Genomic DNA, 60,948 nt, shown 5'->3' with positions numbered 1-60,948 from the left:
TCTCAAAGCAAGTATGCTAAGAACCTTGTCAAGAAATTTGGCCTTGAATCGGCTAAGCAGGTAAGTACTCCTATGAGCACCACACTGAAATTAACAAAAGATGAGAATGGAGTAAAGGTAGACACTACACTCTATCGTAGCATGATTGGAAGTCTTTTGTATTTAACTGCTAGTCGTCCTGATATCTCACATACAAGGTGGGAGTGTGTGCTAGATATCAAAGTAATCCTATGGAATCTCATGTATCACTCGTAAAAAGGATTATTAGATATGTTAATAGCACTCCCGATTATGGAATTTGGTACTCGAAAGATACCAATTCAAATCTTGCTTGTTTTAGTGATGCGGATTGGGCAGGAAATGCTGATGATCGAAAGAGCACAAGTGGAGGGTGTTTCTTTCTTGGGAATAATCTAGTATCTTGGCATAGCAAGAAACAGAATTCCATCTCCTTATCCACTGCCGAAGCTGAGTACATCGCTGTTGGCAGTTGTTGTACTCAACTATTGTGGTTGAAACAAATGTTGATTGATTATGGGTTTGAATTGGGTGTTTTGACTATTTTTTGTGACAATACTAGTGCCATAAATATTTCCAAAAATCCTGTTCAACATTCTAGAACAAAGCACATTGACATAAGACACCACTTTATCAGGGAACTTGTTGAAAATAAATCATTGCAATTAGAATATGTTGATACTGAAAAACAATTAGCTGATATTTTCACAAAGGCCCTAGATGCAAGTCGCTTTGACTCCCTCAGAAAGTCTTTGGGAGTTTGCATTGTTTAATTTTATCTGTTCATAATTCTTGTACAATAGTGTTATGTGATTTATCTCTAGCTCTTAATCGTCTATCATTGTATTTTGACAAATCATGTTTATGCTTTTGGTTTATAATTAGTTAGGATCTCAGTCTGATCATACTTTGTGATGTTGTGCTAAGAGGTTCATGTTACTCTTTATGTGTGTCTAGGATTAAATAATGTACTTATACAGAGTTGAGCAATTTTTGTTTCAGTCTTGTCAGGCCCCTTGCTGGAATAGAGCTACCCATACTGAGGTGTGAAAGCCATCTGATGAGTAAGCTGGAACATTGTAATTAGCAACTATGATGAGGATGCACTACCATAGAAAAGGGCTACCTTCAGTATGGTGTGAAAACATCCAGTTGCGGGATCAAATTGAAAAAGGCGAAAATGAAAAATCTTGCCAAGGACAATGATCCTATTTTCACTGCACACACTTATGTCTGACAGGTGTGTTCAAATCTGTAAGTCTCCTCTATTAAAATTAAATTGATAATCCTGGTTCACAATTTTCAGTAACATGCATATCTTTTTCCTCAACATCAATTAAGTATGATTATTTCATGAGATACTAATTAGTTATTTTCCTTAAAAGCATAACATGTAATTTAGTTTGTCAATTGTCAATGATATTTGATTTCTTTTGCTTGGTTCGAATCACATATATTTATTGTACACATTATATTTTATTTTTGGTTTTAATTTAAATAAAAAAAAAAAAGGAGGGAGGCGTGTGACTTGCTTCATGGGTTAAGAAAATCTTGTGCTTAAATGGTAAGCATCAACATTCATTCTTTCTTTGATTTATTATGATATTTTTCCAAGTAAAGATTAATCTTTATATGGTAATGTGCCTTTTGTTCTTGAAAGATTGATTTATTTTTGGAAAAATTTGTTGGCATTTCTAGTTTCCTTTTATTTTTTTTTTTTAAAAAAAAGGGGAAAGGAGTTGAGAAGTGGGCGGTTTCCTCTTTTGGTTCATGGGCTGGCGGTTACCATTTGAATTTTCAAAATTGGTTTCCTTTTTCTTGTTTTGATTCCAAGGTTATATAAACCAAATTTTAACACTTATTTCACCACCTACCCGAACCTTCTTTCTTGTTCTTTGTCTGTCACTATTCATCTTCTCTTTCAGTTCCAAAATGGTGAGAACCAAGAATCTAGGGCACACTAAAAAATTAGAAGAAACCGTTCCAACTCCTTCTAGTGCACCCCCTGCTGCCTCAGTTCCTCCTCCTGCTGTTGCAAAGCCTGGAGATTCATCGCTTCCCCAGCGTGAATCTCAAGCCGTGAAGCCAAAACGTCCACCCAAGCAAGTTGCTCGCAAATCGGTAAGGCCCTATCGCACCTGGACTTCCTCATCTGAATCCTCTAAGGAATCTCCTCCTCCATTGGCTGTTCCTCCTCCTGCTGCATCAATGGCTGGCACCACTCCAACAGGCCCTTCAACTCAAACTCGAGCCCAGCAAGCCTCGGCTGAGAAAGATCTTCAAGCCTCTCAATCTCGAGAGAAGACTGTTCCTCCAGCCAAGAAGAAACTCAAGACTAATCCTCCCTCGGCTTCCTCGAGTTCCCGTTCAGAAGAAGAGGATCCAATGGAAGTCTCTTCAGATAAATCAGTATCTCTGCATACTGAGAAGGACAGTGAAGACACAGAAGTCGAGCCAGAGCCTCCTCATTCAAAACTCGCTTCGCAAAGAAAGGCCTCTCGCCGTCGCCAAAGGCAAGCAGCCCATGGAAGATCCTACATCTGGTAATATCCCTTCCGTTCTTTTCGTTGTCCTACTTTTTATTATCGAGACAATGAGCGTGACTGGAATCTTTATGCAACCCGTAAGTTTGAAAGTGAGAGGAATTATGATTTGCATGCCCATCGTGTTTATGGTATTGTAAAATACATTCAATTTCATCAATGGGAAAACACTCTTACTGGTTTCATTGGATTCATTGCAAACATTATTAAGGAGTTTTATGCTAATCTTCTGATGATTTCCTTAATGAGAACTCTAGACTGTATAGGAGAGTTTATGTTAGGGGTCACTGGTTCTCGTTTTTGAAAAGGACATTGCTCAGGCTCTGCAATTGCCTGAGAATGTATCCAATGCTGTGATGTCCATGGATCGTGAGTTGATGCATTCTGAACTCACTGGTGCTCGTTCGAGTGAAACCGGGGAGAGTCTTCGAATCACTCACCTCACTTTTGCTCATGCTTCCCTTATGCGGTTTGCACTAAGCAATTGGGTTCCAAATTCTAACAAGACCGTGGTGTCTCAAGAAGTGGCTACACTCCTTTACCGCATCACTTCTGGAACTTCCATTGATCTAGCCTCTCATATTCTCAACCAGATTGTCTCCTTCCGAAGAGGTAAAAAGCCAACCTTCAAACTTGTATTTCCAAATCTAATCTATAAGGTTTTATCTTCTCAGAAGAATGTGGCCCAAGCACATGAAACACTTGAGCCTCCCATCACTGGACCTACATTCCAACCCTATGAATACTTTGATGGTGTGTTTCAAAAACGGCCAAAGGCTGGTGCTGGTGCTGCTTCTGCTGGTGCAAGTTACGCTCTGGCTGCGGCGGGAACTCCTGGAAGTCAAGTCTGAACTTCAGAATGTGTACACTCGTCTTGAAACAATGGCAGATGTCCAGCATAGCATGTCCAGGCAACTGTCCACTTTGGTTAAACTCTACAAAGATTAAAGTGTTTTTCGTTTGTCCCTTTTTAATTAAACTTTAGTCTATTTTTTGTTCTTTGTTTACTTTGGCACTCCGATAAACAAAAAGGGGGAGAGATATTTATTTTTTGGTTTGTTGCCCAACTCTGGACCCTTTTTCTAGGGGGAGTTGTGGTTTGTTAGTACTTGTGAACTTAATGTTTAAAGTTAGCATGCTTTTGTTTTTATTGTGATATTCGATTGTGTTACTCAGGGGGAGTAGTATCTTTTGCTCTTGCTAACTTTGCATTGCAGGTACTTTATGGTAAAAATTATTTTGTTCATCTAAAGTGCCAAAGGGGGAGATTGTAAAGTCCTTTTTTGGCAAGTTAGGTGACAAAATAATTTTTCCTTTTTATGGTAAGATTGCTATGCATTCATTTTCGAAATCTTACCTCTTTTATTCGGTTATTAGTTGCCATTTTCCTTGTTTGGAAAGCTGCACTTTCAGCTGAACTTTCCTTTGTTGAAAACTTCTCAAAAGAGAAGGAATTCTCTTTTGGAAAGTTGTCTTTTTTAGGAAAACTTTGTTTATTGCCTTTTCCTTATTAATTTCGATTGTATCTTGATACAATCAGAATATCTAATCTGTTTTTGGCAGGAATCTAGCTTTGAAAGAAGATCAGACCCGATTTTAGTAAGTTTCCGTTTAAGGCGGATCCGCTTCGTCAGCATCCGAATCTGATGTAGCAGATCGTGTTTCTTTTGGAAAGTTTTTGTACAGCTGCTAATTCGAACTTGTGGTTGCCTCTTTGGTTTATATGATCTATAAATAGAGCCTAGAGAGCAACCATTCGAATTACCTCTTCCATTATTCATTTTCTACATTTATCTTATGAGAGAAGAGAGTGTTTCTTTGTTTTGTGAGAGCCTAGTTGTTCACCTAGGTTCTAGTTGTTCTATTTCTGTTCTTACTCTATCCCATAGGTTGTGAAGAACTACTTGACTGAACAAGAGATTGGTCTTCGGGAGAAGACTTGATAAAGCCTTACTTCGGGAGGAAGTAAGCACTTGGTCTTCGGGAGAAGACTTGTTAAAGCCTTACTTCGGGAGGAAGTAAGCACTCACACTTCAAAGACGAAGGGAGTTCGGGCTTGAAGGTGTTTCAAGAAGTCAGATTCATAAAGTGAATTACAAAGGATTGCGGCAATACTTTAGAGGGAGTCTAAACTTGTTTAAGTCAATTGTCTTTGTAATTTTGATACTTCATTAATTGATTTCATTCTCTGGGCGTGGCCCCGTGGACTAGGAGTGTTCGGGAGAACACTGATACCACGTACAAATCTCTTGTGTCAAGTTATTTATTTTTCTGCAAATATTTTATATTTTGCCTGTTCAGTTTTGTTGTAGCAGAATTACTTTCTGCTGCTGCAAACGCTTACAGTTTTTATATTTTCGTATATACAACTGACATTTGAAAAAACACGGTTTTTTACTATGTATTGACGAAATTAGACGGAAATTATAATTTTAATAATATTAGGTACTTAAATTGCTAAAAAAATTATTAGATATATTTTAGTTATAAAATCAAAATTTTAAGCACTTATAATGCAATCATTCCATCAAAAATTAAACAATATTTTTTCTTGGATTTGCGACTAGCTAAAGGTTGGCTTACCTTTTGATATTTTTACCAAAAAGAAAAAAATAGTAATTAGTGGTAAGTAAATATAAAAAGGGTAAATACTATTTTGGACCTTGTGTTTTGCAAAAGTTAACCAATTGGATCATCTCTTTTGTTAAATGACAAAATGGATCTTATATTTTCCAAAATAGTAAAAATAGGATTTTGAGCTCAATTTTTAAAAAATTTATTTTTTAATATAACTAACTTTAAGATAATTTCTAACACGAACAGATACAGAAAATGTAACAAGTTTTGTCATAACATCTGCAGATCAGATTATTATTAAGTATTATTTTGATAAAAAATCAGTTCATGATCCTATTTGTACAATTTTATACTTAAACAACCAAGAGCCTAATGATATCTACCCATATAAAAATTTAATTATTTTAGGATCAAAATTTTGTATTATTTATTTTAACAAAGAAAAATAAGATTTTTAATTTTAATTTAATACACACTTTTTTAATTGAAAGGGAATTTTCATATACTTCATAATAATATTTATATATTGACATTAAAATTTTTATACTTAAACATGCGAGAGCCTAATGTATATTATGTTGTGTATAAAGACTGACATATGTTATGTAGTAGAAATTGTTAGTCATTATTACTTAAATCCTAGTTTAGAACAATAGACTGCAATAAAAGTGTTATAACCAAAATTCGGTTGTACTTCAGGAGTTGACAAGTGTCCAACAGAAGGAATATGAATCAATTCTGAATGACATAATAATATTATATCAATAAATACATATTAAATAACTCGTTATTATTAAATAAAGGTTAAGTAAATAATGTTCAAAACTCGTCAACTTTATAGTCAAAGGTGAGAAGGATAATAATTATTGAACTGAAATTAACGAGACATATGCATGCCTCAGAATATACAAACAAGAAGGGGATATTCATCCACTCAAGCAAAATGAATATGACAACATAACTACTTCGCGTTATACATAGCGAGAAGATCACCTTACATTGCTAGAGTCGATAAAAGAATATGACGAGATGAACTACTTCCCAACACTTAGCATTTTTTTTCTTAAGATGGACAAGGAAGAAAACTCATATCAAGTGAGATGTAACCTTCCACGTTAGCAATAACCGTCTAGAGGAAAAAACTAAAAAGTTGTTGGGTAGTTATAAGATATTATTCCATATGTGATTAAATGAAACGTGAGGATTATCCACGCTTCATGAGCAGTTGTATTTGAATCAGTCCTAAAAAAGGGTAACTGTCAGCCTATATTCCTATAAATAGGGGCAGATTCCATGGTAAAAGAGACGAAAAATTTGAGAGAGAATTATTATTATTCAAATTCTGAGATTATATTTTGTACTCAATACATATCCCTAATAATACACACTCGTGGAGTATGTAAATTTTAACTACAATAAAATTGTTGGAAATATTTTATCAGGATCTAGATTTACTAACAAGTATGTTTCATTAACATCCTAATATGAATTTCTAAAACAATGAAATAAACACATATAAAGTTTGAGAAACCTTACATTGGGTGCAGCGGAATATAATGACTCCTTGCGTTCAGATTTCTAGCCCTTGATTCCAATCTGTAGTAGAGCATTATCAAGATCTGAATCTGGATCTCTTTCTCTCCTTCATTGAGCCCGATTCTCCTTCTTGTTGATTGGATTCTTCACAGTCTTCCACACTATGATTGAGATACCACTTGATGTGTGTGGGCATTCACTCTATCACTAATGGCTGAAATTATTTAGTGTGAAGAAAGGCTTAGTGTTTCGAATTGAAGAAGAAAGAAGAAGGAAGAGGTCTCATCTAGGTTTTTAGCTTTGGAGGCATTAGTTGGATAATGAGACCATAGCCTTCGTTTATACTATTCTTCAATAGGGTTAGGGTTGAATTATATGGATTAAAAAAGAATAAAATATTAGGCAAAAATTCAACCTTGCCCGTACAAGATAGTGGACCAATCTCTAGTTACAATTTTACCACTTTATTTCAACCACTTATTCTTCTTTTCAATAATACTATATTTTCCAATTCAAACCTATAAATGCCAAAACTATTTATTTAATAATTAAAATAATTATCAAATAAAATTGTTATTTATGTTATAAATATTAATAATTATGTGGATGTCCAAATCTTTTATTTATTACCATTAATTGTAATCAACATTCTTCTTTTTCTTAGTTTCCTTTTTTCTTAGTTTCTTAATATTTCACTCTGGTATTTGTATAAATAGGGATTCACCCCATTGGAATAAACAACTCAGAAATTCTCATTCACTTTCTCTTTCTCTCTTCATCTTCTTCTTCTTTCCTCTCATCTACTTTATATTATTTTATAACAATTTATAATATTTATTAATTAGACTCCCTAAAGTCTCTTAATTAACAAGTAAACCCAAAAACACTATTTCTTCACAATCAAGCCATAACATAGTGAAAAATTCATAAACTAGACATAGTCTAATTTTAGAATTATAATTGATTAACTAAAATCAATTAACTGAGTCTTACAAGCAGTTTGTCTCAACTAGTATTGGGACCATGGGCCTATATAACCGAGCTTCCAATAAGCAGTTCTAGAATTTACCAAGTAAATTCACTAACTTATTAATTCCTCATTACATCCACTCATAGAACTTGGAATTGCACTCTCAGTCATATAGAACGCTCTATATGTTCCACGATATAGATACGTTATTAATTATCCATTATTATAATCCCAATAATCAATGATTCTCTATAGATGATCTACATTGCATTGGGATAAAATTACCGTTCACTACAACAATATTGCATATAGGTAACATTTGATTTTGTGTCATTTGCTATAAAATGTTACAAAAATAATAATTTAATGACATTTAGTAAAAAAAACTGTAACTAAATGTATTATAATTCCTAAACTTAATTTTTAATAACGTTTTGAAATGTTACTAGAAATAAAGTTTAGTAACATTTTAAATAAATGTGAGTATAACTTGATTTTAATGACATTTAGTAACATTTCAATTAGTCACATTTTAATAAATGTTTTAATAATAGTAATTTAGTAAAAAATGTCACTTTAGTAAGAATAAATAACATTTTAATTTGTGACATTTTAAAAAAAATGTGACTGTAAGTATATTTAGTAGCATTTGACAAAAAATGTCACTATTTTGTAAATATTTATCTTTTTTTAAACATAGTAAATATTTATATTTAGTATCATTTTAAAAATGTCATAGAATATTTTAATAATAACATTTGTAGAAATGACACAAAATAATAAATTTAGTGGCATTTTAAAAGTGTTACTATAACACAACAACACGATTTTGAATGCATTTTTTTGAATAAATTATTTTTTAGTTTATAATTATTTAAAAATTGCATAAAATGGGTATTTATTTCAAACATTTATAATAAAATTTCAAATGTTATAAATGATATAACCTAATTTATTTGATGTAGAAAAAACTAAGTAAATGAGTAATAGCATAGGATCATAATAAATTTTTTTGAATAAAAAAGTTGAAATCTGTCAATAATTATTAAGATAAAATAAAAAAAAAGTTATAATAATCACTAAGGTTCTTCTTCTTCACCCATGTCATTTGTACAAGTTGACACCAATGTATCAATAGTTATGTCTTCAATATCATTCCTTATCAAATTGATATCTCCATCCTCAACATCAAAATTTGTACTACACATTTCACTTTGCAAATAAGATTCCACATTCTCATCATGTGATTGCACGCCCATATTATAATAATCTCTAGGATTTATTTTTAAAGCAACATGCCATCATTTGTGTTTGAGGTCTTCCACATACATTACCTGTTCAGCTTGAGATGCTAGTACGAATGACTCATCTTCACGCATCAATTTTGAAAGGTTGACTCTTGTGCAATCTCTCTCTTTTTTAATGCCACTTCTCGAAATCCAATCACACTTAAATAACACAACGCGATTACCCAAAGAATAATCTAGCTCTATAATATCAGTTAATATCCCATAAAATGTAACATCTCCGAAAACAGGATTCGGATCACTACTACTTGCAAAACTTTGAGTCTTGGCAGTCATAATAACTCCACTATTTTGAGTTTTTAACTTCTTCTCAACTGCTTTTCTGTAGAATTTGAAACCATTTATTACATATTTTTTGAATTTAATGAAAACATTGTTTGGTCCTTTAGCCAAACAATGTAAATCGTCTGAAATTCGATTCTCCGTTATCATATAATTCTTCTACCTGATTTAACAAAAAGTAATAGCTACACTTAATGCGTACATGAATTTATTAAGTTAAAAAAATTATGATAATATTGAAAAAAAACTTACTTTTTTGGCAAACCATGATGGAAATGACTGACTATGAATCCGATCTATAGTCATTGCTCTTTGACGAGAATTTTGTTGTGCAATAATATTACGATGTTCCCTACAAAATGAATTAGTATTATACACATAACTATATGTGATATTATATATTTTTTTTTTATTATTATTATTAGAGGTATAATAAATAATATACTTACTCAATGAACGAGTCCACGACATTGCAATTAAATAGCACATATCGATGTGCCTTAACTTTAGTATTCTCGTTTAAACTCTTAATATACTTTTTTCCCAAATTTCGACCTGTCATTTGGAAAATAGGAAGCAAATTTTCATCGACTTCCAAATTACTGTAATTTCTAGGCTTGCGATTAAAATTTGTCTCCACACCTTCCATGTATCTTGAGCAAAATGTCAAACATTCATCAGCTAAATATCCTTCAGCAATACAACCTTCTGGTTTGCTTCTGTTTCGAACGTATGATTTCAACTTAGACAAGTACCTATAATTATTCATGCGAACATTAGAAGAAAACTTAAAACATTTTCAAATTTAAAAAAAAATAAAAATTAATTCAAATTTTACCTTTCAATAGGGTACATGCAACGATAAACTGATGGTCTAACGATTCTCGCCTCATAAGCTAAGTGTATCACCAAATGAACCATTATATCAAAAAATGACGGAGGGAATAATTTTTCAAGATTACAAAGAGTGACTGATATTTCTTGTTCATGTTGCATAAAATCTTGTAGTCGAGCAACTTTCGAATACATCATGCGAAAATAATTACTTAAAGTAGTTATGTGTAGACGAACACGTAAACTTTATATTCCTCTCAATGCTAGTGGTAGTAATTGAGTCATAATAATATGAAAATCATGACTTTTGAGCCCATGAATTTTTTTTTTTGTTTTACATTAACACATCTAGAAATATTGGCAGCATATCCATCTGGGACCTTATAAAATGCCTCTAAAAATTGACAGAAGACAATTTTTTCATATTTGCTTAATGTAAAACAAGCAGGCGGTATGACAGTTCTCTTATATTCGCTCTCTTTTGGATGAAATTCAGATTTAATACCCATAAACTTTAGATCAAGACGCGCATTCAAATTGTCTTTGTTTTTTATATCTAAAGTCAATAAAGTCCCAACTAAACTTTCACATATATTTTTTTCAATATGCATCACATCAAGATTATGTCTTAGTAAATTATCCTTCCAATACGGTGATTCAAAAAACATACTCCTTTTCTTCCAACCATATGGCAATTGAGGATTAACAACTTTCTTTCCAAATTTAATTTCGTAGCCTTCTAGCATATCCAATATCATAGAACCAGATAATGGTGTTGGAGCCATTCTTTTCTCCTTTGTGCCATCAAAAGACTTTTCATCATTTCTAAATGAGTGGTAATTTTCTAACCAACGACGATGACCCATATAACAATGCTTTTTACTGTGCTTCAACCAAAAAGAACAAGTATCTTCATGACAACATGGGCATGCATATTTTCCTTTTGTACTCCATCCTGATAAGTTAGCATATGCTGGAAAATCACTAATAGTCCATAATAGTGATGCTCGCAAATTAAAGTTTTTCTTTGTAGATGCATCAAAAGTTTCAACTCCAATTTTCCACAGATCCTTTAACTCTTCAATCAATGGCTCTAAATATACATTAATATTATTTCTAGGTGCTTCTGGACCAGGTATGAGCAAGGACATAATAAAATTTGGTTGTTTCATGCACATCCATGGAGGAAGATTATATGGTATTAAAATAATTGGCCATGTACTGTGACTTACACTTAATGTCTTGAAAGGATTCATTCCATCAGAAGCTAGCCCAAGTCTAACATTTCGAGGATCTGCAGCAAAATCCTTGTGGTTGTGATCAAAAGTCATCCATGCAGGAGAATCGCTTGGGTGTCTCATACAGCCGTCATTTCTACGATCTTTATTATGATGCCAAGTCATAAAATCAGATATTTTTGATGACATAAATAATCTTTATAATCTTAGTATTAAAGGAAAATGGCGCAAGACTTTAGCTTCAGTCCTATTTTGATAAATAAAATGGTGTTATTCTAATCTACCAAGTATATGTGAATTAAAATAAATATAAAAGAAAAAAATATATTATATTTAAAAACATACCTTGGTGTAGAGCAAACTTCACATTCTGTGTCATTTGAATGTTCCTTTCTATACAACATGTAATCATTACGACATGCATCGATTTTTTCATAATTAAGTCCTAACCCATTGATTAACTTTTTTGTCTCGTAAAAAGAATTAGGTAATGTTTCACCTTTCGGTAATGCTCTTTTAAATAACTCAAGTACCTTTTCGAACGATTTGTCACTCCATCCACTTATACACTTAATATGAAATAATTGGATAACAAACGACAGCTTTGAAAAACTCGTACAACCTGAATAAAGTTCTGTCTCTCCATCTTGAATCAAATTGTAAAATTCTTTAGCTTGTGTATTTGGTTCATCGCTTTCACTATGAAGATCATCACCAATATAACTCCATCCAAATCAATAGCATAATTTGACTCAGAAGTACCAATACTCTCATTATTTTGCGTAGCATGTGAAGAAGTTTCTCTGTGCAATACCCATTTAGTGTAACCTTTCATAATCCATTACATATGAGATGTTCAAATGCAGTTGTGCGAATAGCAGGTGTAATTAGGCCACACTTCACACAAGGACATATAATTTTTTTCTTCAAGACTAGCATTTTTAAATGCAAAATCAAGATTTAAATTAACTCCTTCTTGGTAGGAATCACTTAATCTAGAATGATACATCCAACTCTTATCCATAACTGTGAAAGAATTTTTTCAAATTAATATATTAAAAAAAATAATCTTCTCTAATAAAACATTATTGAAATAATTTTGTGCAATACACAAATATATATCAAATTTATAATAAATTTAATTAATAAAAGAAATTACATTTATAACAAAGTGTATATAACAAACTCCATATACACTTTCAATAGTGCAATCGTGTGTGTGGAGGAAACACTACATTAATTTGAAAGCATCTAAAATAAATAATTAAATATATATGATATAACCTAATATAACTGAGGATGACGATGAAAATGAATTAATGAAGAAAATAAATTAATGTATAAAAATAGCTAGCTAGTGATGAGTTAATAGTACAACAAACATGTGAGGTTGACAAGTGTAAGGTATAGAGATGCTAACATGACCATGATTGAGACTCAACTTTTCACTCTGATATATGTTAGCATGATTGGGACTCAACTGTACACTCTCATATATGGAAATTTGAATTTCTATGCTTACATTACCTTAATTTTTTTTTTCCTAAACTTATACTTACCAATATTTTTAATATATGACAATTTTATTGTTTTTTCCAAAATACCCTCCCCCAATTACATCAACTCCCCTCTTCCCATATTTTCCCCTAAACGTAAATCGGACCCATCGGGCCCAAGGCATCGGACCCGTTGGGCCCATCGGACCCCCTATATCGGGTATCGGGTTGTCATCTTCAACCTCCAGCCATGCCCCCATCAGACCTGACCATCGAACGGGCATCGACCCCCATCAGGCTCGATTAAAAAAAATCCATTTTCGACAAATCTCTTCCTAATCTTCCTAAATCTAACCTTAACTAACAGATTTCACACAAAATTGCAACATATTATTCTATTTCATGAATTTAAGCACCAAAAATTAAAGGAAAAAAATTGAAAAAAAAATTATCTTAGACATTTTGGGTGGTTTGGGTGGTCGGCGTGGGTGATATGGGTTGAGGGTGGTGGTCGGCTGTGGGTCACGTAGGCCGGTCGGCCGTGGGTGGTCTGTCGTGGGTGGGTGCGGCACAGAGAGAGAGAGAGAGAGAGAGAGAGAGAGAGAGAGAGAGAGAGAGAGAGAGAGAGAGAGAGAGAGAGAGAGAGAGAGAGAGAGAGAGAGAGAGAGAGAGAGAGAGAGAGAGAGAGAGAGAGAGAGAGAGAGAGAGAGAGAGAGAGAGAGAGAGAGGCGGAGTTTCAAATGGGGGGTATTGTGGGAATTAAGTAAATATTATCCCATTTTACCAATACCCCCTATTTTAAGCTTAGGGAAAAAATTATTCCCTAATGCATGCATAGAAATTCAAATTTCCCCTCATATATGACAACATATATACAAAGGACCGACCACTCTAGAGTTAATAGAACCATGATTGAGACTCAACTATACACTCTCATATATATTGTTATATATATATATACAAAGGGCCTAATAAAATTATGAGACTAAGTGTTCCCTCAATCAAATAATATGTGCCGTTCTCTCAAAAAAAAAATAAATTATATATGTCGTTTTTTGCTTTTATTTTTTTTTAAAAAAATGTCGTTTTCTTCTTTTAATAAATACCTCCTTTTCTAGTATCAATTAAAACCCTTAATCGTACAAGAAAGAAAAGCCCCAAATTATTTTGTTTCAGACGTAGAAAGAAAACTCTAGAAGAAAAAACCAAAACTCCTTAATTTTTTAAGGCAATACAAATTAAGCACACATTTGAAGCAAGAGATAGAAGAACACAAAACATTTACATCATCAATGGAGCTCACCTCAAAGAGAAGCTCAGTTGCTGCACTATCAAAGAATCAATTTATATCATCAATGGAGCTTCCAAATCACTTAAATCTAATGGTAGCCTTCTATACTTTCAATCAATCTTGTATTCTCTCAATCCTAATAATTTAATTTTCCTCTCAACTTCTTTTTTGAGTACACACAGATGTGGGAGAGCTTTCTCTCACACTAAAAATATTTTCAGAACGTTTTTTATAGTGAGAATCTTATGAGCAAGGTAGAGTGTCCTCTTATTTATACTTAACCTTTTTTCACTTGATTTTTTTTTATCTAATTAAATATAATTGATATTATAAAGGTTTGTTTTTAAATTGAGTTAACTAAAAATCGTTAGTAACTAATTTGTGTTTAAATATTATATGTATAAATATGGTTTAATTTATTTACATAGTAATTTTATTTGAATAATAATTGATTCACTTGTTGAGAAAAATCTAAAAAAAAAACGCAATTTTTCATTTAGTTTTACTTAGAAAGCGCACCAAATAAAAATCGGTGGTTACCACATATATATACTCTTTTCTATCTACTCTTAATTTGCTCAATTACTTTTTTATTCCATTACAGAGAGAATGGGTGAGAGAATGGATGATGAGCTTCTGCAAATAGGTATGTGCTATATATATATATTTTGTTTTGCAATATTATTTCTTTTATTTAGGAGATAATTTTATATATGATCAAAGATAAATTATAAAGACTCGATCATAAGTATGTTCTCTTGTTTTTTCAATTTGATATTAGAGATGACATACTAAATTAACCAATGCTTCCTTAGTGCTTGGTATTATATCAGTTTATATACTATAATGAAATCAATAGTATTCTCCCTAGTTTTTTAACCTTTTGACAAAAAGAAAAAGAAATAGCTATTTTCATAACATTTTCTTGAAATTTTTTATTGGCTTTGCTTAAGAGCAGTTGTAAAAGGGAATCTCCTTAAGTGGGAGAAGCCACAATCTTAAATCTTTGAGCTACAAACTCAATTGTTGAGTTGACTTGGATATTTTGGAATTGAATTTCAATAATTTATGTGTTTGATTTGCTGCTGCTGCGCTCCTCTAATTAGATATGCAATAGCTTTGATATGTTCTAATATCATCATACAGAAGTGAAGATGCTTAGTTTTTTTTCCTGGATTTTTGTATTTTATTTTCTTGTAATGTTTGTTACCATATACATTGTCTTTAAAATGAACAAAGTTTTCCAAGTTGATGGCATTGGCCATAGTAGTGGTATTGAATATATATACTTTAGTTATATGATTCCTACATGGAATTCTTCTCCAGAAAAGAAAATTGGTATAAAATGTTCTTTTAGATTAATTGTGGTCTTTTTTAATAATATAGTTTGTTTCTTAGTTAGTCTTTTTTATATTTATATATATATATAAAAATATATATTTAATGTTAGAAATATTGTGAGGTCCTCCAAATATGATTCTATGTTTCTAACTAATTTTTTTTCCCCAAAATCAACAGCTATGGATCCATATATGCGATATAGATTGGCATCACAAGACTGTAGAGAATCATATACAAATATGTTGACAAATGATATTAGTGAGAAGAAAACTCGATGTCCTACACAAATGTGTAAAATTTGAGAAAACCATGATGATGTGAAGATAAAAATTACATGTAATAATTTTGGACAGTCCTGTGATAAAAATGCTGACCAACTTTCAAGCTTTTTTGGGACATTAGTAAAAGATGAAAAAAAAATGCTCCAATTAATTATAAAAGTTGGCATAAGGTACCCCTTAAATACAAATATGGAATGTGGAAAATCATACAGGTATTAATTATTATTTAATGGAAAGTTTAGATTAATTTGTTTTTAATATTGATCTTTATTATTATTATTATTGTTGTTGTTGTCGTCGTTGTTATTATTTGTTAATAATAAGTGTTTTATTATTGTAGGAAAAATTTGACATTCCTCTTGATGCTAAGATTTGGACTTTTAGAATGTTTCGTAAGAAACTTCGAGAGTAGAAATCATTCCTTAAAAACACTTATTATTTGGAGAACTTATCATTTGAGGAGCAAAAAAAATGTAAAGATAAAAGAGTGTATCATGATCAATGGGAAGAATTGATCAAGTATTGGCCTACAGAAAGTGCACAGGTAATTTTTGTTCAAGTTTAAATTAACTTGCTTTGTTTTTACTATCTTTTCAGAAATTTTAATCAACTAAATTGTACTTTATAATATTGTTCTAGAGCAAAAGTGCTAAACACAAAAGTAGTCGTGCAATAATCATACAACTGGCAGGAAGAGTTTTGCACAACTTAGAGCATTACAGGTAGAATTTGAAAACTATTTTAACATTAAAAGTCGAATCTTGTTTCCAAATTAGATATGGTTTTATTACTTATTAATTATGTTCATCTGTAGAAAGTGGGTGGTGCGAGTACGCCAACGCGTGCAACTATGGTATGATCAAATTATTCTTAAATTATGTATTATATATTGCTAGCTAGTTTAGTTCAATCTTAATTAACATGTCTATAATGTGAAATTAATGATAGTTACAATTACAAGAGATAGAAGAAAAGAATGAGGATTCATCAAAAGAAAAGACTATGAATGATTCACTTTCTAAAATTATGGGTGGGGAAAAACATGGATCAGTTCGCATGTTTGGATTCGGCGTCTGCCCATCCGATGTGTGGAAAGATAAATCAACTTGGAAAAGGAGTCAAAATAAGTATGTAGCTGCGCTGGAGTCAAAAGTAGATGATCTATAATCTCAACTTATGTTGAACAACCAAAACAATGACAATGTCTACTGTACATGTTAAATAACTCATTTTTTTTTTTTAATAATTTCTAATATTAACCCAAATTTGTACTAACTAAAATGAATTTTTTGCTTGCAGACTTTAGATCGTGGTGACATTGCCACATCTTCAAATCTGGTTTAGTTTTATTTTATTTTGTTGATTTTTAACTTACTATTCTATCAACTATATACTTGTTTTGTTAATTTATTGTGTATATATGTAGGACATAAATGCTATCACCTCACTTAATAAAGAAACTAGACATCAACTTTGGTTTTCATCTCCTGCGTATGATACTCTTCTCATTGAGGTAACTAGTACTCTTATATTACCAGTTTTATAAAATATTATCTCATCACTTTTGCATCACATTTAAAACTTGAACATACACAACAATTTTCATCACTTTATTCTCAAAATATCATTTTTCTCTGCAGTACTTGCTTTGTCTATATGTATGTATATGTATATCTTATAGTTAGCTTCTACTAGCTTTGTTAAAGCATATCAACAGAAAATGATATCATCATATAAGTTGCATGTTGCAGGGATGCAATGAGATTATTAAAGTGCACATTTATTTCAATAATGCCAATAATCTTCAACTCATTACCTGATCATTCACTTTTAACACTACTTCTTCTCCGTTAGTTAATAATTAGTATTGATTTATAATTTTTTTATGCAGGTTGGGGAAACAGTCAACATTAAAAGTGTCACTAATGAGCTTGAAACAATTGCTATTGGTATTGTTTGCAGCAAAGATCCATCTAAAAAAGTTGGAGGAGAAGAACTTGGATCCTTTTTTTTTTTTTTTTTTTTTTTCTGAAGTTATTGTTAAAGTTCCTATCAAGCCTAATGAACTATTGATTAAACCATATAGATATATAAAGACAATCCGTGATGCTGTTGGAGCGTCCATTACATGGCCAACATCATTTATGGTAAATTCAATATGATTCTAGAATAATAGTCTACCATTCATTAAATATTACTTTAAATGTGCAAAAGTATTTACATATTTGGTATTTTCTTGCAAATTTCATGTAAAGCAGATACCTAACTTGATAACTCAATGCTGTGTTTTCATTACTATAGAAGTTGAAATTTTTGTAAATATATCCGTTTCAGTTGTTGTTAATGTCAATGTTTGTAGTAGAAGATTCACAATACTGTTCTTTGTGCTTTTTTATTTGGTGTTGTCTTTGTTTATATAGTTGGTTTTATTAAATATTAATGTGATTTTATTGTTGTGTAAGAAATACTTTGAAACATATGTATTATTTACAATATTCATTATATATATTTTTAGATTATATTAATTTATAATAAGTGAAATTGTATTAATGTAAATTTAAAATTAAATAATTATATAATATTTGAAAAATGAATTACCATTTTAATAGTATATACTGTATAAAAGTTAACAATTTAGTTTTTTAATTATATATATAAAAATAATTTAATAACATTTGTATAAATGTTAGTAATATAATGTAGTAATAATTTAAAAATTTTACTATAATTATTTAAAATATTAGAAATAGTGATTTAATAACATTTTTATAAATGTGAGTAATATAATTTAGTAACAATATTAAAATGTTACTAAAATTATTTATATATAAAAAATAAACATATAATTTTTTTTTAGTAACATTTTAAAATGTTACTAAAGTGTATTATTTAATAACATTTTAGTTTACATCACATGAGCATATCCTACATTTTCTACAAATGTTACAAAAACTATGAATGTGAATAAAAGTGTATAATAGTGACATTTCTAGGTGTTACTAGGTATCATTTTTGTTGTAGTGGTTACACCCTTTCAATATATTTTATCCTTAAAACACTTGGCCACCTATAAATGATATTTTAGTGAAATAATATAATCACTAAAATGAGATCTCAATCATTTATCTCTATTCAGTCAAGCTCGAAGGAAATCATCGTTTCACTTCTAAATACCTATAGAAACTATAGATTCCATATCTATGATTAGTGCTCCCACTCAATTGTACTACCATGTTCCCAAAATGTACGTATCACTCTGACCAAAAAGTAGGCTTAATTAACAAATCAAAAAACATGAATAACACTCTTGAGATCTAACCTAACCATGTTAGGATTAAGATCATTTGATCTAGGATCAACTAAGTGATATTGAATTGAATAGATATTACGGTAAATTTATCATATCTAATCAAAGTTCAATATCGGTCCCTTCCAATGTATACTCTATACATCTGATACTGGTAAACTTTGCCAATGCCCTGGAAAGGACATAACACTTATCCAAGGTGTAAGTGTACCTATCGCTGATTATCATGCCAGTCTAAATCCAGTGAATTGACAAATTAGGGAATTAAACTTTCGAACATATAATCATGATTATATTCCACTGTACTGACAACACTATAATCATGAACAAATACATATGTTCTGGACCTAATAGAATTTATACATTAAATATAATCATGAAATAAATCATGTGAATCATGCAACATAAAATATTATTTCTGATCTTTATTAATTACTAAATCTAATTATATTGAAATGTATTTTATTTAGGGCACAAAACCCAACAAAAATATCTAGTGTTGTCTGATCATTTATTACTTATATATATTTTTGTAGTGAATTTATTACGAAAAAGCTATTTTATTTTAGTTAATGAAAATCTGCATTAACAAAAAGTACATTCTCAAGTATTTTTGGTGAACAAGAAATTATATGCTTGTTTATTCACGAGGTGAATTAAACCCTACTAAATATACTAATCTTTATTTTTAATTAGACAAAAACAGTCGTAAATTTACATTTAAGCCAATATTTGTTAGGATTTATGCCATAAATGCAAGTAATTAATGGATAATATATTATTAAATATATGAAATACAAATATATTATAAATGAATACGTTAATTATTGTTTAAATTATTAATAAATATCAAAAAATTTCCTATTCATATAGGAGTGTATGATCTTGTAAGTGTACACGAGAATTAAGATCATAACATATGAATGAAACTAGTTGGTAGTGTATTAAAGTTTGAAATTTTTAATATTATATATATATTATTAGACTGCAACATATAAAAAGTTAAAATTTTAAAAAATAAAGGAAAAATTCTATCAAAATCCTAAATTAGCATTACATTACTTTTTATGAGTGATTAAAAAATTTAGCCTTACACAATATATTTAATACATATATTTTTTAAAAAAAAAACAATGCAATATATATAGTTTTTTTTTTTTCATTAATACATCATGCTAAGAAGTATTTTACAATTTTTTTTTTATTTTTCTTTTTTTTTTTCACATTTATTTTATTAATATTATTAAATTTTTTGATATGATTATTCTGAATAAAATATATATATCATATGATTTAAAAGTAGTTACACTGTAAACTATATCCATATATGTTCTATATATTTATGCAAAGAAAAACATAAATCAAATGATGAGAGATTCTATTATTATTGTACCGTTTATCTATTTTATTGGAGTTTTAATTAGTTTTTATTTTCTTTTATAATTATGTATTTGTTAAATTATGGTCACTTTTTTATGGTATAAGTCTCACATTGATTACAGTGAGAGATATTTATTATGAAAAATTGTGTTTTTGCAAATGTCAATTATATATAAGAAAATATAAAACTGTATGCGTCTGCAGAAGCAGAAAGTAATTCTGCTACTGCAGTAACCCGTTTTGCAGTGACAAAACAGAACAGGCAAAATATAAAAAATATTTGCAGAAAAATAAATAACTTGACACAAGAGATTTATACGTGGTATCAGTGTTCACCCGAACACTACTAATCCACAGGGCCACGCCCAGAGAATGAAATCAATTAATAAAGTATCAAAATTACAAAGACAATTGACTTAAACAAGTTTAGACTCCCTCTAAAGTATTGCCGCAATCCTTTGTAATCCACTTTATGAATCTGACTTCTTGAAACACCTTCAAGCCCGAACTCCCTTCGTCTTTGAAGTGTGAGTGCTTACTTCCTCTCGAAGTAAGGCTTCAACAAGTCTTCTCCCGAAGACCAAGTGCTTACTTCCTCCCGAAGTAAGGCTTTATCAAGTCTTCTCTCGACGACCAATCTCTTGTTCAATCAAGTAGTTCTTCACAACCTCTAGGACAGAGTAAGAACAGAAATAAACAACTAGAACCTAGATGAACAACTAGGCTCTCACAAAACAAAGAAAAACTCTCTTCTCTCAAATAAGATAAGTGTAAAAAATGAATAATGGAAGAGCTAATTCAAATGACTGCTCTCTAGGCTCCATTTATAGAACATAGAAACCTTAGAGACAGTCACAAGATCGAATCTACAGCTGTACAAAAACTTTCCTAAGAAAACACGATCTGCAGCATCAGATTCGGATGTTGACGCAGCAGATCAGACCAGAAACAGGAAACTTGCTATAATCGTGTCTGATCCTCTATTAATGCTTGATTCCTGCCAAAAACAGATTTGATATTCTGATTGTATCAAGATACAATCGAAATCAATAAGGAAAAGGCAATGATCAAAGTTTTCCTTAAAAGACAACTTTCCATAAGAGAATTGCTTCTCTTACAAGAAGTTTCCAAACAAAGGAAAGTTCAGCTGAAAAGTGCAACTTTCCTAACAAGGAAAAGAGCAACTACAAACCGAATAAACAAGGTAAGAAATCGGTTATGAATGCACAAGAATCTTACCATAAAAGACAAAAAGATTTTGTCAACTAACTTGCCAAAAAAGGACTTTACAATCTCCCCCTTTGGCACTTTAGATGAACAAAATATTTTTTAACACAAAGTACCTGCAAATTAAAGTTCACAAGTACTAAACAAATAACTACTCCCCCTGAGTAACACAATCGAAAACTAAAAATAACAAAATAAACATGCTAACTTTTAAACCAAAGAAGTTCACAAGTACTAAACACAACTCCCCCGGGAAAAAGGGCCAGAGTTGGTCCAAACAAGCAGTTAAAATCAAAATATTACTCCCCCTTTTTGTTTATCTAAGGGCCAAAGATAACAAATAAGAAAATATAGTAATATGTCCAATCAAAAGCAAAGAAAGAAAAAGATAAAAACTTAGTCTCTGTAAAGCTTGACCAAGGTGGACAGCTGCTTTGACATCTCTTGCTGAATTTCCTCCATGGCAGCAAGACGATTGTTCACCAGCTGAACCTCATTCTTGACTTCCTGGATTTCTACAGCAGCAGAACTCGAGCTTGCAGCAGCAGCAGCAGCAACACCAGCTTTAGGCCCCTTTTGAAACACTCCATCAAAATACTCCGAGGGTTGGAATGTTGTTCCACTCAATGAAGGCTCAAGAGTTTCATGAGATTGTGTCACATTTTTCTGAGAGGATAAAACCTTAAAAATTAAATTTGGAAACACAAGCTTAAAAGTTGGCTTTTTACCTCTTCGAAATGAAACAATTCGGTTCAAAATGTGGGAGACCAAGTCAATAGTGTTGGGTTTTATGCCCTAAATAAAACTCCATTTCAATGTAATCCAGATTATTCAGTATCAATAAAGTAACAGAAGTATTTTTCATTCATTTGTGTATGTTTTGGTTCACTTAATCAATTGTTTGTCTATTTGATTTATAAATTCATCCAAACCCCTTTCACATACTTGATCATGTTTATTGTGTTGTCAACACAGTGGAAAGTAAACATGACTATGTGAATAAAGGATTCCTAGATTTATCAGAACACTGGGTTTTACTGATATGACAATCTACAACAGAGTTTACTTGCATTTGGAGAAATGCTATGTTCTTTCCAGAACATTGGTTAAAGTAAAGCTCAGGTTGGATGCATGGAGTATGCATTGGAATGGACCGATATTGAACTTTGAAATAGATTTATAAAACTTACCGTAAATATCTATTCAATTCAATATCACTAAGTTGATCCTAGATCACATGATCGAAATCCTGATATGGTTAGGCTCAATCTCAAGAGTGTTATTCGTGCTCTTTGATTTGTTAGTTAAGCCTACTTTTGGGTCAGGGTGATACGTACATTTTGGGAACACGGTAGTGCGATTGAGTGGGAGCGCTAACATAAATATGGAATCTATAGCTTCTATCTGGCGAATAGTAAGCAAAGGGTGATTTCCTTCGAGCTTAACCAAACAAGATAAATGATGGAGTACTCATTTCACTTAGTTGAAGTATCATTTATACAGGGTTAAGTGTTTTAAGGATAAAATACATTGTAGGGTGTTACGGTAATTAAGTCCCTTTACAGTGTAAATCATCCATATAGAGGATCATTGATCACATTAGGATTATAACATTGGATAACTAATGATGTGTCTATATGGTGGAACATACAGAGCATTCTATATACTGAGAGTGCAATTCTATATAATATTACTTGTAAGACTCATTTTATTGATTTTAATTAATCAATTATAATTCTCAAGATAGACTGTGTCTATTTGAGAATTTATCACTTATTAAGGGCAAAACAGTAAATAGAGATTTTGAAGGGCATATTTATTAATTAGGAAACTTTAATTAGTTTTATTATTAATAAAATAAATGAAAATATATGATTTGATAATTAATTTTAATTATTAAATAATTAGATTTGACATTTATGTGGTTGAACAAAGGAATTGGCAGTTTTTGACAAAACAGGAAACTATCAATGTAGGAAAAGGAAAGTTGGAAAAGTGACAAGCCTTGTTTCCACAATGCCGAGGCCGACCACTTAAGCTTCCCTTTTCTCATTGATTTTTCAATAATGTCAATTAATTTAACCATAGCCCTGGGTGGTCTTCTATAAATAGAAGACAAAGGCTTCAGTTTTGAACATACATTATTCTAACAGAATTTTCTCACTCAAAACTCTCTCTGAGCCACCACCCTCTCTCTCTCTATTCCTTCACTGTTTCGAAATCTATTAGTGTTAGAGTAGTGCCCACACACATCAAGTAATACCTCAATCATAGTGAGGAAGACTGTGTAGAATTCAGAAACAACAAAGAAGGACTATCGGGCTCAGATCTTGATTATACTCTTCTACAAAAAGGAATCAAGGGTTAGAGATCTGAGTGGGAGGAGACATATATTCCGCTGCACCCAATGTAAGATTTCTGATACTTTTATGTGTTTAATTTTCAATCGTTTTAGAAGTTCATATTTAGGTTGTTAAATCAACATACTTGCGAGTAGATCTAAGTTCCTGGTAAAATAACTTCCAACAACTGGCACCAGAGCCATGGTAATTGATTTGCTTGCAAGAAATTTGGACTTAAAACGATTTGTTTGTGTTTTGGATGGTATCATGTTGCTTTGTGTGTCATATTGATGTTTGATTGTTGTTTGTGAATTCTGGGAAAAATAGTTACTTTTCTGTCTCTGTAATTATTTTTTTTTTGGATAGTTTTGAAAATTCTAAGCAATTTACTTTTTTACAGAACTCGATTTCGATTTAATTTGAATTAGTTATGAATTTTTGAAAATTGGAAAAATCGGGATGATGAACCTCATCACACGCGCGCGGAATGGCTGCATGCAGCCTCCCTGCGCCGTGTGAGCTCGGCCATTCCCCCCTAAAACGCGCGTGGATGGGCATGCCTGGCATGCCATCCGTACAGATCATCCAATTTTTTAATTTTTTCGATTTTTCATGCTATTTCATGGAATTAAATTCCGATTTTTTGTGTAGTTTTGTATATTGATTTTTGTTTTTCAAATTTCAAATCTAATTATCAGAAATAAATTAATTTTATTTTTTTAAAATTAATTTTAGATATTAGTGTAATTTGATTTTGAAAATAGGAAAAATCAAGTTTTGCTTACCTCTTTTCTTATTTCCTTTAAAATTTGATTATTTTATTTTTTTTAAGGTCAGATATTAATTTTTTTTGGTAACTTGACCTTAATTAGAATAAGATCAAAATAATCATGATATTTTAAAAGAGGAAATAAGGTATTTTTGTTAACTTTTAAATTTTGTTATTCTTACTTAAATTAAATTGTAAAATAAGAAAAAGGGTATGTATTTACCATTTTTATTTTATTATTTAATTTATTAAATAACATGAAATTTAAAAAGGAAAGTTAGCAATTTATTTTGAAATGACATTTAGGTTACCCAAAACCTAATTTTTCAAAATGGTAGGTTTAATTTTTAAATTTTTTTTTTTTCGAAATATATGTTTAAAAAATTAAGTAAATCCTACATCCAACTATCCAAATCTAACTTATTGCAGGATTATGTGTTTTAGATTGTTTGTAAGTTTTCTAAAACCTATTATTGCTTGATCTAAATTGCCATGGTTAACTTGTTGACAGATCCAATGATCTGATTTTAACCAATGGTTCAATTGATGATAGATCAAGTAAATAATTTGTAACAGGTAATTTTTACAATCTTCTTTCATCTGTGTATGACCTAGTAACATGATAGGATCCATCCAAATGTGTGTGCTTGTGTGAGCCTATATGTTTAATTTCTATTATAGATACATATAGGTTGTTGTTGCTAAATAAAATATCATACCTGATAGATTTTATTTAGGCTCATTTAGTAGTGAGCCTATTCAATTAATAACAGTTGTTCATTTTAAGGTTAAATTCCTCTCTTTTGGGCCTTGTGTGAGAGTTGGGAGCCTTAGAAGTGGGTACGATATACTGGACCCAGCCCCCCCTCACATGAACAACCCCAATTGTGAAGGCCCATTTGCCTGATTGCTAGGATAATTATATTAGTTTGACCTAATAAAATTGATTAGCAACATAATTAATTTCATTCTTCCTTGAAATTAATTTAAGAAAAACATAGTTTGAATAATTATATTCTAGAAAACTATATGTATTTTTCTTGTGTTTAATTAAATATGGAATTATAACCATGTAAATTCTTTCTGAATCTTAATTTTATAATTTCATTAAATATTCCTATTTAAGTTGAGATTTAGTTAAATCTATCAAATCAACTTAGATTTGAATATCTTTTGAATTTCCTATTATAAATTAAGTTGAGGAATTGGTTATTAAGATTCTTTAGATATTTTTTAAGTTGATATTTTATAAATATGGGAACTCAAAATGGAATATCTTCTAAATTAAGTGGTTACTACTTAATTGGTAATATTTAATTAAGTCATTGATTGAAGAATATTTAAGTTGGATATTTAGATTTTTTCTAAACAACTTAAATAAGATATTTTTCAAAATTATTCTATTTTGAAATTTAATTAAAGTTTTTACTTTAATTTGTAATATTTCATTATTGAGATATGGAATATAAATGATTAAACAAAATACATATTTTTTAAATAATGAGCTTTAATCAAGAGAAATTCGATCTCCATTGTTGGTTTTACATAGCTATTGTTTTAGTGAGTAATCCTCCCTAATGGAGGAACGTTCATTAGCAAGTTAGCGCCGTTTAATCTCGAAAAATAAGTATTCTTATAAGTTTTTTATATGGTTTATGACCACCCTAATGGTGGCGACTGTATAAGACTTACAAGAGTATGAAACAATGGTAGAAGCTCATAAGATAGAATTGCCTTGACTCTCGCCTAAACGGGACAACGCTGAATTCCAATCTTGATCGAATAAAAGGTTGCTAGAATGTTTGACATTTTAGATGAATTGACAGCTCTATTCAATGGATGATGCTTTGACTCTCGCCTAAACGGGACACTGTATCAGTTCGTTGGAAACCTTGGAAAATAAACTATGTTAGATTTAGTATTTTTATAACATATGTGATTATTTGTTTTCTGAACTTGTGTATGAATTTATAGAACCAAAACCTTACTTCTGTTTATTGATATGTTGTAGTGCCAATATGAATAACCCTCATCCCGATCCACTCCTAGTTAGAATCTTAGCAAAAGAACTCAATAGTGTGAAAATGCATCATGGTAGTTGCATTAACTCGCACCTATTGTTGATGAATCTGAAATTCCAAAAGGCAAATCTACTAGGAATTGATTTATCAAAGGGACAATGGGTACGGCTCATACTTAATAGTCTTCCTCAGGAGTATGATAGTTTTGTTCTATATTACTTATTGAACAATCCTCACTCCTCCGACATGGACAAACTCGAGACTGAGTTGAGGGTCCATGAGCGGAATCTGATTGCAATGGGACCTCCTGGTATTGCAAACTTTAATCAGAGGAAGAAGATTAAGCATGAGGGCTCTAACAAAGCTGCTTCTTCAAGTACAATTATCAGACATCATGTTTTATGTGCGAATTGTAATGGAAAGGGACATAAAGAAGAATAATGTCCCAGGCTTCTAGACAATTGAAACGAAGGTGATGCTTTTGTCTTTGAATCATGTGTTTTAGAGAATGACAAATCCACCTGGATTGTTGATTCTGGATCTACTAACCATGTATGTTCTTCATTGCAGCTGCTTGAAACTTGGGAGAATCTTCACCCAGATGCGTTAAAGCTTAAAGTTGGAAATGGCGAGTTGGTATCAGTTAAAGCAAGAGGAACAGCCCGAATCAAGTTTCATTCAAAGAAATTTTTACTTTTAGAGAATGTTTTATATATTCCCAATTTTAGTAGAAACTTGATTAGTGTTTCATGTTTACAAACACAATTTTATATATTGAATTTTTCGAGTTCAAATTGTTCAATTTCTCGTAATGGATTTCATATATGTGTTGCTAACATGGAACAAGGGCTTTATGTTTTAAGACCTGATACTCAAATCTCACTAAATACTGAACTTTTCAATGTAGCTAAACCTAGATCCCTTAAGAGAAAAGAGATTGATAATGATGATCAAACTTATCTATGGCATTTACGTTTAGGTCATATAGGCTTTGATAGACTCAATAGGCTAACCAAAGACGGTCCATTGAAAAATGTCGTCTTAGGAGAACTGCCAGTATGCGAGTCTTGCCTAGAAGGAAAAATGACCAAACGTTCTTTCTCTGCAAAGGGAGAGCGTGCCAAACAACCCCTAGGGTTAGTGCATTCAAATGTTTGCGGACCTCTGAATGTAAAAGCCCGAGGTGGTTATGAGTATTTCGTCACTTTCATTGACGATTTCTCTAGATACAGTTTTCTTTACCTAATGCAAAAGAAATCTGAAACATTTGAAAAGTTTTTGGAATTTCATGCTTTGGCTCAAAACCAATTAGGTAAAACATTAAAGATCTTACGAACTGATAGGGGTGGAGAATATATGGATATGCAGTTCAAAGATCATTTAACTGAACTTGGAATTGAATCCCAATATATTGCCCCAAGCACACCACAGCAAAATGGAGTTGCAGAAAGAAGAAATCGCACTCTCTTAGAAATGGTTAGGTCTATGCTGAGTTATTCAACTCTGTCTACGTCCTTCTGGGGATATGCTATTCAAATGGCAAACGACATTTTAAATGTTGTACCATCTAAAGCAGTCCCTAAGACACCCGTCGAACTATGGAATGGTCGTACACCTAGTTTACGCCATTATAGGATTTGGGGGTGCCCTGCTCACGTCTTGAGAAAGAAAGAAGGCAAACTGGAATCGCAAATTGAAGTTTGCATGTTTGTCGGAAATTCTAAAGAGACTAGGGGTGGACTATTTTATAGTCACAAGGATAACAAAGTGTTTGTTTCTACAAATGCTACTTTCCTTGAAGATAACTATATGAAAGACAACAAACCGAAAAGTGAAATTGTATTAGAGGAAATGCTTACAGATACTGTTCCTTCAAATGTTCCATCCTCTTCTACTCAAGAAGAGGAACATCCCACTCCCTCAGTTGTAGCAACTGAGAAAACTACTACCAAAGCTCCTATTCAGAAGGTCACCGCTCCTCGTCGTAGTGGGAGGGTTTCTACAAAACCATCTCGTTATGGCTTGGATGGTGAAATCAATATGGTCGTTGGTGACGGTATTGATGACGACCCATTAACCTATAAACAGGCAATGGCAAGTCCGCAACGGAAGCGATGGTCAGTCGGCATGGATTCAGAAATGGATTCCATGAAAAAGAACAAAGTCTGGGAATATGTAGATCCACCCGATGATTTTCGTCCAATTGGATGTAAATGGGTCTACAAGAAGAAAAGAGGCGCTGGAGGCGAAGTCGAAACTTTCAAAGCTAGACTGGTTGCCAAGGGTTATACCCAAAGAGAAGGTGTGGACTATGAGGAAACTTTTAGTCCGGTTGCCATGCTCAAATCCATCCAAATTCTTCTCTCCATTGCTGCCGCTTTAGATTATGAAATTTGGCAAATGGATGTCAAGACAGCTTTTCTAAATGGGCTTCTTGAAGAAACCATCTATATGGAGCAACCAGAAGGTTATGTTCTTCCTGGGAAGGAGAATAAAGTTTGCAAATTAAATAGGGCCATATATGGACTTAAGCAAGCTTCTCGCTCATGGAATAAAAGGTTTGATGAGATCATTAAAACCTATGGCTTTCATCAGAATGAAGATGAACCTTGTGTTTACCAACTCAAGGAAGATCAAGTAGTAGTATTCCTGGTCCTTTATGTTGATAACATTTTGATCATTGGCAACAATATCAAGAAAATGACTCACATCAAGGAATGGCTTGACACTCAATTCGACATGAAAGACTTGGGTGAGGCAGCCTATGTTCTCGGTATTCAGATTATCAGAAACTAGAAGAACAGATCCCTTTCTCTCTCTCAAACAACTTACATTGACAAAGTTCTAGAGAGATTCTCCATGACTAATACCAATGGGGCAAATATGCCTTCTACATATGGTATCCGTCTATCTAAGGAACAGTGTCCTACTGATCCTCAAGAGATAGAAGACATGGAAAAAGTTCCTTATGCTTATGCAGTTGGAAGTCTAATGTATGCTATGCTATGCACTAGACCTGACATCTGCTATGCAGTTGGAATCGTGAGCAGGTATCAGTCAAATCCAGGACGGGAACATTGGAATGCTGTTAAGCATATTTTGAAATACTTAAAGAGTACAAGAGATTATGTATTAGTCTACAAGGGTGGTGCTTTAAATCCCTTAGGCTATACAGACTCAAATTTCCAGGGATGTCTTGAAGACAGGAAATCTACATCTGGGATGGTGTTTACTCTTGGGGGTGGAGCAGTGGTTTGGAGAAGTGCTAAACAAACTGCAATTTCGGATTCTACCATGGAGGCAGAATACATAGCTGTGGCTGAAGCAGCTAAAGAGGTTGTCTGGCTTAGGAAGTTCTTCACCAGTCTTGGTGTAGTTCCTAGAATGGAAAAGCCTCTAATCCTGCTTTGTTATAACAGTGGAGCTATAGCCAACAGTAAGGAACCTCGGAGCCACAAGAGAAGTAAGCATATAGAAAGAAAATATCATATTATTAGAGAATATGTGGCAAGAGGAGATGTACTGGTGGAGAAAGTGGACACGCAGGACAACTTAGCTGATCCATTCACCAAAGTCTTGGCAGTGACTGCATTCTAAAAGCACCGTCAGAATTTAGGGTTAATTGAAATGTACTGATTTGTTTTATATTAGTGCAAGTGGGAGTTTGTTGGGTTTTATGCCCTAAATAAAACTCCATTTCAATGTAATCCAGATTATTCAGTATCAATAAAGTAACAGAAGTATTTTTCATTCATTTGTGTATGTTTTGGTTCACTTAATCAATTGTTTGTCTATTTGATTTATAAATTCATCCAAACCCCTTTCACATACTTGATCATGTTTATTGTGTTGTTAACACAGTGGAAAGTAAACATGACTATGTGAATAAAGGATTCCTAGATTTATCAGAACACTGGGTTTTACTGATATGACAATCTACAACAGAGTTTACTTACATTTGGAGAAATGCTATGTTCTTTCCAGAACATTGGTTAAAGTAAAGCTCAGGTTGGATGCATGGAGTACATGGCCGGCCATAGGGTGGGGCAGCCGGGGCCGAGGCCCCAGGCCCCACAATTTTGGAGGCCCCAAAAAATTAAAATTAATATTATATATAAAAATAAAAATATAATATATGTATATATATAAATTTTGGTTTAATATTTTCATAAAAAAGCTTACAGCACAATTGGTAAGAGAGGGGTTTAATGTTGATTGGTGGGTGCTGGGTTCGATTCCTGGTTTCTTCGCATTTTGGGTGTTTTAAAAATTAAAAGGTATTGATTAAAATTTGTAAAGATTATGTAGGGTTTCAATTGCAATTAATAAAGTTGATGATCTTTCTTCAAAAAAATAAATAAATAAATAAATCAAATATTTTTAAAAAATAACTAACAAGAAAAAATAGTATAACTTAAATAAAAAGTACATTTATTAATTTATTTAACTTCTTAAATTTATAAAAACTTATAACATATATTAAAAAAAATTAACATTATTTTTGACATACTATTGATTTTTTTTTTTTTTTTATAAAAGTCCTAAAATATATAACACTTCAATAAAGATGGTATTAATTATAATCAAATATTACATTAAGTTTGGTTATGTGTGAAAAAAATTATTTATTATATGGAGATAAAAGAGTTAATTATATTGTGTCAAAATTTCAATAATAAATAATACCTCAGAGCAAAAATAAAAAAAAAAATATTTATTTTAATTTTTTATATAAAAAAAGGTCCCGTTTTAAATTTCGCCCTAGGCCTCTCAACACCTTGAGACGACCCTGATTGAGTATGCATTGGAATTGACCGATATTGAACTTTGAAATAGATTTATGAAACTTACTGTAAATATCTATTCAATTCAATATCACTAAGTTGATCCTAGATCACATGATCGAAATCCTAATATGGTTAGGCTCAATCTCAAGAGTGTTATTCGTGTTCTTTGATTTGTTAGTTAAGCCTACTTTTGGGTCAGGGTGATACGTACATTTTGGGAACACGGTAGTGCGATTGAGTGGGAGCGCTAACATAAATATGGAATCTATAGCTTCTATCTGGCGAATAGTAAGCAAAGGGTGATTTCCTTCAAGCTTAACCAAACGAGATAAATGATGGAGTACTCATTTCACTTAGTTGAAATATCATTTATACAGGGTTAAGTGTTTCATTGGCTGCTTGCCTTTGGCAGCAGCAGAAGCCTTTGCTGGTGAAGAGGATCGAGCAGGAGTTGGAGCAGATTTTGTCAATGGAGGCTCTGGCTCGAGTTCAGTTCCCTCACTATCTGAGGAAACTCCAATGTCCTCTGGAATCTCCTTCTCAGAATGGAGAGAAATGGATTTGTGAGAGGAGACTTCCATTGGTTCTTCTTCTTCTGAGCTCGAAGAAACCGAAGGTGGATTCGTCTTAAGCTTTTTCTTGGCTGGAGGCGCTGGTTTGTCATGACTTCGAGATGATCGAAGTTCCTTCTCGATAGAGGCTTGCTGGGCACGAGTGCGAGTAGAAGGACCAATTGGGGTAGAGGCAGGAACTGATGCAGCAGGAGGAGGAAATACAGCAGGTGGAGGAGTTTCCTTTGACGATGAAGACGATGAAGTCCAAGTTTTGTAAGGACACACAGATTTTCGAGCCACTTGCTTAGGAAGACGTTTTGGCTTTTCGGGCTGAGATTCACACTGGGGAAGCGATGAATCTCCTGTTTTTGCAGCAGCAGGAGGCACGGATGAAGCAGCAGGTGCATTTGAGGGGGTTGCAATGGTTTCCACCATATTTTTGGGATGCCCTAGGTTCTTTGTTCTCACCATTTTGAACTGAATGAGACAATGAACAGCAAACAAGCAAGAGAGACAAAGAAATAGATTCGGGTAGGTGGTGAGAGTAAATGACAAAAGTTGGTTTAAATAAACATGGGAGAATTGAGCAAAAAGGAAACCAATTTCAAAAAATTTGAGTAACCACCAGCCCACGACTACAAAAGGAAACCGCCCACTCTCTTGCAACTCCTTTCCCTTTTTTTAAAAAATAAAAATAAAGGGAAACTAGAAATACCAACATTATTTCCAAAAATATCCTATTTAAGACAATCTTTCAATATTAAAACCACATTACCATGTAAAAGATCAATATTTAAATGGAAACATATCAAAATAAATCAAGAAAGAATAAATATTGATACTTACCAATTAAGCACAAAATTTTCTTAGCCCATGAATCAAGTCACAAACGCCTCCCTCTTTTTTTTTATTGTTTATTTTATTTTTAAAGAACCGAAAATAAAATATGTACAATAAATATAAGGAATTCTAAACCAAGCAATTTAATCAAATATCATTACAAATGACAAAAATACATGTTATGCTTCCAAAAGAGAATAACTAATTAGTATCTCAAGAACAAATCATACTTAATTGATGTTGAGGAAAAGGATATCCATGTTACTAAAAGTTGTGAATCAGGATTTTTAATTTATTTTAGTAGAGGAGACTTACAAATTTGAACACACTTGTCAGACATAAGTGTGTGCAGTGAAAATAGGATCATTGTCCTTGGCAAGATTTTTTATTTTTTGCCTTTTTCAAACTGATCCCGCAACTGGATGCTATCACATCATATTGAAGGTAGCCCTTTTCTATGGTAGTGCATCCTCATCATAGTTGCTAATTACAATGTCCCAGCTTACTCAAAAGATGGCTTTCACACCTCAGTATGGGTAGCTCTATTCCAGCAAGGGGCCTGACAAGCAACTGAAACAAAAATCGCTCAACTCTGTATAAGAACATTATTTAATCCCAGACACAAATAAAAAGTAACATGAACTTTTTAATCTCAACTTCAAGAAGTATGATAAGATTGAGATCCTAACTAATTATAATCCAAAAGCATAAACATAATTTGTCAAATTAGAATGAAAGAAGATTAAATGCTAGTAAAGAAAAACTTAACAATATTGTACAAAAATATGAACAAGAGAGATTAGACAATGCAAACTCCCAAAGACTTTCTGAGGGAGTCAAAGCGACTTGAGTCTAGGGCCTTGGTGAAAATATCAGCTAATTGTTTTTCAGTATCAACATATTCTAATTGCAAAGATTTATTTTCAACAAGTTCCCTGATAAAGTGATGCCTTATATCAATGTGTTTTGTTCTAGAATGTTGAACAAGATTTTTGGAAATATTTGTGGCACTAGTGTTATCACAAAAAATAGTTAAAACACCCAATTCAAATCCATAATCAATCAACATTTGTTTTAACCATAACAATTGAGTACAACAACTGCCAGCAGCAATGTACTCAGCTTCAGCTGTGGACAATGAAATGAAATTTTGTTTCTTGCTATACCAAGATACTAGATTATTTCCAAGAAAGAAACAACCTCCACTTGTGCTCTTTCAATCATCAGCATTGCCTGCCCAATCTGCATCACTAAAACAAGCAAGGTTAGAATTAGTATCTTTAGAATACCAGATTCCATAATCAAGAGTACTATTAACATATCGAATAATCCTTTTTACATCTGATACATGAGATTCCATAGAATTACTTTGATATCTAGCACAAACCCCCACACTATAACAAATATCTAGACGACTAGCAGTTAAATACAATAGACTTCCAATCATACTACGATAAAGTGTAGTGTCTACCTTTACTCCATTCTCATCTTTTGTCAATTTCAAAGTGGTGCTCATGGGAGTACTTACGTGCTTAGCTGACTCAAGACCAAACTTCTTGACAAGGTTCTTAGCATACTTACTTTGAGATAAAAATGTACCTCCTTCCATTTGTCTAACTTGAAGACCCAAAAAGAAGGTAAGCTCACCAACCATGCTCATTTCAAATTCACTTTTCATTTGATCAACAAAAACCTGCACTTCATGGTTAGATGTAGAACCAAAAACTATATCATCAACATAAATTTGAGCAATGATAAAATCAAATTTTATATGCTTGATGAAAAGAGTTTTATCCACACTACCTCTTTGATAATCATGAGAAAGTAAAAATTGAGTTAACCTTTCATACCAAGCTCGAGGAGCTTGTTTCAGACCATACAAAGCTTTTTCAAGCTTGTACACATGGTCTGGAAATTGAGGATCTTCGAATCCTTTTGGTTGCTCAAAATACCATTTAGGAAGGTAGATTTTACATCCATTTGAAACAATTTAATATCCAAAATACAGACAATACACAAAAGTAAACGAATTGATTCTAATCTTGCAACAGGAGCAAAAGTTTCATCAAAATCTATACCTTCTACCTGTGTGTATCCTTGTGCCACCAATCTGGCCTTGTTTCTCACAATTGTACCGAACTCATCACTTTTATTTTTAAAGATCCACTTTGTTCCAATTATATTGATACCTTTTGGTCTTCGGACCAAAATCCAAACCTTGTTGCGAACAAATTGGTTGAATTCCTCTTGCATTGCATTGAGCCATTCTTCAAAAGTCATGGCTTCCTTCACATTTTTCGGTTCATATTGAGAAACAAAACAAAGAAAGCTAATCAAATTAACATACCTTCTTCGGGTTACCATGCTTTCTTTAGGATTTCGAAGAATGAGATCTTTTGGATGATTCAGTTAAACTTTGGTGCTTGGTTCCTTCTGGATAGAATCAGTGATGATGTTGGGATGAGTCAAGATAGACGGTTCTGGTTCTCCAGTCTCAGTTGCAGCAGTAGATTTGTCATTTGCAACATCAGAATTGGGTTCTGCTACATGAGAATCTACTTTTGCTACTTCTGGAGGAGTATCCATAAAACTATCTATCTTGGCTTCTGTAGAAAACTCTGAAAAATCTTTAAAATCATCAACAACCACATTAGCTAATTCCAAAACAGTTTGAGTTCTCATGTTATAAACACGATAAGCTCTACTGTTTAAGGAATATCCAATAAAAACACAAACATCACTTTTAGCATCAAATTTACCAATATGCTCACGATCTCTATAAACATAACACACACATCCAAAAACATGAAAATGACTTACATTAGGGCGTTTACCTTTCCAGATTTCGTAAGATGTTTTTGAGGTACCTGGACGAATAAACACTCTGTTTATTATATAGCAAGCTGTGTTAATAGCTTCAGCCCATAAACACTTTGTCAACTTCCTGCTATTTAACATCACCGTTGCCATTTCCTACAATGTTCGATTCTTCCTCTCAACAACTCCATTTTGTTGAGGAGTTTTGGGAGCTAAAAATTCATGAGTTATACCTGTAGACTTACAAAAATCATCATACACAGAATTTTCAAACTCCTTACCATGATCACTCCGAATTCGAACAATTTTCCCAATATTACAACCTTTTTCAACTCTTAATCTCAAACAAGGCATCAAAAGTGTTAGACTTTTCTCTTAAAAAATCTACCCAAGTGAAACGAGAGAAATCATCAACACAAACAAAAATATATCGTTTACCATTTAAACTTTCAACTTGAATTGGACCCATAAGGTCCATGTGAAGAAATTCCAATACTTTTGAGGTATTGATATCAGACACAGGTTTGTGAGTGATTTTTAATTGCTTACCAAGTTGACATGGTTCACACTTACTAACACTCTCTTTACCAAGCTTGGGTAGTCCTCGAACAATACATGAATTTGACAATTTTTTCAGGTTTTTATAATTAATATGCCCAAGCTTGGCATGCCATAAATCCGTGGTGTTGTTGATGGCTGAATGACAAGTAAACACAGGAGTTAGGGTATACAGTTATCATTGGATCGAAATCCTTGCAAAATACATTCATTATCATCATTAAGTACATAACAATGATCACTGTCAAACGAGACAGTATACCCTTGATCACAAATTTGACTAATGCTAAGTAAATTAGCCCTTAGTCCTTCAACTAACATCATATTTTTCAGCTAGGTAACTCTTCAAAATTTAGAGTTCCCATACCAACGACTTTTCCAGCTAAGCCATTGCCAAAAGTGACTTCTCCACATTGCATAGGCCGAATGTTAGTCAAAAAGTCCTTGTCACCTGTCATATGTCTAGAGCAACCACGGTCAAAATACCCCATTTGAGATGCAGCACTTTTATTAGAAAAACTAGCTAGACAATTTTTCTTAACCCATATTTGTTTCAAACCTTTATGTTTCTTTTGAGATTTTTCTAAATTACCAAAATAATTTGGTTTAAACAAATTTTTCAACGTGAAACATTTAGGTCTGATATGTCATTTTCTACCACAAAAATGACAAGTAGGAACAAATCTTTTTACCTGAGATCTTACTCTTTTCATAAATCCTGGAGAGATTTTATGGCAGCAGAAACTGCTTCTGCTATGACAGGTTGTAAAACTGTTGCAGCAGACTTCATATTTGTAGCATCAGGAAGATTCATTGGAACACTCGATTTTACAAACTTCGTGATTCCAGAACTTTCCATACCATTTGATCCAATGCCAGCAAAACCTCTTCGACCTGCATTATGAGCTTTTTCAAAAATAGAAGATCCAGGATTAAGCATTTGAACATTTTTCTTAAAATTTTCAAGTTCCTTCTTTAAAAGAGTGATTTTTTCATCTTTAACACAAAAATCTGTCTCATAATCTTTTATTTTTAATTCACACAATTCAATTTGATGAGACAATTTTTTATTCAATTTAACCAACTCTCTATTTTCAGTGGTAACCTGAATCCATTTTCCATACATGACTTTGTATGATTCAGCAAGAGACTCTTCACACAACTCAGAATCAAAAGAATCTGATTCTTCTTGATTAGTGGTATTATTCAAACATACCAATCTAGCTTTCACCTGTGAATCACACAACACATTAGTCATAACAGAAGTTAAGGCAACATTCTCAGAATTATCTTCATCACTCTCGGTCTCATCATCACTCCAAGTGACATTGAAACTTTTCTTATTCTTTTTCAAAGTGTTTGCACACTCAGATTGAATATGCCCAAAACCTTCACATTCCCTGCACTGAATTCCCTTTTTGTTAGAAACAGATGGTTTAATAGGAGTATTACCCTTTGAAAATTTCGAGATATTCTCTTTTTTTCCCATCTTTTTCATATATTTATGAAAATTCTTTGTTAATAAAGCAATTTCATCATCACATTCACTATCATAATTTTCATTATCAACAACTTTTAAAGCGATACTTTTACCTTTATCAACAATGGATTTGGGTTTGTCCTTTTGTTTAATTTGTTGATTTAATTCAAAAGTACGCAAGGAACCCATTAATTCTTCTCCCTTCATTGTGCTAAAATCTTTAGCTTCCTCCATTGCCAAAAGCTTAGTATCGAACCTCTCTGGAAGAACTCTAACAATTTTTCTCACAAGAATAGAATCATCAAGTTTTTCACCAAGAGCAAAATATTCATTAGCAATATCAGATAATTTTTCATAGAATTCAGTTAAGGTTTCATTATCTGACATCCTAAGATCATCAAATTTAGTTTGAAGCATAATAAATCTAGAGCGTTTAACATCAGAAGTTCCCTCAAACTGAGTTTGAAGGATCTCCCAAGCTTCCTTGGCAAAAACACAAGATGATATAAGTTTAATGTAACCTTCACCTACGCCATTAAATATAGCATGCAAAGCCTTACTATTGTAGGCAGAAAGTTTGTCATCTTTAATAGACCATTCCTGTTTAGATTTTATAGTAGTATTACCTGAAGAATCTGTCTCAACTAGAAGAGACCAACCGGATAGAACCATCCTCCAAGCTTTCTCATCTTGAGATTTGATGAAGGCCCTCATTCTAACTTTCCAATAAAGATAGTTAGAATCATTAAGCAACTGTGGTCTAGAAATAGAACTTCCTTCTGTAAAAAATGAAATTTTAACACAAAAACGTTATAGGACCACACTAAGAGTTTAGTGTCCCGCTCTGATACCAATTGAAAAACCGTGTTTTTGCAAACGTCAATTATATATAAGAAAATATAAAACTGTATGCGTCTGGAGAAGCAGAAAGTAATTCTGCTACTGCAGTAACCCGTTTTGCAGTGACAAAACAGAACATGCAGAATATAAAAAATATTTGCAGAAAAATAAATAACTTGACACAAGAGATTTATACGTGGTATCAGTGTTCTCCCGAACACTACTAGTCCACGAGGCCACGCGCAGAGAATGAAATCAATTAATAAAGTATCAAAATTACAAAGACAATTGACTTAAACAAGTTTAGACTCCCTCTAAAGTATTGCCGCAATCCTTTGTAATCCACTTTATGAATCTGACTTCTTGAAACACCTTCAAGCCCGAACTCCCTTTGTCTTTGAAGTGTGAGTCCTTACTTCCTCCCGAAGTAAGGCTTCAACAAGTCTTCTCCCGAAGACCAAGTGCTTACTTCCTCCCGAAGTAAGGCTTTATCAAGTCTTCTCTCGAAGACCAATCTCTTGTTCAGTCAAGTAGTTCTTCACAACCTCTAGGACAAAGTAAGAACAGAAATAAACAACTAGAACCTAGATGAACAACTAGGCTCTTACAAAACAAAGAAAAACTCTCTTCTCTCAAATAAGATAAGTGTAAAAAATGAATAATGGAAGAGCTAATTCGAATGACTGCTCTCTAGGCTCTATTTATAGATCATAGAAACCTTATAGACAGTCACAAGATCGAATCTACAGGTGTACAAAAACTTTCCTAAGAAAACACGATCTGCTGCATCAAATTCGGATGCTGACGCAACAGATCAGACCAGAAACGGGAAACTTGCTATAATCGGGTCCGATCCTCTATTAATGCTTGATTCCTGCCAAAAACAAATTTGATATTATGATTGTATCAAGATACAATCGAAATCAATAAGGAAAAGACAATGATCAAAGTTTCCCTAAAAAGACAACTTTCCATAAGAGAATTGCTTCTCTTACAAGAAGTTTCCAAACAAAGGAAAGTTCAGCTGAAAAGTGCAACTTTCCTAACAAGGAAAAGAGCAACTACAAACCGAATAAACAAGGTAAGAAATCGGTTATGAATGCACAAGAATCTTACCATAAAAGACAAAAATATTTTATCAACTAACTTGCTAAAAAAGGACTTTGCATATTGACTATAAGTAAACTATTTAATCATTCACTTTAATTTGTCAAAAAACTAAGATTTGAATACCTCAATCTTACTCAATAGGTTATATATATATATATATACGGAACACTTCTTAATGGGTATTACCCATGATTGGTTGCTAACCAAAATTTACTATAAATATTAATTTTAAAAATATCAAACCATCAAATTTTGATCTAATAACGAATAATGAAATCACAAATTTGAATTTCTATGCTTAATTTAACTACTTAATTAGAAAAATATCAAAAAATATCTCTTTTTACACTCTATCAAAAATATGTTCATACAAAAATATTAAACTCAAACTCAACTTTTTCTTTTCTTATTTTTCTTGCTAAAAAAATTTTTTTTGTAATTTTTTTTTATCGATAGAACAATCTCAGACCATATGATATAAAAATGAGAGATTTTTTTAATTAAATAGAAAAATTAAGCATAAAAAACTCAAAATTTTCTAATTTTACTCATTCATGGGTACTACCCATTAAGAGTGCACCCATATATATATATGTGAGTGCATTCTTAATGGGTATTATCCATGGATAGGTAAAATTAGAAAATTTTAAGTTTTTGTACTTAATTTTTCTATCTAATTAAAAAAATCTCTCATTTTTATATCATACGGGCTGAGATTGTTCTATTGGTAAAAAAAAAATTAAAAAAAAAAAGTTTTTTAGCAAGAAAAATAAGAAAAGAAAAAGTTGAGTTTGAGTTAATGTAACACCCTAACTAGCATAGGCGTATTACGTGATTTTTAAACATACTGTGCAGCTCGTTGCTAATCAACGGGGTTTATGGAAATCGTGATTAATTAAAATTTTTGCTTTTTAATTAAACTTATAAAATATTTATACAAAAATACTCAGGATCCCGATTACAAAACATTTTACAAAAGTTTACTGACTAATCAAAATACTTGTCGCGTAGCAACTAATTACAAAATAGCACTGCTGTCCCGAGGATCGTACGCTCCAGGCCTAACCGCCCCGACATGTACAATCTCCATAGGCTCGTTCTCACGGTTCCACAGCTTTGGCCTTGCCCTTACCTACACATGAATATAGCACTGTGAGTCGACAGACTCAGTAAGAAAAGCATAAACAAATATCATACATAAATCCCGAGTTATGATCAGACGCCCATACCCCTGACCATAACCCTAACTGCCGTGTCCCACACGATACTGAGTCCTGAACGTTCATAAGGCGGTACTATTGACAAGTAACAGCCTATACTCGCATTAATCGGTCATACTCCAGCTGCTAGTCATACTCTAGCCTGTACCGATGTGTTACAGTATCAGCCTATACTCGGCACACTGGTCATACTCCAGTTGCTAGTCATACTCTAGCCTGTGCCGATGTGATACGTCAAATAGTACAGAACCACCAACCCTAGTATCAGCCTATACTCGGTACACTGGTCATACTCCAACTGCTAGTCATACTCTAGCCTGTACCGATGTGATACAGTGTCAGCCTATACTCGGTACACTGGTCATACTCCAGCTGCTAGTCATACTCTAGCCTGTACCGATGTGACACACTCGGATGGTTCGAAGCCAACATACATATCTAATGTAATCTAACACGCTTCCTACATGCACGCTAAACATGTAATATATATGCATACTGTTATACTAATCTTACCTGGATTCCGAATTCAGGTGTGCCGGTCAACCTGACTGGAACGAACTGCGCGGCGGTTTACAGGCTCCTAAACCATAACAATCACAACACTATAAGTGATACGCTAAATCACTTCCCGGGGACTTAAACTAGGAACTAAAAGTTTCCATATCGATAAAAAGCATGGCAATACCCCAAATAACATAACAACGAGAAAATCTAGGGTTTCTGAAAATCACCCAACCGGCAGACCGGTTGCCCAACCTAAATTCCGGTTCTTGGAAATTTCAGAACCCCATCCGGAATTCCGGATGCACAACCGAAATTCCGGTTCCTCGCAGGAAACTTTAAAAAAAATCATACATTGCTCAAATCAATTCCAAACCATACAAAAACTTCCAGACCTGTTCTAAATACCCTAAAGAACAAATCTAAAGCACTAAAACAGCCCAGAACACCCAGATTCTAAAAATGCCATGTGAGCTCCAAGCTTTGAGTTTCAAACTCAAACTTGGCTAAAGCTCACCTACAAGCATCAAACACTGATTAAAATTACATATTCATGCATAACAAAGCTGCAGAAAACAATCTCTAACTCATGCAACAACTACAGCCACCAATTTTGAAAATTTCTCTTTGAAACTTAAGCTTTTGAAAAGAAAATCCATAACTTTAAACAACCTAACTATCATGCACTACCAGCAGCTCAATTCAACTCAAATAATCATGCTTTAAACTTCAGAAACAACATCAAAAACACAGCAGCAATATCAACTCGACTAAGCATGCAAAACATCATCTTTTTTATCAAAATTCAAGAAACTTAAAGAGTAAGATACAAGGGTCTTACCAAGCACTTGAAGAACACTTAGATTGAAAGAAAAAGAGCTTGAAAATCAAAGGAATCCCAGCCCTAGTACACCATACCAGCCAAGAGAGAGAGAGAGAGAGAGAGAGAGAGAGAGAGAGAGAGAGAGAGAGAGAGAGAGAGAGAGAGAGAGAGAGAGAGAGAGAGAGAGAGAGAGAGAGAGAGAGAGAGAGAGAGAGAGAGAGAGAGAGAGAGAGGAAAAGAGCTTTGTAAATTTCTAATTTTTTTCTAAGTTTTGAAATCTTGAATAATGAGATAAATCATGTAAACATAGCACTTATTTCAGCCAACAATTAACATAATAAAACACATATTTTCCAATTACTAAGTCCACTAAAGGACAAAATGACCAATTCGCCCCTCCACCAAAATAGAATAAAGAGCACTAAAGGGTTATTTTGGGAAATTCTAAATTCCCGGCCAATCCCGACATTCCCAATGTCTACTAAACCGTCCCACAATACTAACATACTAAGTTGTGATTTTACTGAGCCAAACACCGAGTTCCATGTTACCGGGCACCGGAAATGCAAAATTATGAAAATCACTAAATGACATAAAATGCATTTCAGAATTCAATAATAACAGTATAATTAATTATTTAAATATCTATAAATAATTTTCCATAACTAAACATAATTAACTGCTAATTTCCAAATTAAACTAAGCGGTCTTTACAACTATTCCCCCCTTAAAAGGATTTCGTCCCCGAAATCTAACCTGAATAAATCTGGATATTGAGCTCTCACATCTGACTCTAGCTCCTAGGTGGCTTCATCCACCTTGTTGTTTCTCCAGAGAACTTTGACCAATGCTATGGTCTTATTTCGAAGGACTTTATCCTTTCTATCCAGGATCTGCACTGGCTGTTCTTCGTAAGACATATCTGGCTGCAGTTCAAGGCTCTCATAACTGAGTATATGAAAGGGATCTGAAACGTACTTTCTCAACATAGAGACATGGAATACGTTGTGAACTGCTGATAGAGCTGGGGGCAACGCTAACCGGTATGCCACTTGACCTACCTTCTCGAGAATCTTGAAAGGTCCTGTAAACCTAGGGCATAACTTGCCTCTTTTCCCGAAACGTTTGATCCCCTTCATTGGAGATACCCGTAAAAACACATGGTCCCCTACTCGGAACTCAACATCTCTGCGTTTCGGATTTGCGTAACTTTTCTGTCTACTCTGTGAGGCAAGCATTCTAGCTTTTATTTTCTCAACTGCCTCATTGGTCCGCTGCACTGACTCCGGACCTAGGTATTTCCTCTCCCCTGTCTCATCCCAGTGGATGGGAGATCTACACTTCCTACTGTATAACAGTTCATAGGGAGCCATCTCTATCATACTCTGATAACTGTTGTTGTAAGAAAATTATATCAACGGTAGATATTTATTCCAAGAGCCTTCGAAATCCATAACACAGGCTCGAAACATGTCCTCCAATATCTGAATTGTCCTTTCGGACTGACCATCTGTCTGAGGATGGAATGCTGTACTAAATTTCAGTTTTGTACCCATTGCTCGTTGCAAACTCTGCCAAAACTTGGAGGTGAACTTCGAATCTCTATCCAAAACTATAGACTTCGGTACCCCGTGAAGTCTTACAATCTCTCTAACATACAATTCTGCCAACTGATCCACTGTAAAAGTTGTTCTAACAGGCAGAAAATGAGCAGATTTCGTGAATCGATCCACCACCACCCAGATGGAATCAAATAAGCCCGTGGTTCTAGGTAACCCGACCACGAAATCCATCGCGATATCTTCCCACTTCCATTCAGGTAGGGTTAAAGGCTGTAACAACCCTGCTGGTCTCTGATGTTCAGCCTTAATCTGCTGACAAGTGAGGCATCTCGATACGAATTCTACCAAATTCTTCTTCATACCGCTCCACCAGAAGTACGGTTTAAGATCTTGGTACATCTTAGTGGTGCCGGGATGCTGAGAATAAGGGGTAGAATGAGCCTCTTCAAAGATCTCATTCCTGAGTTCCACACTACTCGGAACACAAACCCTAGCTTTATACAGAAGCATCCCGTTGTCTCACACTGAAAAATCCTTGGCTTGACCAGCCAAAACCTCATCTCTGATTTTCACTAATTCTGGATCAGTCATTTGAGCAGCTTTAATTCTTTCCACCAGATCAGATTGCAGCGTCAAGTTGTGAAGCTGACCTACCACAAATTCAATGCTGGATCTAACCATGTCTTCAGCTAACTGAGGTGAGATTTGAATCATGCTAGCTACCTGCCCAGGACCCTTCCTGCTCAGGGCATCGGCCACTACATTGGCCTTCCCAGGGTGATAGAGAATCTCACAGTCATAATCTTTCACTAATTCCAACCAACGTCTCTGTCTCATATTTAAATCTTTCTGAGTAAAAAAATACTTGAGACTTTTATGGTCGGTATAGATTTCACACCTTTCTCCAAAAAGATAATGCCGTCAGATCTTCAATACAAAAACCACCGCGGCCAACTCTAGATCATGAGTCGGGTATCCCTGTTCATAATCCTTTAACTGACGGGAGGCGTAAGCGATAACCCGATCGGCTTGCATCAGAACACACCCCAGACCCTGTCTTGATGCATCGCAATAAACTACAAATTTCTCGTTGTATGAAGGCAAAGCTAGCACTGGAGCGGTAATCAATCTCTGTTTCAGCTCCTGAAAACTAGCTTCGCACTTGTCTGACCAGACAAACTGCTGATTCTTCTTTGTAAGTTCGGTTAAGGGTGTTGAGATCTTAGAAAACCCTTCCACGAACCTACGATAATACCCGGCTAAACCCAAGAAGCTTCTAATTTCTGTCACTGTCTTCGGTCTCGGCCAATCCCTAACGGATTCTATCGTTCCGGGATCCACCTTGATCCCATCTTTGCTAACGATGTGCCCTAAGAAGGACACCTGAGATAGCCAAAATTCACATTTCTTGAATTTGGCATAAAGCTTGTGTTCCCGAAGCCGTTGCAAAACCATCTGAAGATGTAACTCATGCTCCTCTTCTGATTGAGAGTACACAAGGATGTCGTCGATAAACACAATCACACAAATATCGAGGAAATCCTTGAATACTCTATTCATCAAATCCATAAATGCTGCAGGAGCATTGGTTAGTCCAAACGACATAACCAAGAATTCGTAATGTCCATACCTAATACGGAAAGCCGTCTTCGAAATGTCCTCCTCTCGGATTCTCAACTGATGATAACCCGATCGGAGATCAATCTTGGAAAAGACCATCTTCCCCTGAAGTTGATCGAACAGATCATCGATCCTAGGTAGTGGATATTTATTCTTCACCGTTAGCTTGTTTAATTCTCGATAATTGATACACATCCTCATAGTTCCATCCTTCTTTTTAACGAATAAAACCGGGGCTCCCCAGGGTGACACACTAGGCCGAATAAACCCGATGTCAAGCAACCCCTGAAGCTGAATCTTTAATTCCTTAAGTTCAGCTGGAGCCATTCTATACGAAGCCTTGGAAATCGGTTCCACTCCTGGTGCCAAATCTATAACGAAATCAATCTCCCGCTGAGGTGGTAACCCTGGAAGTTCTTTAGGAAAAACATCTAGAAATTCCCGAACCGCCTTGATGTCCTCTGGCCGAATGGTATCTGGCCGAGTAGTGTCCAAAACCACGGCCAGAAACCCTAAACAACCGATATGTAGTAACTCCTTAGCTGACATGGCCGAAATCACCGGAATCCGCGATCCCCGAACTGAACCAACAAACACAAATGGTTCTTCACTTTTCGGTTGGAAGATCACCATCTTCCTCTTGCAATCAATACTGGCTGATTATTTAGATAGGAAATCTATTCCTAAAATAATATCGAAATCTACTAGGCTCATCTCTATCAAGTCAGGACTTAACTCTCAATCGTCTATTTTGATCGGCATAGACCTAATCCACCTTTTGAAGATAACTAACTCTCCGCTAGGTAATAGGGTTCCAAACCCTGATTCATACCTATCCCACGGTCTATCCACTTTACTAAAGATTCTGGCTGCCACACCAAAAGTATCCCTGACCTTAGCACTCACCCGGATGATGCCTCTTACAAATGGGACACTCCGGGTAGGAATAACAGGTCTCAACACTACCCTAGCTACCGCCTTGATTCTGGTTCCCTCGGAACCTCTTGTTCTGCCCCGAGCCACCGGATGCAGTGGATGATTTCCTCTTCTGGTCCATGGCCGAACCACTACCTCCCCTGCTGAAACCTGATGCAGGAGGGGTAGGAGCCCTGCCACTCACTGGAGTCCTAACTGACTCCCACATACATCCAACTGCGCCCTCAGCTCGCAGTGCTTTCTCCACCATCTCAGCATAGGTGATCTTGTCGTCGGTAGTGATCATAAGGTCATACTTGATCTTCACATTAAGTCCATCAAGATATTTTTCTTTCTTACTGAAATCGGTTGGCACAATTCCCGAGACCAACCTCGCCAACTGATCAAACTGCGTAGTGTATTCCGTCACACTCATAAAATTCAATATTCTCGTAACTACTGATAGCCATTGCTCGACTTCCATGACGTCCGGACCTCCCAGAAAAACCGGAGGTGTCTGCTCGCGGAACTTTTCATACAGGGGTTCCATTCTGTTTGCCGCTACTACTATCTCGGCCTGAGCAGCAGGGGCAAGTGCCACAGGAACTTCTGGCACCGACACAGCAGGAGCACCCTGCTGCCTCAATCTCTGAATTTCTTGATCTTGCTCCTCTATCCTGGCTTGCATTTCCCAAACCTAGTTTCCCAATTCTGGGCTTCCTGATTGGCTTGAGCAGCCTGGGCAGCCTGTGGCAGATTATCATCACCCAGACCACGAGCCCTGCGCCTCGGACCTCTACCTCGGCCCCTAACATTTGGGGGAAACTGAGCTCCTTGACCCTGATTTGACCCGACTGAGCTGCCCTGACTCCTGGTATTTCGTCTGGCGTCCATCTAGTCTGAACAGCCTCGAAACCCCGAGTTGGCACATCAGGTCATGATCAACGAGAGCTTACTAATGCCGCTTAATTTGGAAATTAAAAACACGCGCCTATTCTACTATCAGGCTACTAACATGCTTCCTATCAGGCTTTTCTTATTTCATAATAATTAAATAAACTACTAAAGCAATAAAAGCTTACTGCACCGTAGAACGAGCTAACTGCTGATAATGATTGTACATGTCGTGACGATCTTCGGAAAACAACCTGGCGGCTCTGATACCAAATTGTAACACCCTAACTAGCATAGGCGTATTACGTGATTTTTAAACATACTGTGCAGCTCGTTGCTAATCAACGAGGTTTATGGAAATCGTGATTAATTAAAAATTTTGCTTTTTAATTAAGCTTATAAAATATTTATACAAAAATACTCGGGATCCCAATTACAAAACATTTTACAAAAGTTTACTGACTAATCAAAATACTTGTCGCCTAGCGACTAATTACAAAATAGCACTGCTGTCCCGAGGATCGTACGCTCCAGGCCTAACCGCCCCGACATGTACAATCTTCATAGGCTCGTTCTCACGGTTCCACTGTTGGGTTTTATGCCCTAAATAAAACTCATTTCAATATAATCAGATTTACTTATTAATATAGATCAGAAATAACATTTAATGTTGCATGGTTCACATGATTTACTTCATGATTATATGTAGATAATGTATAAATTCATCTGAAACCCTTTTCACATAATGTATTTGGAGAAATACTATGTTCTTTCCAGAACATTGGTTAGAGTAAAGCTCAGGTTGGATGCATGGAGTATGCATCGGAAGGGACCGATATTGAACTTTGACTTAGATTTATTAAACTTACCGTAATATCTATTCAAGTCAATATCGCCTAGTTGATCCTAGATCAAATGTTCTTAATCCTGTTATGATTAGGCTCAATCTTGAAAGGCTATTCGTGTTCTTTGATTTGTTAGTTAAGCCTACTTTTAGGTCAGGGTGATACGTACATTTTGGGAACACGGTAGTGCAATTGAGTTGGAGCGCTAGCATAAACACGGTAGTACATTTTACCCACGGTCCCCGCACTAGTTGAGATAATATTGCTTGTAAGACTCATGTAATTGGTTTTGATTAATCAATTATAATTCACAAATTAGACTATGTCTATTTGTGAAATTTTCACTAAGTAAGGGCGAAATTGTAAAGAAAGAGTTAATAGGGGCATATTTGTTAATTATGATACTTTGTATGGTTCAATTAATAAATATGATAAATGAAAATATTATTTAATAATTATTTATAGTTATTAAATAGTTCGAATTGGCATTTAAATGGTTGAATTAGGAAATTGGCATTTTTGAGAAAATCAGATACAAAAGGTGTTAAAATTGCAAAATTGCAAAAAGCAAGGCTCAATCCATTAGTGTATGGCCGGCCACCTTTGTAGCTATTTTAAGTTGATTTTTCCATTATTTTAATGCCATATAATTCAAATCTAACCCTAGTGGAATGCTATAAATAGATAGTGAAGGCTTCAGGAAAATTACACTTTTCTTCAGACTTCTTCTGATTTCAGAAAAACTGAGCTTTCTCTCTCCCTATCTTTAGCTACCACTTCTTCTTTCTTTTTCCTTTGAATTTCGAAATCCTTAGTGATTAGAGTAGTGCCCACACACATCAAGTGATACCTCAATCATAGTGAGGAAGATCGTGAAGAAAGACTTTCAGCAAGAAGGAGTTTCAGCATCAAAGATTCAGAGAAAGAGATCCAGGTTCAGATATTGATAATACTCTGCTACAGAAAGGAATCAAGGGCTAGATATCTGAACGGAAGGAGTCATATTATTCCGCTGCACCCAATGTAAGGTTTCTTTAACTTTATATGTGTTTATTTCATCATTTTAGAAAGTTCATATTTAGGGTGTTAATAAACATACTTGTGAGTAGATCTAAGATCCTGGTAAAATAATTTCCAACAACTGGCCTCAGAGCCATGGTAATTGATTTACTTGCAAGAAATTTGGACTTTAAAACGATTGTTTGTATGTTCTTTGGATGGTATCATGTTGTATTGAGTGTTATTTGATGATTGATTGATGTTTGTGACATTTTCGTAAAAAATAATTGCGATTTTATCTCTGGAATTATTTTTATTGGATAGTATGGAAAAAATTAAGCAAGTTAGCCTTTTACAGAACTTAATTTGGATTTTATTTGAATTAGTTATGATTTTTTGAAGATTTGAAAAAATCGAAATTTGTCTTGATTTTTTCCTGCGATCGCAAATCTGTCCGTACAGTTTCGAATTTTTTTGTTTTTCTTCGATTTTTCATGCTTTTTCATGGAATTAACTTCCAATTTTTTGTATAGTTTTGTATTTATACTATTACTATTCCTAATTCAATTCTAATTATCATTTTGAATTAATTTAATATTTTTTAAATTTAATTCAAGATATTAGTGTAATTTCAATTTGAATAGAATTAGTATCTATCTTCTTGCTTAAAAATCTATCTTATTTTTAAATTTGATTATATCTTATTTTTTTTAAAATTTAAGGTCAGATTTTATAAGATATTTATAAAATCTTTTAAGATATTTTTTTAAAATATCTTATCTTTTAAGATATTTTTAATTATATCTTATCTTTTAAGATTTTTTTTTAAATCTTTTTTGGATATTTTGACCTTATTTAAATTTAAAATAAGATATTTATAATCATGTAATTTTAAATAGATGTAAGATATTTTTCTAACTTTTAAATTTTGTTATTTTATTTATTTAAATTAAATTTAAAATCTGAAAAGATATTTTCTAATTTTTATTTAATTTTTATTTTTAAAATAACATTTAATTTTTAAAAGTAGTTAGAAAATTTTTGAAATGATATTTAGGTTGGTTGAAACCTAATTTTTCAAAATTTTAGGTTTAATTTTAAATTTAATTTTTTTTTAATTTTCGAATTTTTTCAAATTCATTTAAAATTTTCGAAATTTTTTTTTATTTAATTAATTATTTTCGAAATTAAATATTTAATTTAAAATTAAATAAATCCTACATCCAACTATCCAGCTAACCTTGTTGCAGGAGTATATGTTTTAGCTTATGTGTAAGTTTTCAAAACCTATTATTACTTGATTGCCAATAGCCATGGTTACTTTTTGCCAGATCTAATGATCTGATGGCTCCCTTGGTCAAGATAATAATTTGTAACAGGTATAATTTACAATCTTCTTTCATCTGTGTATGACCTAGCAACATGATATGACCCATCCAAAGTGTGCCTGTGTGAGCCTATGTGTTTAATTTTATTATAGATGCATATAGGTTAATGTTGCTAAAATAAATTGTCATAGTTATTGATAGAATTTATTTAGGCCCATTTAGTTTTTGGGCCTATTCAATTAATAACAGTTGTTCTTATTAAGGTTAAATTCCTCTCTTTTGGGCCTTGTGTGAGAGTTGGGAGCCATAGAAGTGGGTACGACATACTGAACCCAGCACTCCCTCACACAAACCACCCCAATTGTGAAGGCCCATTTGCCTGATTTGAATGACTGTACTAGGTTAATTACACTAGTTTAATCTAATAAAAATTGATTAGCAACATAATTAATTTCATTTATTTTGAAATTACTTTAAGAAAATTATAGTTTAAAGAATTTTTTATTCTAAGCTAAACTATATGTATTTTCTTGTATTTAATTAAATATAGAATTATAACCATCTAGATTCTTTCTGGAACTTAATTTAAATTTTTCATTAAATATTCTTATTTAAGTTGATATTTAGTTATCTACAACTAACCAACTTAAATCTGAATATCTTTTGAATTTCAAATTTCAAAATTAAGTTGAGGAATTTTAGGCATTGGTTATTAAGATTCTTTAGATATTTTTTAAGTTAATATCTTTTCGAATATTAACTTAAAATGGAATATTTTTGAATTAAGTGGTTACAACTTAATTTTTGATATTTAATTAAATTTAAATTTGAAAATATTTAAGTTCTAGATTTTTTCTAATACAACTTAAATTAGATATTTTTTCAAATTTTGTGGAAAAAATACTTAGTCAAATAAGATATTTTCTAGATAGTTATTTCTAGACTACTTATTATTTCTAATATTAAATAGGAAAATATTATACATTGTGAAATTAATTATTTATTAATTAATTTTGGTACAATTTATTTTAAGTATATTTTTCCTAGTATTAAACTAGAGATTAATAATTAAGCCTTCTCTACACTTAATTATTTATTTCTTGAATTTAATACATTTAATTAATTTGAAAATTGAATATCTAAGTTGATTTTTATCATCATACTTAAATATTTCTTTTTCATGACATTTAATTAAATAGAAAATTATTTTTAGTTGAAATTTATTTTTTCAACTAAATTTAAATAATTTTCAAAATATATTTTTTCTTTATTTTATTAATCAATTTTCGAAATTGCATTTCTTAAATGCTAGAATTTCGAATTTTATCTTGAAAAATAGATTAAGTTGTAAATTAATTATTTATTTTAATTAATTCTTGGATCAACTTAAATCAATGATTTTTTCATTTATTGATTAATTTAAAATAAATTGAATTAAAGTATATTATTAGAAATTGAATTAATTAGTCAAAGGAAAATCTAGATAGATGATATTTTTGCTTGAAGTATTTTTCTAGTGTATTTAATTAAATAGAAAATTAATATTTAAGTTGATTTTCATCATCATACTTAAATATTTGAAAATTTTCATATATATTTAATTAAATAGAAAAATTATATTTTTTGTTGTAAATTAATTTTATTAATTAATTTTGGGCCAACATTAAATTAGAATAATTTTTCCAGGATTTATTTTTTATTTTAACATGCATTTTTCGAAAATTGTATTCTGAAATACTTTAATTTTTTCGAAATGCAATATATATTTATAGAAAATTAAATTTGAGTTGTAAATTAATTTAAATTAATTTTGTAACAACTTAAATTGAATATTTTTCTAAATATTTATTGGAAATTATTACTAAGATGGAAATAATTCATGTTATTTTTATATCCATCTAAGTAAAATTTATAAATATTAAATTAAAATTTATATTTAGAATTTTTCATTCTAAATTGGAAATTTTAAATAAATATATATTTAAAATAAATAAATTAAATAAAGAGAATCAAAGAAAATACAACTCACTTTAAATAAAGAGCTTGATTATTATTAAGATATTCGATCTCCATTGTTGGTCTTACAAAAGTTAAATGTTTTCAATATAACCTCGAGACGCTAGACTTCGTCCCCCTATGGATGGTTATTCGTTGAACGCATTTAACACCGTAAGATTTCATTTGATAAGTGTTTTGTAAGTTTTCGTCTCTATTAGACTCTCCCTACGGTGACTACTTAGAGATAAACTTATGAAACATGAAACAATGGTAGAGGCTCATGAAATGAGAATAACCTTGACTCTCGCCTACCGGGACAACGTTGGATTCTTATTTTGATCGAATAAAAGGTTGCTAGAATGGTTTCTATTTTAGATGAGCTGACAACTCTATTCAATAAATGATGCTTTGACTCTCGCCTACGGGACACTTTGTATCGGTTGTTGAAAATCTTGGAAATTATTTAGGATTGTATGTTTTAGTATTTTCACTAGTCATTCCTACTTGCTATATGTTTATAATTTCTGAATTGTGTATGAATTTATATTGAACCATGTTATTTTCTGTTATTAAGTTGTAGTTTAATTTCGAATCTTCATTGTTGGTCTAACATGTTTGTTTTTCTAATGAGATAAATCCCTAATGGATTTTCTCCATTAGACATACATAATAGTGTAAGATCTCGAAAGATAAGTATTGTATATACGACATCTAACTGTTCATCAATTGATGACACCTTAGACTAGTATTTTTACAATATGAAACAAGAAGATTACATAAATAAGATTACTTTGTCTTTCGCTAATCGAAGCATCGTTGGATACTTATTTTAAACGAAATTATCCTAATTCCTCTTAGCTTATTCATTTCGAATTAGCTTTATAACATATCATTGGATGAATGGTCTATAAATCATTTCATGTCATTCTATATTTTCTCTTAAGAAATTAAATGACGCATATGATTATAATCCCGAAATTCTATTCCCAATTGATATAAATCCTCAATCTTAGAAATCTCCTACTTGTATGGGCAAATCTGACTTAGAGTTTGTATTAGTAGTGGTGGTCCAAGAAAGAATTACTCATTATATTTGGTTGAATTTAAATCTTTGTCTTTAATTTTAGAATCCAAACAGAAATTTTCTTATATTTCTAATTCCAAATACAATACAGTTACACTTTCTCAAGTGTTTAATATCCATCTTTTATTAATGGATTCAAACTGTATAAAATATGAGTTAGGTATTCTGTGACCAGGATCCACTTGCACTATTCTAAGAACTCTTTGATGTAACTAAACCTATGTCATCAAAAGACACTACCACATTTTTTTTAATCTATGGCATTTGTATCTTGTTCATAGTAGATTTGACAAGATCAATCTCTGCAAAGAGTTAATATGCCTATATCCACTGAAAGTAGTTCATCTCATTCGCAGATGGATGTACATTCAGGGGTGGATATGAGTTTTTCGTTGTATTCTTCAAACGATAACTCTAGATTATACCTTTTAGCAAGAAATTTGAAATGTTTGAAAAATTTCATTAATTTCTAGCAATGGTTAAAACCATTAAGGTAAGTGGTTAAAGATCTTGCGAACTGATAGGGGTGGAGAAATAGTTAGTAGATATGCAGTTCAAAGATCATTAAATTGATTTTTGAATTATATCCAAACTTACCTCCCCAGAAATTTCGAGTTGCATGTTGATGATTAGTTACTAGTCGTTGCCTAATTCCTTCTATGGTAATACAATTTCAGAATGATGTAATGGTTGTATACTTAATGTAAATCATTACTAGATTCATGAATGACCTAATCAAAATCTTAAGAAAAGCTAGAACTGTTAACCATGGTTTGTTAGCTATTCCAAGTGATTAGGGGTGGACTATCCCATTGTCAATAGATAAGAAAGTGTTTGATCAAACAAATACTACTTTTCTAAGAAAATGACTAAGTCTGAAAAACAAGTAGCAAATAAGGGAGATATTTAATTCTTCATTCCAAAAGGTATTCTATCATCTTATATAACATATGATGATCCCACTGCCTCTGTTGTCTTGTCACAACTGAAGAGATCAATACCATTTAGTTTTCTTAGACATAATTCACGGTGCCTTGTCGTAGTGGGAGAGTTTCTAGGAACTCACCTTCTTATGATTTGGGAGACACTAGTGATTAAAATCCATTGTGAGTTTAAACAAGTAATGGATTGTCAAGATAAGAAACTAAGAAGAAAGCCAATAGAACTATGGTTTAATCCATTCACATGGAGTAACCTAAAGTTTTCTATTACAAGGACATAAAAGGAAATTTTCGTTTATAAGTTTATTCTATGGACTTAACAAAACTTCCTGTTCCTAGTATTATAGGTTTGAGTTTATCTAAACCTATGGCTTGTGGTATACCTGGTAATTACTTACTCTAATGCAAGCAACTTACTTTAGTAAGATGCTGAAGCATTTTCTTTCTAATGGCAATCTATAGAAGCTTCACAACTTCTTAGACATAGATTTTATTTATCTAAGGAAAAGTCTCAACTATTCCAGAAAAGATAAAGCCATGAAAGAATTTCTTATATCAACAGTGAGAGGTCTTAGACATGCTTTTGTATGCCTTAGACCAGACACCTACTGTTGAGTGGGAGTAATGAGTAGGTATCAGATTAATCCAGGAGAAGAACATTGGAAGACAATCAAGTAAATCCTAAGATTAAGAAGAGGAACTATATGTTAGTCTATAAGAGTGTGTTTAAAACTCTTAGACTACACCACATCAGACTTCGAAATTTGCCTATGTGCTAGTAAATATTTCTGATAAGATGGTGGTTACTCTGGGGGTGGAATAGTGATTTTGGAGAAGTGTAAAAACCTATCTGAAGTCTCTAGGTCTACCAGAGAGGGACTGAATGTTAAGGATGCAAGAAAGGTACTTATTCAGTCTAAGGAAAGTTCTATACATTTTTGGCATCATTCCAAATTGCCTTAAACTACTAGTGTTAATTTCCTGATTAACCAAAAGTAGTTGCCAAAGATATAGAATCCAGTATCCCAAGAGAGTAGACATATAGAGAGGAATTTCACATTATCAATGATTTTGTGATTAAAGGAAGAGTAATGGTGGAGAAAAGGTTGTGGTTAATTCAACCTTTCAGATCCTATTACGAGGAGTTTACTACTACTACACTTGATTTGTATATCAAGGTGTTGAGATTATTTGAAACGCACTTTTTGTTTTATATTAGTGCAAGTGGGAGTTTGTTGGGTTTTATGCCCTAAATAAAACTCATTTCAATATAATCAGATTTACTTATTAATATAGATCAGAAATAACATTTAATGTTGCATGGTTCACATGATTTACTTCATGATTATATGTAGATAATGTATAAATTCATCTGAAACCCTTTTCACATACTTGATCCTGTTTATTGTGTCGTCAACACATTGGAAAGTAAACATGACTATGTGAATAAAGTTTCCTAGATTTATCAGACATAGGGTTTTACTGATATGATAATCTACAACAAGAGTTTACTTGTATTTGGAGAAATACTATGTTCTTTCCAGAACATTGGTTAGAGTAAAGCTCAGGTTGGATGCATGGAGTATGCATCAGAAGGGACCGATATTGAACTTTGACTTAGATTTATTAAACTTACCGTAATATCTATTCAAGTCAATATCGCCTAGTTGATCCTAGATCAAATGTTCTTAATCCTGTTATGATTAGGCTCAATCTTGAAAGGCTATTCGTGTTCTTTGATTTGTTAGTTAAGCCTACTTTTAGGTCAGGGTGATACGTACATTTTGGGAACACGGTAGTGCAATTGAGTGGGAGCGCTAGCATAAACATGGAATCTATAGCTTCTATCTGACGAATAGTAAGCAAAGGATGATCTCCTTCGAGCTTGACCAAACGAACATAAATGGTGGAGTACTCATTTCACATAAGCTGAAATATCATTTATACGGGGTCAAGTGTTTTAAGGAATAAATACATTGTAGGGTGTAACGGTAATTTAATCCCTTTAAAGTGTAGATCATTCATATAGAGAATCATTGATCACATTAGGATTATAACAATGGATAACTAATGATGTGTCTATATGGTGGAACATATAGAGCATTCTATATACTGAGAGTGCAATTCTAAGTTCTATGCGTGGATTCAACGAAGAATTAATAAGTTAGTGAATTTTAGTAATAAATTCTTGATCTACTTATTGGAAGCTCGGTTATATAGACCCATGGTCCCCGCACTAGTTGAGATAATATTGCTTGTAAGACTCATGTAATTGGTTTTGATTAATCAATTATAATTCACAAATTAGACTATGTCTATTTGTGAAATTTTCACTAAGTAAGGGCGAAATTGTAAAGAAAGAGTTAATAGGGGCATATTTGTTAATTATGATACTTTGTATGGTTCAATTAATAAATATGATAAATGAAAATATTATTTAATAATTATTTATAGTTATTAAATAGTTAGAATTGGCATTTAAATGGTTGAATTAGGAAATTGGCATTTTTGAGAAAATCAGATACAAAAGGTGTTAAAATTGCAAAATTGCAAAAAGCAAGGCCCAATCCATTAGTGTATGGCCGGCCACCTTTGTAGCTATTTTAAGTTGATTTTTTCATTATTTTAATGCCATATAATTCAAATCTAACCCTAGTGGAATGCTATAAATAGATAGTGAAGGCTTCAGGAAAATTACACTTTTCTTCAGACTTCTTCTGATTTCAGAAAAACTGAGCTTTCTCTCTCCCTATCTTTAGCTACCACTTCTTCTTTCTTTTTCCTTTGAATTTCGAAATCCTTAGTGATTAGAGTAGTGCCCACACACATCAAGTGATACCTCAATCATAGTGAGGAAGATCGTGAAGAAAGACTTTCAGCAAGAAGGAGTTTCAGCATCAAAGATTCAGAGAAAGAGATCCAGGTTCAGATATTGATAATGCTCTGCTACAGAAAGGAATCAAGGGCTAGATATCTGAACGGAAGGAGTCATATTATTCCGCTGCACCCAATGTAAGGTTTCTTTAACTTTATATGTATTTATTTCATCGTTTTAGAAAGTTCATATTTAGGGTGTTAATAAACATACTTGTGAGTAGATCTAAGATCCTGGTAAAATAATTTCCAACAACCACAGCTTTGGCCTTGCCCTTACCTACACATGAACATAGCACTGTGAGTCGACAGACTCAGTAAGAAAAGCATAAACAAATATCATACATAAATCTCGAGTTATGATCAGACGCCCATACCCCTGACCATAACCCTAACTGCCGTGTCCCACACGATACTGAGTCCTGAACGTTCATAAGACGGTACTATTGACAAGTAACAGCCTATACTCGGTACACTGGTCATACTCCAGCTGCTAGTCATACTCTAGCCTGTACCGATGTGTTACAGTATCAGCCTATACTCGGCACACTGGTCATACTCCAGTTGCTAGTCATACTCTAGACTGTGCCGATGTGATACGTCAAATAGTATAGAACCACCAACCCTAGTATCAGCCTATACTCGGTACACTGGTCATACTCCAGCTGCTAGTCATACTCTAGCCTGTACCGATGCGATACAGTGTCAGCCTATACTCGGTACACTGGTCATACTCCAGCTGCTAGTCATACTCTAGCCTGTATCGATGTGACACAGTCGGATGGTTCGAAGCCAACATACATATCTAATGTAATCTAACAGGCTTCCTACATGCACGCTAAAAATGTAATATATATGCATATTGTTATACTAATCTTACCTGTATTCCGAATTCAGGTGTGCCGGTCAACCTGACTGGAACGAACTGCGCGGCGGTTTACAGGCTCCTAAACCATAACAATCACAACACTATAAGTGATACGCTAAATCACTTCCCGGGGACTTAAACTAGGAACTAAAAGTTTCCATATCGATAAAAAGCATGGCAATACCCCAAATAACATAAAAACGAGAAAATCTAGGGTTTTTGAAGATCACCCAACCGGCAGACCGGTTGCCCAACCAGAATTCTGGTTCTGGGAAATTTCAGAACCCCATCCAGAATTCTGGATGCACAACCGGAATTCCGGTTCCTCGCAGGAAACTTTCAAAAAAATCATACATTGCTCAAATCAATTCCAAACCATACAAAAACTTCCAGACCTGTTCTAAATACCCTAAAGAACAAATCCAAAGCACTAAAACAGCCCAGAACACCCAGATACTAAAAATGCCATGTGAGCTCCAAGCTTTGAGTTTCAAACTCAAACTTGGCTAAAGCTCACCTACAAGCATCAAACACTAATTAAAATTACATATTCATGCATAACAAAGCTGCAGAAAACAATCTTTAACTCATGCAACAACTACAGCCACCAATTTCGAAAATTTCTCTTTGAAACTTAAGCTTTTGAAAAGAAAATCCATAACTTTAAACAACCTAACTATCATGCACTACCAACAGCTCAATTCCACTCAAATAATCATGCTTTAAACTTCAGAAACAACATCAAAAACACAGCAGCAATATCAACTCAACTAAGCATGCAAAACATCATCTTTTTCATCAAAATTCAAGAAACTTAAAGAGTAAGATACAAAGGTCTTACCAAGCACTTGAAGAACACTTAGATTGAAAGAAAAAGAGCTTGAAAATCAAAGGAATCCCAGCCCTAGTACACCATACCAGCCGAGAGAGAGAGAGAGAGGAAAAGAGCTTTATAAATTTCTAATTTTTTTCTAAGTTTTGAAATCTTGAATAATGAGATAAAGCATGTAAACATAGCACTTATTTCAGCCAACAATTAACATAATAAAACACATATTTTCTAATTACTAAGTCCACTAAAGGACAAAATAACAATGGGGCAAAATGACCAATTTGCCCCTCCACCAAAATAGAATAAAGAGCACTAAAGGGGTATTTTGGGAAATTCTAAATTCCCAGCCAATCCCGACATTCTCAATGTCTACTAAACCGTCCCACAATACTAACATACTAAGTTGTGATTTTACTGAGCCAAACACCGAGTTCCATGTTACCGGGCACCGGAAATGTAAAATTATGAAAATCAATAAATGACATAAAATGCATTTCAGAATTCAATAATAACAGTATAATTAATTATTTAAATATCTATAAATAATTTTCCATAATTAAACATAATTAACTACTAATTTCCAAATTAAACTAAGCGGTCTTTACAGTTAAATATTTTTGTATGAACATATTTTTGATATAGTGTAAAAAGAGATATTTTTTTTTAATTAAGTAGTTAAATTAAGCATAGAAATTCAAATTTATGATTTAATTATTTTTTATTAGACCAAAATTCGATGATTTGATATTTTTAAAATTAATATTTATAGTAAATTTGTTTAGTAACCATTCATGGATAATACCCATTAAAAAGTGTTCCATATATATATGGATGATTTCTTAAGAGGAAATTAAACTCTATACCCTTTTTATATTGCCCTCTTTTATTTTTACCTTCTATTTTAAAGTCTATCATTATTACCTCTTTTTTTAAACATTGTACCAATTTTGTCCCTATCACTTCAAGATACTCTCCATATGACTCTCTTATGTCAGGGTATTTTAGGTATAATACATATAAAAAGAGGTATGTTTCAATTAAATATAAAAGTAAAGGCAAATTTGATTAATTGATTAATAAAAGTGATATTCTTCAACATATCTCATTTCTTAATGGGTAATACCCATTCATGGGTAATAAAAAAAATTGATGAGGTAGCAATTTGGTGACCTGCTATAACAGGTCACCAACAAGATTTTTTTTTTTTTGAAAAAAAAAACTATATTTATTTTCTTAATTATGATAATTCTAACCCATTAGAAATTATTTTTAGAAATAAATTTACTTTTCTTAAATTATTATATTATCTTTAAACTAAATATATAAATGTAATAAATATGAAAGATTTTTTTGTTGGGAGGAACAACACATTCCTTTTTTTTTTTTTAAATGTTCATTTTTTTTTTGAAAGGCATGTTCATTTTTCTTGATGGGCTATAATGTTCATTAAAAAATGTTTATAAAAAGAGAAATTCATTCTTACAATCTTTTATTTATTCTTTATTATAATTTTACTTTTGTTTAAATTAATATCAATTTTGCTATTATTATATAACGTGGATCATTAATATGATACCGCTTTTTTCATATTAAAACAACAATATCAGGACATGTACTTAGGTGAGGGTGTGGAGCTTAGAATATAAGCCCACACACTTGCTACTGTTTTAACTCTTTTTTTTTTTTTGAAAAATAATATTTTATCTCTTTAATTATTAACGATGTAGTTTTTCAATATTTTTTATATAGGGTATTAGATTTGATATACATTCAAATTTAATAATACATGAAGTTTTGAATTTTGTATACTAAAATAGTGGTGTCATTTCACTTTAGTACTTTTATTACTTTTCTTATCTAATGGATCAAATGCTATGCGAGTTAAATTTTAAATGAAA

The 60,948-nt window shown here is 32.8% G+C and overlaps 2 protein-coding genes and 1 long non-coding RNA gene across 8 annotated transcripts; 1 reads left to right on the top strand and 2 right to left on the bottom strand.

Annotated features, from left to right (window-relative positions):
• Nucleotides 1-8,723: 8,723 nt before the first annotated feature.
• On the bottom strand, nt 8,724-11,470 carry LOC133039300 (uncharacterized). Its single transcript, XM_061118161.1, has 7 exons — nt 10,738-11,470; nt 10,072-10,129; nt 9,683-9,988; nt 9,486-9,585; nt 9,347-9,396; nt 8,974-9,273; nt 8,724-8,856 (listed from the first exon to the last, which is right to left on the bottom strand). Exons 1-7 carry the CDS (start codon nt 11,468-11,470, stop codon nt 8,724-8,726), a joined length of 1,680 nt encoding a protein of 559 aa, XP_060974144.1.
• A 2,461-nt stretch (nt 11,471-13,931) lies between these two features.
• LOC115694852 (uncharacterized) lies at nt 13,932-17,922 on the top strand. 6 transcript variants are annotated; one of them, XR_009688430.1, is made up of 9 exons: nt 13,935-14,186; nt 14,697-14,738; nt 15,611-15,926; nt 16,055-16,258; nt 16,354-16,436; nt 16,529-16,567; nt 17,014-17,052; nt 17,141-17,227; nt 17,606-17,912. It is a non-coding gene; the product is annotated as an uncharacterized LOC115694852 (long non-coding RNA). The 6 variants fall into 6 exon arrangements; XR_009688428.1 differs by having other exon boundaries at nt 13,932-14,186; nt 16,529-17,052; nt 17,606-17,920; XR_004007496.2 differs by having other exon boundaries at nt 13,933-14,186; nt 16,663-17,227; nt 17,606-17,916.
• Nucleotides 17,923-22,024: 4,102 nt separating this feature from the next.
• LOC133039299 (uncharacterized) lies at nt 22,025-32,536 on the bottom strand. Its single transcript, XM_061118160.1, has 2 exons — nt 31,951-32,536; nt 22,025-22,356 (listed from the first exon to the last, which is right to left on the bottom strand). The coding sequence occupies exons 1-2, from the start codon at nt 32,534-32,536 to the stop codon at nt 22,025-22,027; spliced, it is 918 nt and encodes a 305-aa protein (XP_060974143.1).
• Between the last annotated feature and the right edge of the window lie 28,412 nt (nt 32,537-60,948).

This window comes from Cannabis sativa, chromosome 6, assembly GCF_029168945.1.
Source record: "Cannabis sativa cultivar Pink pepper isolate KNU-18-1 chromosome 6, ASM2916894v1, whole genome shotgun sequence".
In the NCBI taxonomy this organism is placed as follows: Eukaryota; Viridiplantae; Streptophyta; class Magnoliopsida; order Rosales; family Cannabaceae; genus Cannabis; species Cannabis sativa.
Note: the sequence above shows the minus strand (reverse complement) of the source record. Positions and strands in the feature narration are given on the sequence as shown.

Excerpts from the sequence above, each read along its gene's own strand:
- LOC133039300 (XM_061118161.1), bottom strand. The coding sequence starts at position 11,470 with ATGACTTGGCATCATAATAAAGATCGTAGAAATGACGGCTGTATGAGA. Across the intron at positions 9,397-9,485 it reads CATCATGGTTTGCCAAAAAA|GTAGAAGAATTATATGATAA; the intron begins GTAAGTTTTTTT and ends TTGTTAAATCAG. Across the intron at positions 9,274-9,346 it reads AATTTCAGACGATTTACATT|AAAAGCAGTTGAGAAGAAGT; the intron begins GTTTGGCTAAAG and ends CAAATTCTACAG.
- LOC133039299 (XM_061118160.1), bottom strand. The coding sequence starts at position 32,536 with ATGGTGGAAACCATTGCAACCCCCTCAAATGCACCTGCTGCTTCATCC. Across the intron at positions 22,357-31,950 it reads GGCTTCTGCTGCTGCCAAAG|GTAAAAAGCCAACTTTTAAG; the intron begins GCAAGCAGCCAA and ends CATTTCGAAGAG.